Source organism: Miscanthus floridulus, chromosome 16 (genome assembly GCF_019320115.1).
Source record: "Miscanthus floridulus cultivar M001 chromosome 16, ASM1932011v1, whole genome shotgun sequence".
Classification (NCBI taxonomy): Eukaryota; Viridiplantae; Streptophyta; class Magnoliopsida; order Poales; family Poaceae; genus Miscanthus; species Miscanthus floridulus.
In genome coordinates, this window is record NC_089595.1 from 57,280,108 (window position 1) to 57,352,196 (window position 72,089).

Sequence of the window (72,089 nt, forward strand, 5' to 3'; positions counted from 1 at the left end):
GCACTCTAGACGATCCCTATAACGTGGCCATTCATGGTCTAGGGGCTCGATCTAGTTGGACCTCTCAAGAGGGCGCCTGGAGGCTACACCTACATGCTTGTCACCATAGACAAGCTCACAAAGTGGATAGAAGCTTAGCTGATCTCCGCGATCAAGTCCGAGCAAGCCATGATGTTCTTCCTCGACATCATCCATCGCTTTAGAGTTCCAAACTCCATCATCATGGACAATGGCACATAGTTCATAGGAAAGACATTCCTTCGATTCTGTGATGAATACCACATCCGGGTCGATTGGGCCGCCGCCGCGCACTCCCGAACGAACTGGTAGGTCGAGCACGCAAACGGCATGGTCCTACAAGGCCTCAAGCCCAGGATCATCAACCAGTTGACCAAGTTTGGTGCATGCTGGGGCACTGAGCTTCCTTCAGTACTCTAGAGCCTAGGGACAACCCCCAGTCAAGCCACTGGCCACACACCCTTCTTCATGGTCTACGGTTCCAAGGCCATTCTCCCAAGCAACCTCAACTATGGAGCACCAAGGATTAGGGTGTACAATGAATAGGGAGCCAAGGCATCCCACAAGGATGCCATGGACTAGCTAAACAAAGCGCATGACATTGCCCTCCTCTGCTCGACCAAGTACCAACAGGCGTTGCGACGGTACCATAGCCGACAAGTGCGGGTTGAGCCTTCAATGTCGGAGACCTAGTCCTTCGCCTCATATAGAGCAACAGGGACTACCACAAGCTCTCCCCACCATGGGAGGGACCATACGTAGTTGTGGAGGTGCTCCGTCTAGGCACCTACAAGCTCAAGACCATCAACGGTGAAATCTTCACCAATGCCTAGAACATCGAGCAGCTACGTCGCTTTTACCATTAATAAATGCACACTTTCTCTTATTAGTTTTGTTATCCAACTCCCCAATTTTTAGTGACATCCAACCCCAGCAACTGCAAGGGGTTGGATCTCACTCAGGGGCTGATATAAGCATATCTATCCAGCAAACATTTTCTATGCCCGCCCCCCTTTTTTACGTTAGGACCTAGGAGCTAGGTTTATGGGAACAAGCTCTGAGTATAACTGGTCAGACTATGGGATACCTACGCCCCAGCGGCTATAGTGTCTTTGCTCACCAGCGTGATCAGAATTGGCTCACCTGCACTCTGAGCTTTTATGGCCTTAACGATGGAAAGGGTCAGAATGCGCTAACTCTTTATGCAAAAAAGAGGAGAAAAGCTAAGAGACCGTTTGCTACACCAAAATTCAAGAGCTTGTCCATTTGTTACAAGTTTTCTCTACTTGGCTTGTTTGCCTAACTAAATTCTTGTGTAGGATGTCCTCATCCTTTATCTCTATGGGAAAGTCTCACCTGGGCAGGTAACACAAGTCGACCGGATGGCTTGGCCATGACTGAGGAACGGGTAGGGAGCAGATAGGATCCCGCTCATATCTGATGGAGGCTTTCCGAACCCATCACTCTTACCATCAAGGTAAAAAGGATGCCCAGGTCGACCGGACAGCTCAAAACCACTGCCGTGAGACAAGCACCCTTACTTTACGCATTAATTTCGCTACCGAGCCTCTGACCCCAGCAACAGCAAGGGGTCAGACATCGCTCGGGGGCTGGCGAGAGTGTCTATTTGGTAGACATTCTCTTTGCCTGGCCCCTCCTTACGTTTAAAAACTAGAGGCACGGTGTGCGGGCACAAACATAGAGTAAACCTGGTCGGACCGCTAGGACCCTATGCCCCTGCAGCTGTGGTATTTTTGCTCACCAGCGTGATCAGAGTCTTTGTCCCCACACTCCAAACCTTAACCTCCACCTTCTCGGGAAGGGTTTGGAGGGGCCTACCCATGGAATCTCAATCTAGGAGAGACTGTCAAGTCACCCAAGTCGATTGAATGGCTCGAGCCGCTGCAAAGAGACAGATACGAAAGACTAGGATGCTCGTGCAGGTTGCACCAGCCCCATCACGAACGTTGGACCTTGACCCCCGCTTTTTCTTTATATGATCATTCATTCATCTATTTTCATTCATACATTCGTTCATTCATACATTCGTTCATTCAATCATTCATACATTCATCTCATACATCCAAGCAATGCATATGCATTTGCTGCATCACAACGCTTCACGTTGCATCATGAAGCGGTAGTTGTCTCATTCAATATGAGCGGTGACTGATCGAGGTTTGAAGGCTAGCCCACGAAGGGCTTGAGGCTGCCTCGTGTCAAATAGAGCCAGGGGAGAAAAACCAAGATGAGCCCCAGCGGCCTTGCTTGACCCTGCTCAAAACCAGACAAGGACATCTTGACCTTTCTTGTTCAATTCTAACCTTGAGCCAAGCCCACAAAATCTCCATCTAGGAGAGGCCAACGGGCCAACCGAGCCTATCGAATGGCTCGGGTAACTACCGGGAGGCAGGTTAAGAAGTAGTGGAATGCCACATGAGGCCTCTACTAACCCCGTCAGCGGATGACGGACCCTAATTCCACTTGAACATACCCATTAGCGAGCTCACCGAGTGTGACACTTGAGCCATCGAGGCAAGTGTCGTTAGCTTAGCCCCTCTAGTTGTAGAAACAGAGGATGGGGTGACGCATGAAACACGGCCGACCCCTACCGAACCCCATGGGGCTCGGGGGCTCGAGCTGCCCAATCCTAGATCGAGAGACCGAGGTTCAAAGGCTAGGTCACGAAGGGCCTGAGGCCGCCTCACGTCGAACAAAAGCCAGGGGGAAAACATAGATGAGGCCCAGCGGCCTTTGCCCATCCCACCTAGAAGCGGACAAGGTCATCTCCACCTTCTAGTTCGATCCTAACCTCTAGCCGAGCCCATAGAATCCCCATTGAGGGGGAATCTATTAGAAGGCAGGTTAAGGAGCAGCGGAATGCCACACGAGGGCTTTGCCGACCCCATCACAAGTGATGGAACTAGATTCTGTTTGAACATGCTCATTAGCGAGCTCACTGAGCGCGTCACTTGAGCCATCGAGGCAAGTGACGTTAACTCAACCCCTCCAGTTGTAGAAACTGTGGACAGGGCGACAGTCACAAAAATGAGCTAACCCTCGACTGAATCCCCGCTATGCATGGGGGCTTAAGGAAGGTTGGACTTGCGAGGAGACCGAACGCTCGATCATAGAACGATAGCTAAGATCCTAGGGAGGGGGTATGTGCGAATGCAAGAGATGCTTTCTCCTACAAAGTTTCACTATCCTCTCCTCGATTTTCAGTGACATCCGACCCCAGCAACGACAAAGGGTTGGATCTCACTCGGGGGTTGATAAAGGTATAAGTACACCTTTTCTAAAATAGTCGCCGTGTCAGACCTCTTCCTTACGCTAAGCCTAGTGGCATGGTTTGTGGAAACAAACAACTGAGCATCCTTGGTCGGACTGCAAAAAGCCTATGCCTTGGCGGCTATGGTGTCTTTGCTCACCAGCATGATCAAACTTCCGCTCTTACACATCGGGCCCTACGGTCTTAACGAACAGAAGGGTTGGAATACGTGAGCCACTTTTTTCACATACAAGAAGGGAAGAAAACAAGTTCAAACAAAACAAAGTTATAAAATTGTTTTTACGATACATAAGGGTCGACACTTGTCCATAGATTACAATAATGTCCATCCGACCTATATGACTAACTATCCCCTCCAGGGGAGAACTATATCTTCAACTCTATTCGCCAGGTCTTACGCAAGAGGAGCCACCACCATCTCTATCTTGTCTAGCTCAGAGGCTTCGTAGCCAGTTGCAAAACTGAGGCTCATCGTCTCCAAGTCGATGCTATCAGCATAATGCAAATGAGCAATCGCAAAGGCTTGGGTGACCCTAGTGCGAAGAAAGTCCCTCTTGAGATGGCACACCTGCGCCACGATATCGACAGCATGGGTCGTGAGAGAACTAGTCCCCTCCGACTGCACCACCTCCAGGTCATCGCAGACCACTCCGAGGGTGGCGCTCAGGATACCAAGCTCATCGCTCTCCATTTGAAGGTTCCTCCTAACCTCGGCGAGCTCCGTGGCCAGCCCGACAGAGACACCCTCGGCCTCCAACCTCCGGGTTGTAGCGGTTCTATGCTCAGCCTGGAGGGAGTCGATCCTCTATTGTGCCTCGTCGCGCTCTTGGATGGCCTAGTCGTGCTCCGAGCGAAGCCTCCCCATGATTTGGAGCAGCTCATCTCACTCCTTGCGTAGCCGGGTGACCACCTCGACATCCTGACTTGCCCTCCGCTCTAGGGCTGCGAGCTTCTCCTCGACCACTAGCTTCAGCTCCCACTCATTCTTGGCCTCGACCAGGAGGTCAGGGATCCGCTAGCGGGTCTCAATGTCCCTCTAGAGCAGTTGGTCCTGCTCCCTCCTGGCTCTAGTGGCCTCCTCCTCTTGTCACACACTCGCCGATAGGGCCTCGAATGCCCTCTTGGTCTCCTCATGCCGACAGGCCTTGGCCTCCTATAGTTAGAGAATGTCTGCCTCCTTAGCCAGGAGAGTCAGCTCAGCCACCCTCTGTTTGGCGGTAGTAAGCTAGGCGGCCACATCCCCATGCAGTCAGGCCTCTTCAATGAGGTGGTCCTAGTTCTTATTCTGCTCATGAAGGAACCGATATTTCTCTCGGTTGCGAGCGATAAGGGACTAAAAAAGACGATAGTTAGAACAGAAAAATACATGAAGAAAAAGGAGGGCGAGAGGCAAGGTCAAGTGAATACCCAGCCAGTGGGAACGATGACTTCATGCAGGGCACCTCTAGCATGGTCCAAGGCTTTTAGCGCGGCCGCAATCCCCTCGTCAAGACTCTCTCGCTCCATGCTGACCGGTCGATGAGGCAGTAACACCGGCGCTGCTCCCACCTGAAATGGGTGCTGCGTCGATCGACGGCCACCACCTTGCCCGAAGGGCGATGCACTTCTTGGGCGCTAGCGCCAAAAGGTTGCATCGCCTCAAGACAATGCAAGAAATAAAAGGCATAACTCACTAAAAACAGAGAAAAATAGAGAAAACAGAGGAGTTGGTGACTTACATTGGTATTGTTGGGTGGTGGATATGTTAGGGGGATGAACTCCTAGGTCCTTGCTCCACCTCGTCAGGGCAGGGCAATTTCAAGCCCGTCCCCTACTCCTGGGTATAGGGGCTCACCTCCCTTACATCTTGGGGCACGACAATGGAGCCACCCCCCTCAGCTGGTGCCTCAAACATGATAGCAAGCTCACTTGCCTCTATTGGCTCTTGGGGCATGGCGACGGAGCCACCCGCCCCCTCTGTTAGCACCACGGGCACACCAGTAGATTAGCCCGCCCCTACTGGCTCTTGAGGCATGGCAGCAGGGCCACCCCCCCTCCACTGGCACCTCGTGCACGGCGGCAGATCCGCCCACCCCTGCTGATTCTAAGGGTAGGCCGATGGTCTGGCCCGTCTCTGCCAGCCTCATAGACGCGCTTTCCCCTCCATGAAACAGGAAAGGTCCCGACCCCTGCAAGGATGAGTGGGTGCCTGTTAGCATGTCCTCATTCTCTAGGCCATCACACTCAGTGTCATCAACTACCTCATCATCTTCTTCCTCCTCGTCGTCGTCATCACTATCAGTTTTCTCCCCTCGCTCTCGTGTACGCAATTTCTGCTGCCTCTTCTTCCTCTTGTCCTCCTTCGCTTTCCTCTACCACTCGGCCTTGGCGCGGTTCGCCGCCCTCATGGACAGATCCCTTGGCATTGGAGCCAGGAGATCCATGCGGATGAGTCCCCTCAGATGGTCCCCAAATCTCAATGTCAGTATCAAGGGGTCAGAAGTTCAATTGAAGAAGAAGGCACGAGGAAGAGAAAACTTACAAGGACAATGTACCCTAGTTTCGGCCACATCGGGGGATGCCCCGGCACCGGGTACACAAAATCAAGACGAGCGCCCACGCTATCCTGAGAAGGCTCCATCGCCTCCTTGATGCGCTGTGTGACTTTGGAGGGGGAGAGTGCCTCCTCAGCAAGCGTTGTCCCATCGAATGATGCCCCAATCACCATCGTGTACAGGGGAAGGACGCGCCTCATCAGTGGCGCCACCATCCTCGCATGGTAGGCACCGATGATTCCTGACCCCTTCAGCCCCTTCTCCTTCAGGAAGCGGATGGCGGCGAGATGGACCTAGATCCTCTTCTTGTCCTTCTCCGGGATACCCCACTTCCTCCATGAATTTGGGGCCTCTTCGATTAAGCACCCGGTAAACTTTGGCAAGGGGGTGGCGGCATCATTCTTGAGATAAAACTAATGTGAATGCCACCCCTTGTTGGAGGTCGATAGCTACATTGCTGGGTAGTCGCCGACCCGGTTATTCCGAAGCTAGATGCCAACGCATCCCATCGGCATATTCATCTCCTGCCTCTTCTCCCTCTTCTTCTGGAGGGTGACAGCAAAGAAGTGCCACCACATATCAAAGTGGGGCTGATCCCTAGGAATCCCTCACACAGGGCGGTGAACACCACCATGTGTTGGATCCTATTGGGGTTGAGGTGTTGTAGCTCTATCTTGTAATAGTGCAGTAGTCCTCGAAGGAATCTATGGGCGGGGGTGGTGAACCCATGCTCATGGAAGCGCGTGAATGAGATGACATAGCCATTGGGCGGCAATGGCATGTCCTCCTCGCCGGGCAGCCTCCACTCCTCGGCGGTGGTCCATGCGCAGAGAAGACCATGGTGGACAAGGCCCTCTAGGCACTGGAGGGTGATTTCAGAGCGGCACCGTGGCTCCATTGGAAGATGGGGGTGGGTGGATGTGAACTTGATGATAGCTAAGACACGGATACAGGGAGCTTAGGCGATTGGCGGCAAAGGTGGCAGATGCGAAGGCAAAGAGGCAAAGTATGAAACCCTAGGGGTGAACCTTTTTTTTATAAGGGCGGCGGATGCAAGGAAACCAACCATCTGCCTAGATCTCCATGCCTCCCATGATCTGCCACAACGTCACGTCGTAGGATACGCGCACACAATTCCTATCCTTTCCTTCGGTTAACTCGCCAGACATTTCACCTCCTCGGGCGGATCGGGGCTCATTACGAGTAAGAGGAATATGGATCAAAAGTGCATCTACGGCCTATCTGGACCTAGGAGTCCAACGGTTGGCCCATCAATGGTTCCAACAGCCGCTCTAAACACCCCTACGACAAAGGGTGGAAAAAGCTAGGTCCCACAAGTGGCCAGCGCCCAGGCACATGAGCGCCACAAGCATCTTGGCCCACGATTAAGTCTCAGTCAGGCTTACCCTAACTGGATCCCCACGAATGGGATACCAGGACCCCAATCAAACTATCCAGCTAAACAACCACTAAATCTCATGGCCATACCCATGATGGGTCTGACCTCGACGAGATGAAATCACCATCTTCAGGACACACCATGGGCAACAATAGAGGGTCTGGGCTCTTAGAATCCTCTCTTTCGAAAAAACCTCCAAAGGAGTATCCTACTCCTCTGCAGGCTCGAGGGCTACACCCACCAGGTGCGCTCGCACGCACCCGCTGGCCAGTCAAAAAATCCCCCAAGCAATTATACTCGAATCGCCTGGGGGCTCGGGGACTACTATTGGGGACCAATATTAGGGTACCCGAATAGGAAGAGCTAATGACCATCAACATTGATTCATCTACATGACCAAGAGCATGACTACACAGTTTGCCAAGCTCCGCCTTGCCCGACGTCTGAGGGCAGACTCCATCTCACCCAACCCCCGAGAGCTAGCTTTGCCTCGCCCAACGTCTAAGGGCAGACTCTGTCTCGCATGACCCCTGAGGCCAAACTCCATCTCGCCCGATGTTCGAGGGTTGGCTCCACCTCACCCGACGTTCGAGGGCTATCTTAGCCTCACTCAATGTCTGAGGGCTAGCTCCGCCTCACCCGACGTCCGAGGGCTAGCTCCGCCTCGCCCAATGTTTGAGGGCTGGCTCTGCCTCACTCGATGTCCAAGGGCTGGCTCCACCTCGCCTAATGTCTAAGGGTTAGCTCTGCCTCGCCCGAAGTCTGAGGGCAGGCTCCACCTCACCCGATGTTTGATGGCTGGCTCCGCCGCACCCGACATTCGAGGGCTGGCTCTGCCTCACTCGACGCCTATGACAACATTACCACAATACCGACCTAGGAATCAGGCGGAGCTATAAGACAAGATGCTCAAGTCAACCGCAATACCAAGGACCATACTCTGCCTGCCTACAGGAAAGTACCATCAGGATATGACAAGAAGGGCGCTTTGCGACCTTCCTGGCATGTCAGAGCCCAAAATAGTGTTGTAGGCACTGACATTTGCCTCACAGTGTTGTGGGTGCCGCCATTTGCCCTCGAGCATGGATCCTGACAGAAGCTCATGACAACCACTATGGTTTAGGAGGAAACTCACATCACCTACAGTAATAGACATGCGATCACTATGTCGTCCGCTCCCTGTATGGCCATGGATCAGCACCTTGGTCTGTCACGCCGCCTGCTGGGGCAGGATAGGACCTGACAACTCACCGACAATGCCAGGACATGGCATCATCAGCGGGTAGACACTCAACATGGCCTTGTTAGGGTCAGCAGACATGCACCTAGTATGAGGTTGTCCCCATCACCGCCTGCCATGTCAGGGGGCCTGCACAAAGGAAAAGGAAGACCCAGTATCCTTGAAGGACTTCCTTTGCCTCCCATTTTCCTCTTTTCTCCCATCTGTAATCCATACTCTCCCTTGGCCTATAAAAGGGAGAGCGTAGCACCCCACTAAGGGGATTGATTTCAAGACATCACAGAAGAACCACTAGCATCGAACCTTGAACATATAGCTGAGCAGCAACCAAGCTCTTTGCACTCATTCGACCTTTCCATTAGAGACTTGGGACATGTCCCTCTCTAGCCTGTTTATAACCCCTACTATGAACTTTTCAATGCTAATAACACGAGTAGCAGCCACGATCTGAACATAGGGACATTCTGCCCGAACTAGTATAAACCTTGTGTTTTTTTAGCACACCATCCGGGCCAGACACGCAATAACACAAATTTACTCATTGGTGTTTACTCGAAACACTGACAATATGAGCTGCCTCTTTCTCAATAAATCAATACACAATTTAGAGATACATCAGATGACATCATACTAGCATAATGATTAATATTAAGCATGGACTGAGAAGGCATACTTTCCTACTGTACTAACTAAACCCGTTAAAAGATCTAGAAAAATTCAGCTATAGCTAACAATGTAAAAAAACTCAGGCAAATAACAAGAACCGATATTGTTTTCTATATCCAATAAGGAAATTTTCTTGGTCATGTTGTGCTCTACATATTCATAATATGTGGGCTTGGTAATTTTCATATTACTCCTAGCTATAGAAAAAAGGAACAGTGTCTAAAGTATGTTGCTAGCCAAAGCCTGAGGTTAGTCTTATTGCTTCATACAACTATTGTGTGCTTGATGGTTACCATGCGCATTTTGTTTGGTTCTTTAAATATAGTCCCTGATTTGCATGCCTAGAGTAGTAGATGGTGTGTAAGAGCCCGGCAGGGAGGGGTCCTAGGGGGTGGCGGCTAGGGTTGGGAGGGGAGCTATTGGTGGCGGCATAGGGAGAGGGAGGGAGAGACTCAGCGTAGGAGAGGGAGAGAGGAAGGAGAGATAAGCCTTGAGGCAATCCTTTCTTGATTCCAATGATTACATAGCCCCCCTTCTTATAGTCTGGGTAGACTTGTATCCTAAGTAATCTAATGAGGGAAGTCCTTATAGATATGGACTCCTTCCTATCTTAGCTCATCCTATTCCTATTGGAGATACTCCGGGTATGGATAGTGGAGCGTCGGGGACCCGCCCTCACTTGTGTGCACCTCCCCTAGGCGGCCCTGCTACTGCTGCCGTTGGCGGCGGCCCTCCTAGCGCCGTTGTTGCTGTTGGCGCCTAGGCCATGTGGGCCTAGGGCCCTCATCCGGCATATGACATCACTCCCCCCTTCCCTGATTAGTGCGTCCTCATGCTGAATCATCGTCCAATCGTTGACCGCCTCTGGTGGTAATCTAGCATCCGTGGGTAGCTGTGCAATTTGAACTATCATGTGGCCCAAGGTGTCATTGAAGTCATTGGTGGTGATGTGGTAGTTGGAGAACTGGAAGCGATAGCTGCACAAGCTGAAGTAGCTGGAGATGTAATAGCTGTCCTTTCTCGAGCCTTCAAGTGGTTCATGGATGGAGCAAGCCACGTAGATGGCTGCGCCGGAGAGTGTTCCTAGGAAGTGTAGTGTCTGCATCACCCATGGAGGTCATGGAAGCGAGTGCACCTAGCTAGCATCAACTTGACCCCTAATGCGCCGGCACAATGCTGTGGCAATGATGGTCAGTGGTGTCATGGTGAAGTGCTGTAGCATGCTAAAGAGGAGGTCACTGGTGTTGTCGTTTGCTGGAGAGATCAGTGGGGGACCATTGGTGTGCTGCCTGCCGATGTAGGTGTCCTCGATGGAGAGTAACTGTTGGCTATTGTTGTCGAAGAAAATGATCATTGCCGATGGAAGTATGTGGTGTGGCCATGCCTAAGGAGTAGAATACTCGAGGGGAAAGCTTGCGTTGTCAGTGATGATGTCTCTGTGTGGAGGTCGATCTCCAAGAGACACAGAGTTGAAGTTCCGAGTGACTCGAGCAAGTCCTATAACAGAGGTGAAGTTACCGGGATGCAGTATCATTTGTTGTAGCTGACGATGCCATGTCGGAGGGACTAGGCTGATGCTACCGCTTGGACTTCAATGATGGCGGAGATGATCTAGAGTTCGCGCTCGTCTGAAGTGACAATGCGGAGTTGAGCAAGGATCTCTGGATCTAGCTCAACATGGGCAGCCGCTCTGGTGTTGGTGCCGGCTGATGTGTCACATGCTGGTGTGCCTGCTAATGTCATGGCTTCCGCTGAAGGCCGGTGTGGTGGTTCCATAGCCGACCCAATGTTGGAGCTACTGGTGTTTCCTTGTGGTGTGATGTCAGGGCGGTTGTCATTAGTTGGGGTAGAATGCCCCACCCTGGCAGTCGTAGACGCCGAGGTCTCTAGGGTACGGGTGAGGTCGATGGCCGTCTCCATGGAGCGGGGATGGTGACATACGGCCATCTCTCGGAGTGCATGCTGAAGGTTGTTGATGAAGAGGCTGACTTGGTGTTGTTCACTAGTGATGCCAATGCATAGAGTGTAGGCGATGAAGTTGGTGATGTCATTAATGAGGCTGATATGACAAGGCGATGCGAGGTCGCTGGTGGTGTTTCGGTCAGGGCCAAAGTTGTGGATGATGCTCTCAGCGAAGTACGCCCACTCGGTCATGTGTGTATCCTTCGTTGCGCACATGTACCACCGGTGTGCTTCACCTGTCAGATGAAAGGCCACGTACCAGGTTTGTTGTGTCTCTGGCAGATGGTATAAGTTGGAGATTTGTTGTATGTACAAAAGCCATGGCCTCTGGTCCATGGAGCCATCGTATGTTGGAGTTGTGAGTTGTGTCTTGACGGGGACATGTTGTCGTGGTGGTTCTATCGTTGTTGGTGTCATCGGAGGCAGCGGTGTTCGGGGGGCATCGTCCCGCCATGCCGATGGCCAAGTGGCCGACTACTGCTGTGATGGCGCCTTGAGGTGCTGTGCGGCCGCCAGGCGGGCTGGGAGTCGGCTGGCTGCGTGCACAGGTGGTGGTTGATGCTGAACTGCTGGTGGTGCTACCACCGGTGGCGTGCGTGGCGGTAGCTTGTGCTGGTTGATGTCCAACCATTGGTGGACAGCCTATCATCGGTGGTGTGTTTCTAGCATAGACGCTGTTGGTGGTGGTGCAGGCTCTGAACGGTTGTCATCTAGGGCTTGGTGGACAGCCACACGAATGACTAGGGGTTCCTCCCATTGGGGACACAGTGGCGCCATTGGTGGCTGTGGTGATGGAGGTGGAGCCAAAAGCAGGCTATCTGACACAACCAGGATGATCTCTAGAGTGTTGGAGGACTAGGGTTGCGTTCGAGGTATGACTTGCTGGCGGCGATCATGATGCGCTTGGTTTCTATGGTGAGGTCATCGATGGTGGCTTCCTGATCCAATCTGGCCTGGACACCGGTGATGGCGGCGTCGCCATGGTTGCGTGCGCACTCGATAGCGTGTCGACGGTTGTCGAGGTTGACAAGTTGATGGTGCATCTCCATGAAGTTCTTGCGAAGGTTGGCGGTGAGGTTCTTGATCAGCTGTTGCATGGTGGGGGTGGTGGAGTCCATGGATTGTCTGGTCTCCGGATACCAGTGTAAGAGCTCGGTAGGGAGGGGCCCTAGGGGGTGTTGGCTAGGGTTGGGAGGGGAGCTGTTGGCGGTGGCGTAAGGAGAGGGCGGCAGTGCTAGGGCAGGAGGGAGGGAGAGAGTCGGCGCAAAAGATGGAGAGAGAAAGGAGAGATAAGCCTTGAGGTAATCCTTTCTTTATTCCAATGATTACATAGCCCATCTTCTTATAGTCCTGAGTAGACTTGTATCCTAAGTAATCTAATGAGAGAAGTCCTTATAGATATGGACTCCTTCCTATCTTAGCTCATCCTATTCCTATTGGAGATCCTCCGGGTATGGATAGTGGAGCGTCGGGGACCCGCCCTCGCTTGTGTGCGCCTCCCCTAGGTGGCGCTGCTGCTGCTGCCGTCGGCGGTGGCCCTCCTAGCGCCACTGCTGCTATTGGCGTCTGGGCCATGTGGGCCTAGGGCCCTCATCCGGCGTATGACATGGTGCTAGCTTATGTTCATAGCATTCTTTAGGTGGCTACTTTAATTTTATCTAGCACCTTACAATTTGTGTAGAGTTCTGACTTGTAATCTAGTGAGGTGGATTAATATTTGTCTTATTTAATCTAGTGAGGTGGATTGGATTTGTCTTACAATTGAATGTTAGGCTATTTGTATAGCTATAGATAGTTAGATGGAGCTTGTGCACGTCTCTTAGGTATTATGTGAAATACATTTTATTTGTGGGGATTGGTGTTTCTTATAGTACTACCGTGAAGACGAGGTTGTATTTTGATTGGTATTATTTAGAATCTGAAATCTAACAATGCAGATGAAACTAACAGTGCATACGCCATGATTATGTACCTGAATTTGATTCTGGAAACTTAGTTGATACAAATATTTAGTAGTGCATCTGGTTCTACATTGTGTGCTTCCCTGTAGGATGTTGGTTCTAGCCTTGATGCAAGTAACCTATAGTTCTTAACTTTTGCAGGCTAAAAGGAGTGTTCCACGTGAGGCAGTGGTTGGCATATTTGAGGCCTGCATGCCCAAACCAACCGAAACAAAGGCCAGAAAATATTGCTGATATTGACATAGATGGGTGAGGGGACACTGAAACGTGTGGATGTTTGTATCCATCTGATGTTTCATTTCTATGAGTGTCCATGGATTCAATATGATGTGTTGTTGCTTCTCTTGGGTAGTATAGATATATAGATAACTTTTACATTCGTTGGCTTTTTTCTTAATCGATGTCCCTTAACAGTTTCTGGTGATATGTATCAAATTGGCTGGTCAGGCCCTGGCACTGAATATGAGGGTAGGCTAACAGCTGGAGGCTGTATACTAATAACTGTTCTATCAGCTGCAACAAATTGTTTGTGGATGATCAACTTATGCTTAGTGTTAGACGTTTAGCGTTCAAAAAACATGCCACTCTTTTAATCGACTAAATGATCTTGGTAGACTTATTGGCTGCAAAATGTGTAATTTGCTACTATTTAGCGTTCCCCATTGCACATATGGGTTACTATTCCAAGCTACTGGTTAAAGTGTTTGGTAATTATCATCAATGATATTTGGCCATGACGACTTCTGATCTTAAGATGCATAATACAGATCTTTGCATTGCCATGTCTGCTGAAATGAATATTAATTTCTGGTAATGATAGGGCGCGTGAATTTCGATCATGAACTACAATGGATCAGTATGTAATGTATGGCCGAATAGAACCATAATGGCTATGGTAGCTAAGGATGAAAACGGAACGGAAATATCCTGAACCGAACTGTATTATTTTCTATATTTAATCCGATCGAATCCGTATTTTCTTGTCCGACTTTACCGTTTTCGCTTTCGCATTTCAGATGTTTCGTATTTCAAATGTAAAAGTAGAAAATGGTTTAGACATTTTTCGACCGTTTTCTACTTTTCTACTTTTAATTTGAAATATTCCGAATTGAAAATTCGGTTTAAACCGAATTTGGCCAACTACACAGGTCATACAGCCCAATTACAGGTTGTTCACCACGTAGCTGCGTTCTTTCTACCGGTGGCCAGCTGCCCTCTCTTATAGACAGCGCCCAACCTCATCTCTCTTCACCTCACGAGATGATGCTAAATGTCAGGAAACCAGCAGCATCTACACGAAAGCCCACCTGGGCCATAGCCCATCAAGCTCATCGGTTTAACCCCCACCTGCAAAGTCAATCATTTGATAGTTTTTGCATCAGCCGAATAAATCTTTGTTACTCAAAAGAAAAATCTAAATAAATCTTTAAAATAAAATACTACATCTATTCTAAAAAGATTAATAAAATTATTCTGACTCAGTTCGAGTTCATGTTTCTATAATATGCACTTGTTAATTATTATATGCACTTGAACTTGATTATGTATGCACTTAGTCATGCACTTGGTCTACGGGTCGGTATTCCGTATTGAGTTTTCGTATATCGACCGTGTTCGACATAAATCCGCTCGAATTGGTTCGTTTTCGAAATTCTCGATAATTCGTAAGTTCGCGTTCGTTTTCGTGTCCGATTTTACCGTTTTCGCTTTCGTTTTCGTATTTCAAATGTAAAAGTAGAAAATAATTTAGGAGTTTTTCAACCGTTTCCGACCGTTTTCATCCTTAATGGTAGCCATGCATGTAGTGAAGGATTGTGTAATCTATGGCTGAACAGAACCATAACGGCTGCGAAGGCCATGCAACTCATGTGTTGTGAATGCTCTATTTTTGCTGCTAAAATATTAGCAATAATTGTGTTTTGTATCTTAGCCATATCTATTGTTCAAAAATTGTTTTTCTTAAATCATTGTAGGGCGCCCGAAGGGCGCTTGATGTTCTAGTACGGAGAAAAGAAGTCTTCAATTAGCTAGAATCTCAAACAAGAGGATCCATGATCTAAACATGTAGAGATCATTTTATATCTATAATTCAGATTCTGGAATTCATTACCTAGAATCTGATCTAGAATTTAGATTCCTAGAGTCTAGAAGGAATTCAAACATGTCCTAGGCCCTGTTTGAAACCGATTAAAATCGGATTCTCACCCGTCTACCATAACGATCGAGCAAAAACCTACCAAACACCCTTAGATGGCCTTGATTCTTCTGACCTCGGTTCCAAACAAGCCCCTAGGAAACAAACGTGGAGTCGTAATGCAATTGGAAAAAGTCTACATAGCACCCCTCTAACTATTTAGGGTTGACTACTTCACCCCTAAACTACAAAACCAGATTTTCTATCCCCTAAACTTTCCAAAACCGGTCAAATAACCCCAAGCTGTTTTGGACGGTGGTTTTGCTACAGTGCCGGTGGTTTTGTCTTTTTTTTATTTATTTTCGCTGAATCTTTGAAAAATCATAGTAAATCATGAAAAAAATCATAAAATAAAAAATCTATTTTTGTTTGACTTCAAATGAATAGATCTACACAGTGAACATATAATATGTTATGCTTTAGTACAAAGTTTTTTGTTGTAGCTTTAGATCTATGTTTTTCTATAATTAATTGGAATAATTCATAGCTACAGCTTCTATGGCCCAATTATGATAATATTTTTATGGTGGGCTAATTATTGTATGCTTGAACTATAGTAAAAATTTCATACTCATGGGATCATGTATAACTTATTTAGGTTTATGCTTGTTAAATCTATGCTTTATCTATAACTAAGTTATACACGATTCAATGAGTATGAAATTTTTACTATAATTCAAGCATACAATAATTAGCCCAGCTTAAAAATTTCACCATAGTTGGACCATAGAAGCTGCAGCTATGAATTATTCTATTTAATTACAGAAAAAACATAAATCTAAATCTACGGTAAAAAAAAACTTTGTACTAAAGAATACCATATTATATAATCACTATGTAGATCTACTCATGTGGAGTCCAACAAAATTGGACTTTCCATTTTATGATTTTATTTGTGATTTACTATGATTTTTCAAAGATTCAACGAAAATAAAGAAAAAAATGGACAAAACCATAGTCATTGTAGCAAAACCACCATCTAAAACCGCTTGAGGGATTATTTGATCGGTTTTAGAAAGTTTAGGGCGCAAAAAATCTGATTTTATAAGTTGGGGGTGAAATATTCTACCCTGAATAGTTAGGGAGTTATATAGACTTTTTTCTAATGCAAATGGTATTGTTGGCAACTGCTATCACATGCTATCTAAATAGAAAGCACGGAAGCTACTGACCAAATCTTTTTCTTGCTTTAGACAACCTATTTGTGAACATTGGTATGGAAGAATATATGGTTCAATAATCCATTCATCCAATAGAATTTATATATTCTTAAGCTCGCTATAATTATTGTTGTTATTATTATAAGAGTGGCATATACTGATGCTAGATTTTATTACTTTACCAAATTGCAAATGTTATAAAAAAACTATTATGATAAACTAAAGTCAAACGGCTTGCTCGCTTATGATTTTTTTACGTCTCCTAATTGATACAACTGTAGTAAACACATGTGCGAACTCGCACAAACACTCACAGCACGCACACCTCTATGCACATATCTACAACTACACACCTTGAAGATCGTGTTCTCAGTGAGATTGATAGGGTTACACAGGATTAGCACGTCGTCCTGAGCAACGAAATTTATTTTCGGAGGCGTTGCCACCAGGTGATTCTAACCAGAATCCAAGGCCGGTGGGTGGGATGGAAATCGATTTATCGGTGTTTTGTAAATTGGACTAGTAAATTTATATGATTGTCGCGTTGTTCTAGGAAGAAGATGGTAGCATCCAATAGACACGAGGATTTATACTGGTTCAGATCGGATCTCTACATCCAATCTCAGAGATGATCGAGTGAGTGTTACTCGCTGGAATGCTCTGAAGTTCTTACAATGGGGTGCAAGAATGGAGAAAAATGTGGTGGAACCTATGCTAGGCAAGGGGCTGCCCAAAGGGAAGCTTCGGGAGCCTTACAGCTATGTTGGATAAATGGAATGGTATAGGATGTCCCCTCTCCTTAAAGATGGGTGCCCGGTCTGCCCTTATGTAGAGTTCAGGGCCAGGGCTCATACAAAGAGGAGGTTCTCCCGACCGAAGGGTCGAGAGCCAGAGGGAGGTCCTAGCTAACTTGACTTGCAAGCTACGCCGTCTTTCGGTGCACGTCCGGTCATGGCTATCGTCATGGTCTTCTGGCCACGTTACGGCAGGGCGTGACGTGGTGCTACTAGCCTCGTTGGTGGTTCATTAGCCATCCTTTGCAACGCGGTATCCGTCATGGCCTTCGTCGCCATCTCCTAGTTTCCTAGGGCGTCGTACGGGAGTTGGTAGCCGCCCTCAGATCGATAGTCGCCTTGTTGGCTGGGGCAGTTGGGGTCATGGCTCCTGCCAGTCTGGTTGGCCTCTAAGTCAAGGCCCTCATCGTGGATCCCATCCCATAGTAGGTAGAATCGTACATGCGTCTACTCGGGGTGCGGTGTTGTCTCGTCGGGGTGGCATGGCACAGGGATGGTGTCTGACCGAGCCGTGGTGACCGCTGTCCCTTTGGTCCCTGCTGAGTCAGTGTGGCATGCCTACTCTTGTCAGAGCAGGCACATTTAGCTAGGTGCGGCCTATCTCTACCCCTTTCGAGGGTCATGACGGAGGAGAGGTCGAGCGTCTTGCGGGCGCCGTTTGGCTAAGGTGGCTAGTAAGGGTCGTGACCGACCCCAACCTTAGCACCTGGCTTGTTTTGGTCGGCTCCTACTTAGCCTCGGTCGTTTGGGCCCTTGCTGACTGTTGTGTTGCAGGCCATGCGTCATGCTAACTAATCGGTGCCTTGAGACACCCCGGGATTACAACCCCGATAGTGGCCCCTAAGCGTTTTTACGATGGCAAAGTGATCGTGAAAGCACTGAGATGCGTATGTACTCATGTGCGGGTTCGTAGTCGTGGCGTATTCGAGCTTCGTCGCTCGACCCTTGCGGACTGGTATGTTCAATGCGGTAGGTGACCATTACGTTTGGCCTTGTTAGGGCATCCTGACGATGCGGTACATGACCAGTGAGCCTAAAACCGTGCTAGTGTGTCGTGTTTCGAGGTTAGTGACCCAGGCGGGACCGAGTGGTCTTGTCAACCCTGTTGCGTTCCTGCCTTTGGGAAGGTCTCGGTTTCCCCATCCCCCTATGGGCATCTGACTTTGGCTGTGGCTTTTCATGGTGCGCCACATGGCGCGGGGGGCCTAAGCCGTTTGGTCCGCCTTTGGGCTTATAAATAGAGGCCTTCTCTCCGTCTGAGTCATTCGTGGCCGTGAATACGGATAGCTCCTTCCTTTCTGTAGAGAGAGGGAGAGGATGAGAGAAAGATGGATGCCCTTTCTAGTAGCTAGGGTTAGAAGGGATCTTGCCAGCAGGAGGGGGCTAAGGAGGTGCCTGGACTGCTTTCTAGGCCTAGTGGTTTCAATAGTCTCCAAACCCTCTAGGTTTGGGTTCGCTGAAACACTGGTCCCAGTGGCCACGATAGACTTCTCTGGTAAACCGAGGGTGCCTCGTCGTTTCCCTCCTATTTTCCGAAGCCTGATGGTGGTGGTCTTTGGGCTCAGCGACCTTGTCCTCTCTTATGCACCCTGGCTTAGAGGTTGTGGCATGGCGAGAAGGCTAGCAAGGGGTTCCTCGCTCCTCCTCGTGCCCGTGGCATTTTCCTCCAAACATCTCCGTGGTATCACCGTCACGGTGATACTTGGTCTTAGCACCCTGCGGGTGGTGTGCCCGTTCTTGTATTAGAGGGTGCTAAGCGGGGAGAGATTTTCCCCTGAGGTTTAGGCTCCCCTTGCGGTCAGGCTTGTGCCTCTAGCCGGGGTTGCCTAAAAATTATTTGATTGAGGGATCATTCCCTCAACCTCTTTTTCGCACAGTCGCGAGGCTTTTTGCTGTCGTGCATTGGCTCAGAGGTCTTGGACCTTCTGTTTCTTCTACGTGATCGAGCCAAGATCATGCTTTGGGTTCCGCATTGCACGTCACCCTGGCCTCTTATGGTTTATGAGCCATCGGAGTAGGCTTTAGGTCTAAGACCTGGGACGTAGGGAGGAGTTAGTCATGGCTTGGCCCTGACTTCTTTTGGGATCATGGGGACCCAACTCCATTTTTCCCTGACATCTTTGCCGCCCCCAGGGGATCGTGTTGCCTTGTTACAAGCGGGTTTTGTTTCGCCCCATGTGGGGAGAGGCATGCCTAGCGTAACCACATGGTCAGAGCGATGCACCTCATCGGGGTCTATGGGTAATTCGAGTGGGACCCGATATCCTCCCCAATCAACATGGAGTTCGACTGTGCCTCATGTGAGATATCCCATAAATCATTGGCCATTAATCCCATTGGTCCCCAACCGCCTCCATAGTGGCCAGAGGGCAAAATGCCTCCCCTTAGAGGGGGTCAACCCGGGAGACTTTGAAGCAGACGACTCGGACACAGGGGGAGATGGTCGTGTGGCTCCACACCACCGATTAGAGCCATAGGGGCCCATCTCCTCCCTACTCCTATTCCTTTTGTGGCCTCGAGCCCTTCTAAGGACCGGTCTGATAGAAGATTTCCTAAGCTTCCCCGTTCACATCGTGGTGTAATGGAGCCTATTTGTGGGCGGTCATGCCCCGTGGAATACGGGCGCGTGAATCTAAATGATATGGATGAAGTGGGGGAATGCAAAGCTTACTTGGTTCGTGTTGCTGCGTGGACAATCGTCGTTCCACCTTCCCTATGATTGCTTCACCTACTCTATGTGATTTCTAAGGTGGTTAGTGAGTGAAAGTGAATACGCATGCGCCTGAGGTATCCATCATGGCTGGTTCCTGTGGCTATAAATCAGGAGATCTAGCGTGGCAAGGGGATTCATCTCGTTCTTCGGTGCTTGCCCTCTTGCTTCTTCCCTCTTACCTTCGTGCGCCTGTGGCTTCCTTTCCCAGTTGACTCAATGGATCATAGCGAGTATCCAAGGGAAGATGTGCTAGAGGCTAGTGGTCCACTGCCATGTCTCCGAGTTTTGATGCGCGAATAGGGGGTGAGTGTTTGAATGGTGTTTTGATTTGATGCCGACCTGAGTTCGCCATGAGCACTCCTTAGGGCTATCACCCATGCTGCTTCAGGAGGCGCCGCTGGCGTTGCCCCAGCCAGGGCCCCATTGGTGGTGGGGTCGAGTTTGTCTTTGTCATCTCTGGGTGACCACCAAGAGTTTCGCTGTCTCATCCACGAGGCGAATGAAACTCACCGATGATTTTCCGTGGTTTCTATTGTTGCCTCAGAGGGTGAGTTCATCGTCGCGCAGGCAGTGACCGCTGACACCTAGGCCCACATCGTAGGTAGGGGTTTCCCTCATCTTGATGTCCAGATGGATGTCTACAGCCTCTGACCTTCGTGTCATCTCATTGCCAGCATTGGAAGAGCGGCTGGCGGCTTCTCGCCATGAAGAAGAGGCAGCTCGCCTCCGACAGTTTATCGTAGCGGAGGATCACGAGCGGGTGGGGGTGGTATGTGTAGGGTCGAGATGGCGGACTAGAGGGGGGTGAATAGTCCTTTCTAAAATTAATCGCGTCAGCTAACCGAAACAAGTGCAGAATTAGAACTATCGGTCTAGCCAAGACTACACCCCTCTATCTATGTTCTCTAGCACCTTCCAAAGATACTAATTAAGCAACAAATGTGCTGGGCTAGCTAGAACTCACCTAACCAATTCTAGGAGCAAGGTCACACAAACCTATGCCACTAGTACTTTAAGCAATAAGGGATCTTCTACACATGCTAGTAAGCAAAAGCACAAAGCCAACTAAGCTCACTAGCAATGTTCAATAACAAGGCAACCAATGCCAAATTAGAGAGCGCAAATACTTAGCTACACAAACTAAGAAAAGTGACTAACAAGGTTACACAAACCTAATTAGCCACGCAAGGGAGCTACTTCTATGCTACACAAGCAAGAAGGTAACTAATAAGCTACACAAGCTAACTAGTTACAAGAGCAACTACACAAGCACAATGTATATGAAAGTAATTACAAGCTTGTGTAACAAGGATGCAAACCAACAGGAAGAACAAGGTTGACACGATGATTTTTCTCCCGAGGTTCACGTGTTTGCCAACACGCTACGTCCCCGTTGTGTCGACCGCTCACTTGGTGGTTCGGCGGCTAATTGGCATCACCCGCCAAGCCCGCACATCGGGCACCGCAAGAACCTACCCCAATAGTGAGGGTAGCTCAATGACACGCTCAACTAGAGTTGCTCTTCGTGGCTCCCGCGGGGCGAGCACAATGCCCCTCACAAAGCTCTTCTCTAGAGCACCGCACAAGCTTCTTGCGGGCTTCAACGGAGACCACCACCAAGCCATCTAGGAGGTGGCAACCTCCAAGAGTAACAAGCACCACTGGCTTGCAACTCGATCACCTAGTGCCACTCGATGCAACCTCACGATGCAATCGCACTAGAATCGCTCTCTCACACAATCGAATGATCACTATCAAGTGTATGTGAGATGGAGGGCTCCCAAGCACTACTACACAAGCCACCAAGGCTCTAGTGTGCTCAGCTTGTCTAAGCTACCGGCCAAAGGCCGACCATGGCTTCTATTTATAACCCCATGAACAAATAGAGCCGTTACCCCTTCACTGGGCAAAAGTCAGGACGACCGGACGCTCCAGTCCGAGTGACCGGACGCTGGACCTCAGCGTTCGATCGTGCGATGCACGCCACGTGTCCCCTTCTTCAAACACAGTTCGCCTGATCTCAACGGTCATCTATCGACCGGACGCTGTAGCTTGAACTGACCGGACGCAGCAACCCCAGCGTCCGGTCATTTTCAGTAAGGTACCAGACATGACCGGACGCGTCCGGTCGGTCACAATCGGACACAGCACCAGCGTCCGGACACTTCTAGCTTCTCTGCTCTGCCTGCGTCATCACACGTCTCCCTGACCGGACGCACCCTATCAGTGTCTGGTCACTTCCAGCGCTAGCATCCGGTCGATGACCGACGCCTGCCCGCTGGCTATCACTACTGACCGGACACTGGAACCCAGCGTCCGGTCACTACGTGACCAGTGTCCGGTCCACTTTGTGAGACCCTATCTTTTCAGAATAGGGCGTCGGTGGCACCGTCGGACTGTCCGCACTCTATGGGCGAACACTCCACCAGTGGAGTTATGAAGCCTTCTCACCTCTGTTCTTTCACCGAGTTGATCCATATCAACTCCAACTTCATCTCCTTTGGAAATGTGCCAACACCACCAAGTGTACACTACTAGTGTATGTGTGTTAGCATTGTCACAATCATTTTTCAAAGGATTAGCCACTCAACTTGCCACGCCACTCAATCCTAGCGATGATGCAAAGTTAGATCACTCGAGTGGCACTAGATGACCGATATGCAAATAAGTTTGCCCCTCTTGATAGTACGGCCATCTATCCTAAACCCAGTCACAAACTTCTCTACACACCTATGACCGGTGAAATGAAATGCCCTAGGTTATACCTTTACCTTGCGCATTCCATTCCATCTCCTCCAATGTTGATGCAACACATGCACCAACATGATCAACAATGATATGATCCACTTCATATCATCACATGATCATATTGGTTCATCGATCTTAACTTCACTTGCTTTTCACCGTTGCCTTTGTCCATCGGCGCCAAGTCTTGCTTAAGCTTCACCGCCATGCGGTCCATCGCTCCAAAGCCTCTGACTTACCCTTCACGCTTGCAACTAGTCCATCAAGCCAAGTCTTGTCTTGATCTTCTCCACCTTGATCACATGACTCAATGTCATGTCTCATGTGCAATGAGCTCCTTCATCATCACATGTGTGAGCTTTGCAACATCTCCAAGCCATTTTCACCTTCATGACATATGTTGCTCACATATATGTACCTGTGGACTAATCACCTGTGTATCTCACATAAACACAATTAGTCCACCTAGGTTGTCACTCAATTACCAAAACCACACAAGGACCTTTCAATCTCCCCCTTTTTGGTAATTGATGACAACTCTACAAAGATATGGAAATTAAGCTCTTTTGGATTCATGTTGCTTGCCCAAGCAATTTTACCATGTGAAAATGATTTTGGACAAGTACCACAAACCTGAGATGGTAGTATTAGCTCCCCCTACATATGTGCTAGCGTGTTTGATATGAAGGTCGCACATATGCATAGATTAAAATTGTGGGAGAGTAATTACTACAAAATGATGCTAAAGTATATAGAATAAACCTTTGAAGTGTGTACCAATTGGAGTTGCACCTTTAAGTTCATCCTTAGCACCATGGTTAGCTAGATATCACTTGGAAATAAAAGCACTAGATACCTTGTGAGATCAACATTAAAGGCAAGGTACTAGCATTACTTGAAAAGCATACCAAGTGTCTAGCTATCATCCTATGCATGCTAGTTATCAAATCATCATTCAAGTTCTACAACTAGCATACACCACACAAGCATGCATATTGAATTTGAAAGCTTATGCAATGCAAGCAAGCACATGAATATGCACATATCAAATGCAATCAATCAAAGTTCATGAACTTGCTCCTCCTACTTATGTGCTTCTCTTGTCCAAGAAATTTTGATCCATCTCTTTTCTTCAATGTTGCTCCCTCTTTGTCCATATCCATATCCAACCTCTACTTCTTTGAGCTTTTATATTTTATCTCTCCCCCTTGTATAATCTCAATCTCAAAGCTTTCATATCTTTATACAATCTCTCCCCCTTTGTCATTAATTTCCATAAAAGGTGAGCTTCTCATTGATGCAAAGGTATACGTTTGGGGTAGATGGTTGAGGCTTGAATCTTGCATTTTTTATGGACATCACTTGATTGTTGGAATGACACCACTTATAGATACCACTTGTAACTTGTACCACTAGTATCTTGTGTAGGGCTTCTTGAGATACCACACATAAGATTTTTTATCTTGAGATCAATTTGTGGGACACCTCCCCCTATGTGATAGCATGGGTCATCCATTTGATACACTTGAGCTCTTGTAGGTGAAGGATGCATTCTTCATTTGATGATCACTTAAAGTTGAGGATCACTTGTGAAACCATCGTCTTGCATGATTGATGTAGATATGATATCACTTGAAAGAATTTTCTAGTATGGAATCACTTGTTGGATTTATCAATGAAAACCATTTCTTGAACATTTGCTATCTTCATGAGTACCACTTATAGGATATCACTTGTGAGTTGATCTAGACATTATTTGTAGATTTTTTATAAAATGCTTGAGTCTAGATACCACTTGAAACAAACAAACTAGATATCCATTTGCATTGTTGTCTTGTGCTTGTACTCTTATCACTATCATGAGCTTCTATGGTTAACTTGAACTAAATTGATTTGCCTAAGCTTTCAAGTCCGGTTTGAACCAATGACAAGCTTCTTCACACCTCTTGCAAGGGTTATCTTGCCAATGTTGTACTTATCACTTGTTAGCAATCCAGATTAAATTAAGTACTTGGGATCACTAGCTTATGAATAAATTCATATACTAACCACTAGATCAAGTAATAATTCAAGCAATAATGGTAGGTTATGAATTTAAACATTTCATTTGTTATGCATGATCCTATGAAGCATGTACTATATGCACTAACTGCATACTAGTAAGGGATGAAATGATCATGCACATTACAATGATACATTTGCTATGTTGGAGTAGAGGATAGTCACATAGATTCCAATTCATTACTCCAATAGCAATGTGAAGTCCAATTATAAGCTTGGTGAAGACCAATAGATACTATTTTGAATTCCATTCTTCACCCATATGAAATGAATACCACTTATGATCAAATACACTTTCTTATTGTGGTTGGCTTGCTTTATCTTTTGATCAATGCTTGCATGAGAGCATCAATGTGAGAATACCACTTGAAATACCACGATTAGCTCTCTTTTTGGGTGTTGCTTGCTTTTCTTGATCAATCCTTTTGATTGCTTCAACTAAGCATCTCAAATGTTCCTCGGATCACCACTTCCATGTTAGCCTTCTAAGTACCACACTTGGTTCACCTACACATAGGCGGCAAGCCCCTACACTAGGGAGAAGTGACATCTCTCCAAGAATCATTCTTGATACTCACTTGAAATGACTTGATTGATTGATCCAAGTGATGGACTTAACTTGGTGAGTAACCTTGATTCCTTCTTTAAGTCCTTTTCTTTCTTCTTGTTTAAGTCCTTTTCTTTCTACCAAATGATTTCCAATAGTCACTAGAGCTTAATCTTCAACTTCATCTTGAGTTTGATCTTGATCTTTTAATTTGAGTACCGAATGTGTGCAAAGTACACTCCATAATCAAATAGCCTTGTACTCTTTACTTGTCATGCTTCTAGATCATCTCAAAACCAAACTTAGGTACCTCAAACACTTGTAAACATGTTTCCAACTTGAGGGCCTTTCAATCAAAGTGACTCTAGATCAATCCAACATTTGTCACTTTTCTGACAGATTTTGTACCCTTCAAAGAAATAAGCATATCTCCCAAAGTACAAATCCAAATACCACTAAATTTGGTGGAGGTGTGCAATACTAAGTTACCTAGCAGCTGTAAAAATTTTAGCTTCATTTAACTTCTAGATTGCTACCAGATTTCAATTCTTCCACCACTGCTATATGTTGAAAACAGCTGCACTATAGCTGACAAGATCCATTCCAAAACCAAAGCATTTCTTATCCAATTCTCATGAAAATTGTACAGCATCTTATACCATAAGTCTAGAGCATGTACACCAATTTTTATGCCAATCCAATAAGTGTTGATTACTCAAACATGGCTAAGATCACAGCTAGCTCAGATTTTGCAATATAGGACATATTTCAATAATTGAGCTATACTTCATCATGTATGAATCAAACTTGAAACTAACTTGTTTGAATACTTTCATAAGACATATATCCATTCAAATTACTTACTAAAAGTCATCTCATGAATTAATCCAACACAAATCAATTCAAACTTGACTACTAATCAATTATCCATTCAATCATCTCATAGCAAGCAACATTGCATATTTATCCAATTCAATCAACTCATATGCACCCAAATGAAATGATCAACAAGAGATATACCTTGGTTAGCTCATGATCATCCAACTAGCAAGCTTTAACTCAATTATTTGCAAGTCATCAAATATATCCAATGAATCACCAACAACTTGAATTATAGCACTTGTATGTTAATAGCGCTTGGACTTCACTCAATTTTCTCTTGGCATTGGGTTTGGATGTGCACTAAGCTTCATAACTTGATTCAACATATGATGAACAATGTGAGATCAATTAAATCAAGTCTCCAATGCCGATGGTACCTATAAACAATCATCCACTTTTTGATGGTACCCAAATAATTTTGGGTCCTCTCAAGTTAGGTACAACATACTTAGGCATAGCCTTAGTATGAATAGCGGAATATTTTGCAATAGCAACCATAGATGTACCATTACCATCTTTTCTAAGTACATTATTATCAACAATTGAAATAGGCTTAGAAATATCACCTAGGGGACATGAATGTGCCATGTATCCCCTTTCCCGGTATGAGTAGCACTTTCTCTTTGCTTGAGCCTTCTCTTCTTTGCTCATGTGGTGCTTCTCACTGCCTTGCCTCTCATGGATTGCTTGAGCCTTCTTCTCAAGCTTGGTAGGACACTTAGAGGCAAAGTGTCCCACACTTCCACAGCCTTTCCACCCCTTCTTGTTTTCTTCTTCTTTATCATCAAATCACCACCATCTTCATGGTTGATCTTGATTTGAACTTGGGGTGTCTTCTCTTGCTCAACTTGTGGCTTTGGTTGAGGCTTCACTTGTTGCTTCACCAATTGCTTGGTTGGGCACATTGAGGTAAGATGACCCCAAGTGTGACACTTCAAGCACTTCACATGCTTTAGCCTCTCTTCTTCTTTTATCTTCTTGAGCTTCTCAATGTTAGGGCAACCATTTGCAAGATCTCCCGCTTCATGACACCGGTAGCACATGGTATGAGAGAGTTTTCTTTGTTGTAGCTTCTTCATCTTTCTTTCTCTTTCTTTCGCCCTTTATCATCTTCTTCTTGAAGCCAGGGCCACACTTGTCACCATAGTTTCTTTGAGTCTTCAACGTGTGCTCAAAGGTGACTTTTGAGTTGTAGCACCTCTCTAACTTATTGCTCAATTTCTTTACTTCACTTTTAAGCTCAATGTTCTCCTTCAAAATGTTAGTCTCACAAGACATAGAAGTAGAACAAGCATCTATTTGTGAAGAACATGGCATTTCTAATAAATCATCACAAGAGGTGGATACATGCTTCTTGCCTACATCACAAGGGTTAGCAATATTTTGCAATTTATCATTCGATCTATGTGATGAGCTCTCATTATTTTTAAGTTTCTTTATAAACATTTTAATGAGAGAAGCATGTTGTTCTAATAATTCATCATGAGATGCAAGTAGTGTCTCATGATTCAATTTTAGCTCATCATGTGAAGATTTAAAAGCATCAAGTAATTTCTTATGTTCTTCACAAGAGTTCTTTAGAAATGAGTTTTCATTTTCTAATTTCAATGTTTTAGCTTTCTCATTTTCTAAAGACATGGTCATGCTAGCAAGTCTACTAACAAGCTCATCATATGAATCAACATGATCAACCACATTATCATTTGTTACCTTGGTGTCACCTTGTGACATGAAGCAATGTGGTGATGTAGTTGGAGAGCTTATAGTAGCATCTTCATCATGGCTTGAGCATGAACCATCATCACCATCAAGTGTGCATGGGGTAGCATCATCACTCGCAACACTTGGAGCATCATTATCAACCTTGTCAAGTGAACTTGTAGTAGATCGATCATCATCATCATCACTTGACCATGAGGTGGAGCAATCTTCCACAATCACCAAATTGTGGTTATGCTCAACACACTCATGCACCTCCTTCTTGGGCTCATCCTCCTTCTTGAATTTGCCATCATCCCATGTGGAGGAATCACCGAAGGTTTCCTTGATGGACTCCCATATCTCACGAGCGGTTTCCTTTATGTTTACTTGTTTCATCAAATCAAAGCTTAAAGCATCCATTAGAAAACAATAAGCATGTGCATCAAATTCATAGAGAACTCTTTGAGCTTTGGTGAGATTTCTATGGCCCAAGACATGGGTGAGACCACTTGTGACAACCCACCAAAATTTAGGTCCCTTTGTATGAAAATGATCAAGCATGTGATTTTTCCAAAGTGCAAAGTTTGTGCCATCAAAAATGTGTGCCTCACAAACATCTAGCCCATTAGACGCCATCCTCTCGGGTCGGTGAAGACCACAAATGAGAGACCTCGCTCTAATACCACTTGTAGGGTCGAGACGGCGGACTAGAGGGGGGTGAATAGTCCTTTCTAAAATTAATCGCGTCGGCTAACCGAAACAAGTGCGGAATTAGAACTATCGGTCTAGCCAAGACTACACCCCTCTATCTATGTTCTCTAGCACCTTCCAAAGATACTAATTAAGCAACAAAGGTGTCGGGCTAGCTAGAACTCACCTAACCAATTCTAGGAGCAAGGTCACACAAACCTATGCCACTAGTACTTTAACCAATAAGGGAGCTTCTACACATGCTAGTAAGAAAAAGCACAAAGCCAACAAAGCTCACTAGCAATGTTCAATAACAAGGCAACCAATGCCAAATTAGAGAGCGCAAATACTTAGCTACACAAACTAAGCAAAGTGACTAACAAGGTTACACAAACCTAATTAGCCATGCAAGGGAGCTACTTCTATGCTACACAAGTAAGAAGGTAACTAATAAGCTACACAAGCTAACTAGTTACAAGAGCAACTACACAAGCACAATGTATATGAAAGTAATTACAAGCTTGTGTAACGAGGATGCAAACCAACAGGAAGAACAAGGTTGACACGATGATTTTTCTCCCGAGGTTCATGTGTTTGCCAACACGCTATGTCCCTGTTGTGTCGACCGCTCACTTGGTGGTTCGGCGGCTAATTAGCATCACCCGCCAAGCCCGCACATTGGGCACCGCAAGAACCTACCCCAATAGTGAGGGTAGCTCAATGACATGCTCAACTAGAGTTGCTCTTCGCGGCTCCCGCGGAGCGAGCACAATGCCCCTCACAAAGCTCTTCTCCGGAGCACCGCACAAGCTTCTTGTGGGCTTCAACGGAGACCACCACCAAGCCATCTAGGAGGTGGCAACCTCCAAGAGTAACAAGCACCACTGGCTTGCAACTTGATCACCTAGTGCCACTTGATGCAACCTCATGATGCAATCGCACTAGAATCGCTCTCTCACACAATCGAATGATCACTATCAAGTGTATGTGAGATGGAGGGCTCCCAAGCACTACTACACAAGCCACCAAGGCTCTAGTGTGCTCAGCTTGTCTAAGCTACCGGCCAAAGGCCGACCATGGCTTCTATTTATAACCCCACGAACAAATAGAGTCATTACCCCTTCACTGGGCAAAAGTCGGGACGACCGGATACTCCGGTCCGAGTGACCGGACGCTGGACCTCAGCGTCCGGTCGTGCGATGCACGCCACGTGTCCCCTTCTTCAAACACAGTTCGCCCGATCTCAACGGTCATCTGTCGACCGGACGCAGCAGCTTGAACTGACCAGACACAGCAACCCTAGTGTCCGGTCGTTTCTAGTAAGGTACCAGACATGACCGGACGTGTCTGGTCAGTCGCAATCGGATGTAGCACCAGCGTCCGGTCACTTCCAGCTTCTCTGCTCTGCCTGTGTCATCACACATCACCCTGACTGGATGCACCCTATCAGCGTCCGGTCACTTCTAGCGCCAGCATCCGGTCGATGACCGACGCCTGCCCGCTGACTGCCACTACTGACCAAATGCTAGAACCCAGTGTCCGGTCACTACGTGACCAGTGTCCGGTCCACTCTGTGAGACCCTATGTTTTCAGAATAGGGCACCGGTGGCACCATCAGACTGTCCGCACTCTACGAGCAAACACTCCGCCGGTGGAGTTACGAACCCTTCTCACCTCCGTTCCATCACCGAGTTGATCCACATCAACTCCAACTTCATCTCCTTTGGAAATGTGCCAACACCACCAAGTGTACACCGCTAGTGTATGTGTATTAGCATTGTCACAATCATTTTTCAAAGGATTAGCCACTCAACTTGCCACGCCACTCAATCCTAGCGATGATGCAAAGTTAGATCACTCGAGTGGCACTAGATGACTGATATACAATCAAGTTTGCCCCTCTTGATAGTACGGCCATCTATCCTAAACCCGGTCACAAACTTCTCTACACACCTATGACTGGTGAAATGAAATGTCCTAGGTTATACCTTTGCCTTGCGCATTCCATTCCATCTTCTCCAATGTTGATGCAACACATGCACCAACATGATCAACAATGGTATGATCCACTTCATATCATCACATGATCATATTGGTTCATTAATCTTGACTTCACTTGCTTTTCACCATTGCCTTCGTCCATCGGCGCCAAGTCTTGCTTAAGCTTCACCACCATGCGGTCCATCGCTCCAAAGCCTCCGACTTGCCCTTCATGCTTGCAACTGGTCCATCAAGCCAAGTCTTGTCTTGATCTTCTCCACCTTGATCACATGACTCAATGTTATGTCTCATATGCAATGTGCTCCTTCATCATCACATGTGTGAGCTTTGCAACATCTCCAAGCCATTTTCACCTTCATGGCATATGTTGCTCACACATATGTATCTGTGGACTAATCACCTGTGTATCTCACATAAACATAATTAGTCCACCTAAGTTGTCACTCAATTACCAAAACCACACAAGGACCTTTCAGTATGGATATGGCAAGGGCCGGCATCGCCCTTGCTGCCGTGCAACTATGGATTAGGGTGAACCTCTATCGGGTGGCGCCTAGGTTCCTAGGGCATGTCCAGCTAGAAGAGTGGGCTGAGCTAGTTAATGATTTCACTGCCGCCATAGACGCCATTGTCACTGCCGTGGATGTGGAGGAGATCCTCCACGATGGTGGTTAAGATCCCTGAGGTGTTCTCAGGGTCTTTAATAATATTAAGTAAAAAGAGTTCCTTTTTGGGCCGTGTTCCATGTTTTTTGTTTCTCTTGCATGCCGCCGTCTTGTCGTGACCGCCGTTGGTCTTGTTGTTCGAATGCCGTCGCCACGTAGCCCCACCCGGGGATCGACCCATGGACTCTGGCTTAGCGCAACTCCATTTTCTTGACCTAGATATATAAGGTAAATTTGGTGGCATCGTGCCCTTCTTCGTTTTCCTTTGGATTGCATGGGTGCTTCTCCTTTTCTAGCTTTCATATAGGCGTATAGCCTCGCCCTGGTTTGGTTCTAGTAGTTCGACTTCGTGTGGTCTCTGCTTTCCTTGCTCTCTACCATCCTGCCATGATTGTCATTGGTCAAATCACTCGAATGTCGTAGCCACGTGGTGTCGCCTAGGGATCGTCCCATGGGGTTTGGCCCAGCTCAACCTCATTTTCACGACCTTGATATTTGTAGGATAGGTGTGGCAGCATCATGCCTTTCTTCGTTTTTCTTCGAGTTGCGCGGACACCTTCCTCTCCTTGCTCTTGCATGGGCATGAGGCCCTACTTGGATCAGGCTATGAGGATTTGACCTTGTGTGGTCCTTTGTTGCGTGTAAGCTCGTGGCACGCTGTGGTGTCATGGGCAGTGCCACCGCTCATGGAGTGAAAGTCCTTATGGGCAAGGAGTTAGTTGCTCGTGTACACCATTGATTCCAAGCTCCCGACGTGTGATGGTCCTTGCGGAAGGACTCCATGTTACATAGGTGTTTTTTGTGGTGGTGAACATGTTTGGGTTTTGTGTGGCTGATGGGCGATCGGCACATTCGTTTGTCATTTTGCTGTCTCTTTGCTCTTCTTCTCATTCGAATTGGAATGTGCTTCGTCCCCTCTAGTCTCATGCTCATGCATGTGTGTTTTAGCCTGGGGGCTAGCCCATGGGCTAAAAAGGTATGCGATCCCCTAAAGCGATGAAGCACCGATCTAGTGCGATGCGAGGAGAAAGAGAGTGAGAGGTTGTGCGGCTTCTTTCCTTTCGTTTCCTTTGCCTTGAGCGCGTGAGTTCCCCGCTTCCTTTTAGACTCATGCATGGGCACCTGGCCTTGCCTAGGAGCTAGTCTGTGAGGCTTGCCCAGAGTGAACTTTCATGCAAACAAGAAATCAAGACTCGGGTCACCAGCCCATCGTGGTGAGGGACGCGATCGGAAGAAGTTCAAAATGGATCGGTCGCTGGGACGATGACAAACAATGTTACGCTGTAGTTCATGTGCATGTACCCACGTGTGTACCCCCATGAGTGAGTCAGGTCTAGCTGTGAGCGTGAGTCGAATCGAGTTACTCGAGAGTTAAGCGCCATTAGGATATAGCGTATGGGCATCACGCTATTTGGTTTGCTCTATGGGTCGGCCCTAAGTTTCTGCAACTATTGGTGGGCTTATATATGTATGTGGATGTGCTTAGGTAGAGAGGCTAATGTCAAAGTAGATGTGACTAACTGATATACCGGGAGCCGTCGTGGGACTGGTTGTCGCTGCTCGAGGTGCGGTGAGCCCCCGAGTGTCTGCTTGTGATGAAGTTATTGCGATCTTTGGGCTACGAGCTGATGAGGGCATTTTTCAATGCTTGGGACGGTCATAGTTGGCGTGGATGGACCTCTCCAGCAACTCAGGTCGACCTTTATCAGCTTGACGCTCTCGGTGGGCTAGCGAACCCTTGAGGGTGACTTCTTCGAGTTTGGCCTGTTGTGGCTTCCGGCCGGGAGGGCTCGTGCATACTGGTGCTTAAGTCCTCCTAGCGTGACGATGTTGTTGCCGTTGCATTTCTAGCTCCGTGTGTAGTTGTCACTCCCAACAGGGGGCTGTCGTGACCTATTGCTATGGGAGCTGGCTTCGAGCGCAACGTGGTTCGGTCCGCTCATCGTGACGCGCGGTGTGCTCAAGCAGTCTGCTTCCTCAGATGCATGCGCCTCCATGCAAACAGGTGGCAGCCCATGGAGATGTGATGTACAGCTTGCCCGCTATGTAGGATTGGATCTGGTCCCGAGCTTGATTTTGTGTGGCATGTGGCCGTTTAGCCGCTTGATCACCAACGGTAATGCCACGTGGTGGTGGGTGGTTTTGTCATTCATGTGTGCCCTAGTTCATTGCGTTTCACTGGCGGTGACACTGCCTGGGGCGTGATTCTATCGTAGGGTCCATTTCTACCATGTGGCGGGTCTGGTCAGGGTATGAGCGGATGACGGGTGTTGCCCTGTTGGTTCGGGCGATCTCGTGGTTCCTGAAAAGGATGTGACCACCACGAGCCATTCCTTGGGTGAGATCATCGTGAGCCATGGCTATTTGGTTTCTCGAGTGGAGGTCTCGGCCATGGCCAATAATGAGAGAGAGAGCTCTAGGCCCCTCACGTGGGTGCACTCTGGGATGCAGCCCCCAAGGGCAGTTCCGAGAGTGTGTTCGTCGTGGACCATGGGATCTAGATCTACGGGATGGAGGTCTAGGTTGCAACTAAGGGCAGACACGAGCGTCGATCCTTTGGTGCGATTAAATGCGTGGTTTCCTAAAAGGATGTGGCCAGTTGAGGCCATTCCCTTGGCGAGTTTGTCGCGAGCCATGGACCTTTGGTTTCCTGAACACGAGGCCTGGCAGCGCCCTGCGGTGGGCGAGGGTACTAGCCCCTCTGGGTAGGTGAACTCCAGGATGCTGCTATTAGAGGTAGTTCCGAGAGTGTGTCTGCTATGGGCTACGTGCCCTGGATCTCCATGGCAGAGGTTTGGATCATAGCCATAGGCGGACGCGGGTGCTAGCCCTTTGATGCCGATGAACTTGTAGTTTTTGCGGTGGATGTGGCTGTCATGGGCCATTCCACCAGCGAGTCCACCGGCAGTGAGAGGATCCATTGCTTCCTTCTCAACAAACGAGAGCGTGCGACTATCCCCTACCTGGCGCGCCAACTATTAGTGTTTTGTAAACTAGACTTGTAAACTTTGACAATTGCCATGCTGCTCTAGGAAGACAATGGTAGCATCCAATAGACACGAGGATTTATACTAGTTCGAGCCAGAGCCCTACGTCTAGTCTTAGAGATGGTCGAGTGCATGTTCCTCGCTTGAATGCTCTAAAGTTCTTACAATGGAGGTGTAAGAATGGAGAAAGAGGTGGTGGAACCTATGCTAGGCGAGGGGCTGCCCGAAGAGAAGCTTCAGGAGCCCTACTGCTATGGTGAATGAATGAAATGGTAGAGGATGTCCTCTCTCCTTAGAGATGGGTGCCCTGGCTGCCCTTATATGGAGTTCAGGGCCAGGGCTCATACAAAGAGGAGGTTCTCCCAACCGAAGGATCGAGAGCCTGAGGGAGGTCGTAGCTAACTTGGCTTGCAAGCTACACCATCTTCTAGTGCACGTCCGGTCATGGCTATCATCATGGTCTTCTAGCCACGTTGCGACAGGGCATGACATGGTGCTACTATGCCGGCCGTGGCAACACTGTAACCTCGATGGTGGTTCGTCAGCCATCTTGTGCAATGTGGTATCCATCATGGCCTTCGTTGCCATCTCCTTGTTTTCCAAGGCATCGTACGAGAGTTGGTAGTCGCCCTCAGGTCGTCGGTCGCCTTGTTGGCTGGGGGAGCCAAGGGCCACAATCCCAATCATTGGGGTCGTGGCTCCCACTAGTCTGGTTGGCCTCTAAGTCAAGGCCCTAATCGTGGATGCCATCCTGTAGTAGGTAGGATTATACATGCATCTAGTCAGACCGTATTGGGACGATGGGTATCATAACCATTGCCCCCATGGTGCGGTGTTTGTTTCGTCGGTGCGGCGTGGCACAGGGATAGTGTTTGACCTGGCTGAGGCGACTGCTGTCCCTTCGGTCCCTACAAGGTCAGTGTGGCGTGCCTGCTCTGTCGTGATAGAGGAGAGGTCGTGCGTCTTGTGGGTGTTGTTTGGCTAAGGTGGCTGGTAAGGGTCGTGGTCGACCCCAGCCTTAGCACCTGGCTTGTTTTCTCAGCTCCTGCTTGGCCTCGGTCGTTTGGGCATTTGCTGACTGTTGCGTTGCAGGGCGCGCGTCCTGCTAACTAAAGAAACCCTAAAGAAACCAAGCAGCTCCAAAGGCTACGCGAGGGTATCGTGGCAAGAAACCGATTTTGCTTTGGGAAGCCTAGCGCCCAAACGTCTAGCCCTAGGCCTGTGTCAGAACGCGGCTTCCGTTCGACGACCCGCCGCGCCCCCTCTCACATAGGCTATGTCCATGGCGCCCATGTCACCACGCGCTTGCAACCCTTCTCCCAAATCGTGACGTATGCAACCCCCTCCGCCCAACGCCCATCCCGCTTCGGAGGCAACGTCCATCCGTATGGAGGTCCCTCACTTGCGCCCAATGCAAGCAGCTCCCTCGTCCCGCACTCATCGCACATCCCTCGTTCGTATGGATGTCCTACCGGCTCTGGGAGAGACGATGCAGCAGAAGGTAGGAGGAAGAGATGCAACACCCGATCTACTTTTCAAACATCCAAATACAACGGTTGCAACATATGTCTGAAGGCAGTTGACACACTTGAAACATGCTTATGAAACACTTGAAAAACACACCTGAAACACACTTGAAAATCATTGCAACCATACGCAACATCTGAATAAAACACATACAACATATCTATGAAACATATGCAACATCCAGATAAACACAATTACAACATGCGTCTGGAAAACACAGATGAAACATACCTCTAAAACATCTGAAACGCTCAAAACATACTCTTGCAACATGCCTATAAAACAATTGCAATATATGCAACATGTGCAACATCCCCTCGATCTACTTTTGCAACATCCATATGAAACAATGCAACATACCTTTGAAACGTCTGGAACAATCGAAACATATAATTGCAACATAAGGGGGGGAGAGCATGGCGTGAGGAGTGGCATGGCCGACGAATCTGCAGACATTGGGGGCTCCCGGTTGGGGAGGGTGCCGGTGTGAGGGGAGGGGCACTGCCAGGGTGGGGGAGGCCACCGGGGGTCGGCGGCGGCGGTGGCCAGCGATAGCTACTCCGGAGTCTAGGCATCACTGGTGGTGGTGACGAGGACCACCGCGACGGTCGACGACGTCGGCCCGCGCGTTACCGCGGTGCGGCCACCGCTTCCACATCGAGTGTCGAGGTAGGGGAAGGGGCCGCCGGGTGGGGGAGAAGGCCACCGGGACAGGGAGGAGGACGCTAGGGTGGGGAAGGTCGTCGGGGGTCGTCGGCGGCGGCAAGCGGTGGCTGCTCTGGAGCCTGGCCATTGCCGGTGGTGGCGACGAGGACCGCCGTGACGGTCGACGACGTCGGCCCGCGTGTTGTCGCGGTGCGGCCACCGCTTCCACATCGAGTGTTGGGGTAGGAGAAGGGGCGTCGGAGTGAGGGAGAAGGCCGCCTGGGCGGGGAGGAAGACGCTGGGTGGGGGAAGGAGCCGTTGGGGTGGGAGAGAAGGACACGAGGGTAGAGGGAGGCAGTGATTACCGCGTCGTCGGGTGTGAGCTTAGGACGCGAAAATGATAAGAACTAGCAGGCAACCCCGCGCTTTGCGCGGGCAACAGTGGGAAAAAAAGGTTGGTACTGGGCCGTAAAAAAAAGGTTGGTACTGTTTCTTAACGGGTCGAATACTGTTCATCGTAACCGGCTACTGTTCATGAAAGTCCGGTACTGTATACCGCACGTTTACTGTGTCCAAAAATAATGTTTTGTGAGAGAGGTCGGAGATTTCAGATTGCACGCCTTTAGATTGCACGCTTTTATACTATTGTATAGATAATGAGAGACGCGAGCACCGGAGGAGCGAGGGGTCGAGCCATCCGTCGGCTTGTATCGGTATCGATTTTGCTTTGCAAATTGCAGTTCCAACCGCGTGGGCCCCTCTCTCTGAAAGTGGGCCTATCCTCGTTGGATATGTCTCCCCTCCGCGCACAAAAACCCTAGCACGCAGGCGCAGCCAGCCCTGCTCCCAAAGCTTCTGCAGAACACCTACCCGTCTCCCCTCCCTGGCCCCGCCGTCGCGTTCTCTTCGAATCGAATCGCGCCGCGATCACCTCATCTCATGGCGGACAAGGAGCCCGTCGTGGAGCGACCCGAGGCGGCTGAGGAGGAGGAGGACACGGGCGCCCAGGTGGCCCCCATCGTGCGGCTCGAGGAGTTAGCCGTCACCACCGGCGAGGAGGACGAGGACGTCCTGCTCGACATGTGAGGCGCCGCCCCCCTCCCCACCTCCTTGTTCATTGCCGCGCCCGGTTGCCCGCCCCCGCTTGATTTGGTGCTGATTTGGGTTTTGCAGGAAGGCGAAGCTGTACCGATTTGACAAAGACGGGAACCAATGGAAGGAACGAGGCACGGGCACCGTCAAGCTTCTCAAGCACAAGGAGACCGGCAAGGTCCGCCTAGTCATGCGCCAGGCCAAGACGCTTAAGATCTGCGCGAACCATCTCGGTATCCCTTTCTCTCTATTTGAAATTCGCCGTCACAATTTTTATTAAGTTTTTGGTTGATCCCAAAGAATAGGATTATGGTACTGATGCCGCGCTGTGTATGCAGTGGCCTCCACCACGAAGATGCAGGAGCATGCCGGCAGCGACAAGTCGTGTGTCTGGCACGCTGCTGACTTTGCAGATGGCGAACTCAAGGAAGAGATGTTTGCCATCAGGTTTGGTTCGGTAGAAAGTGAGTTCTCCATCTCGTTTACCCGGTTGTTGTGCCCAACTATATGTTTGATACTAGATGGTTGAACTTCATAATCTCAGTGTTCTAAAATGAAATCTTTAGGGCCTATTTGGTTTGAGCCCAGGCAAAGCTGCCTGGCCCAGGCATGAATCTCAGGCCTCCAATTCTGGAGGCCTGGGGTTGAGATTGCTGCCTGGTTGTTAAGTTGACAATCCAATTATAGGCTGCTTGGAACTACTAGTTGGCTTGCCCTTTACGTTACTGCAAAATGACCAAACAAATAGGTTTACCAGAGTTTAAGGTCCTTGTTTTGTTGATTAAGCGTTTTCAACGGTTCAAGGTTGTTCTACCGAGTGATCCTAAAGAAGCCATTTATGAACGAAATCGCCATCTATATGGCTTTATTTCTATCCATTGTTTGGTTTCAGTTTTGTGGATCTAATTGTTGAGTGTTGACAAAGGAGAGTTGCTTGATATGTTGGCTTCTATGAATAATAAGATGGTGAATTGTTTTGTGTTCTAAATAGTAAATTCTAATACACGTGGTGACTGAACTGTCTCTGGATATTGATTTTGAGAACTTTGGGATGTAATAATCCGATAGCTTGTTAGTTCTACCGCTGTAGTATATATGATGTACCACTACCTTCTCTTTAGGGAGAACTATTATTAGGCATGCATCCGTGGGTGGTGGTTGAAAGAGGCTTAATCATTTCATATCATTTCTGTGCCAGGTGGTGTGATCAATTGATTACAACCTGTCGGGGTTTATTGTTTGCATAATTTATTCATCATGGTGGCATATTTGCACAGTGCCTTTCTACTGGCTCTTTGTCTGAAATTTCTTATGTCAAGTTTGCGTCATCTAGTTTTAACAAGCCATTTTTTAGGTTTCTAGTTTACACTCCATAGAGCTTTTTCAATTTTTCCCTGTAAAACATTCTCCTTGATTTGTGAATTCCTGAGCAGTTCACAAGAAAAATACCCAAACTAGATGTCACATGGTCAACATTGTAAAATGGATCAACCATATTGTTGTGTATGTAGCCTTTATATAGCGACAGTTGATATGTAGAGTTCCTGAAGTACATATTGATATTACAAATAATGGTCTAGTAGTGCTTTTTGCTAGTTGGCTCATTCCGCGTTTGCATTATGCTAACACATTATTTTATTTTCATTGGTGCTCCTATATATTTGAAGGGGTTGGCTTTTACAACTGCTCAATATCTTCTTTTTGGCGCATATTTTACTTAATTGAGTTCCCTACTGGCAATCGTAGGCACTAGCTTTGGTTTACCAACATTCTCTTTATGAATAAGTATGTTCTCATGTGTGCTCTGTGTCAGCTCCACCTTAGTGGTAGTTCTGTGAGGTGTGAAATAACCACCCAAATCTTTGTTAACTTCCTAATTAGCTCATTTTTTATTAGTTAAAATGTCATGAGTGTTACTTTTTAGGTCACTCTAGGTGCTATTGCATTGCCTTTGTTAGACCTCTGTTGTGTATTTTTCATCTGGTTGCAGGCTGCAGCCTTTCTATTCATAGTTTTAGTTCCACTATTAATGGGTGTTGTTGAGATCTTGATACCTGTGTAGCATCTGTACTGCAGTACATGAGGGTATCATATTACATTGATAAGCATGTTCTCATGTGTGCTTTGTGTGATTGCCAGAGGCTTGGTGGTAGTTCTGTGAAGTGTGAATTAGCCAAAATATTTGTTGTTAACTTCCAAACTTACTCGGTGTTTATTAGTTACAACGTCATGAGTGAATACTTTTTAGGGCATTCTTCGTGCTATACAACCTTGCCTTTGTTAGACTTCTGTTGTGTGTTCTTCCTCTGGTTGCAGGCTTGTGGCCTTTCTCTTCATAGTTTGAGTTCCACTATTATTAATGGGTTTCGTTACAATCTTGCTACTGGTCTAGCATCTGTACAGTACATCAGGGTACCATATTACATGGACTTCCATCTCATGTGTTAGACCATGTAGTGTTTTCTATTCTGGCAGTCAATTTCTATGTATGTTTAGAAAGATGCATAGTTCTGTGTTTTCTGTTCTGGCAGTCAATTTCTCTGTCATCTGTTGAGTGAAATACTCCCTAGGTATATGTCTAGACTGTCCATTTTCTTTTCCTTCTATCGGTTCTCTGGTCATTGTGTCTTCCAAAAACTTGCTGAATTTCACTAAGTTATGCTGACAAAAATTCTCTTTGATCTCATATAGATTGCAAGAAGTTCAAGGAGTTGATTGAGGAGATTGCTGAGTCACTTACAAAGAACGAGGGCAAGGAAGGTGAAGATGGTTCTTCCACGGCTGAATTGCTGGAGAAGCTCACTGTGAGCGATGGCAAATCTGAGGAAAGTGGCAAGTCGGAGTCAACTGATTCTGGCAAAGTGAACGAAACCAAATCTGACGCAGCCCCAGCCGAGTAGTTGGTGTTGTTTCACGCAGATCCACCCGGTGACGAATCAGTTTGTGTCCTTCCAGTGGAAGTTTGGTGCCCGTTAGCCATGAAATATGACTGCTAACATTTGGGGGCGAGTTGGAGCAGTCTCAGGTGTTTGGATTTGGTCTAGTCTGGTTTGGTCCGGGCTTGATTTTATTAAAAACTTGGAGTCTATCGGGGGTTGTGGAATGTTTGGTATGTGAGTCGCTAGTATTTTACTGCATGGATCATTATGGATTGCGGTAAATTCATTCATATAGGGTGCATCCTATATTTTTTTTATTTGGTTCAATACACATACATGTGTTGTATTAATACTTTGTACTTTATGCCAATGCCCCATGGGGAGAGTTCAATGAGTGTCGAGAGTGGTAGATCAGGTGTGTTAGCTCATGCTTATACATGTGATGTATCTCATATACGTATCCTCTCGACTAAGATGTACTCCGTTCTAAATTATAATTTGTTTGACTTTTTTTTTTTTTACCCAAAGTTTGATAGCTCGTCTTATTCAAAACATTTATGTAAATATAGTCGAATTTAAGTCATTCTTGAAGAACTTTTGTTAATAAAATAAGCCGCAACAAATGAAGTGATATCTAGTATAAATTTTTGAATAAGATGAGTGGTCAAACTTGAAATAAAAAAAAGTCATACGAACTATAATTTGGAACGGATTTAGTAACTGGAAAAGATGTAACTGGAAATTCTATGTAGGTAGGGATGACAGTGGGTCGGGTAAGATACGGGTGGGTTGGGTAAGATACGGGTGGAGTGTATGATCCTCTCGACTAAGATGTAACTGGAAATTCCATGAAGGTTGGGATGACAGTGGGTTGGGTAAGATACGCTGGTTTGAGTAGTATAGTTGGGGTGTATGAATATCTTCTTCTTAATTAAAAAAATCTTCTAGGGTTGTAGCCGCCGCCGTCTGCCGCCATCCTCCACGCACTGTCTCTGACGGCATCCGCGCTCCCGTTCGCTGAGGCGGCGGCCGTCCCCGCTGCCGGGAGGGTTCGATGGCAGCAAGCTGGGGATTGAGCCGCACGCCCGTCGAGATCACCCCCGCCGGCGACCTCCTCGTGCTCGACTTCATCAACAGCAACATCTACAGGGTCCAGCTGCCGCCTGAATTGCCTAGATCGACTCGGTGCGCGGCCCCTCCGGCGCGGCTAGATCAGCCGTCGGCGACTTCGTCGGCCAGGGAGCTGTTTCGGTGGCGGCGCTCATCTCTGGAGCTTGTGACGGCGGCGACTGACGGTGGATCCAGACTTCATTGCAAAGAAGTATGTTAAGCTCTGATTCCATTTACTCCATATCCAAACTGACGGTGACGTCTTATTGCGGCAGTAGTTAAAAGTAATAGATTTGTAGTTACATGATAGTAGCTAGCTATTGATCTTGATCTGCAGATGATTTATCGATTGTTTAACCCATGGAGACAGTAGTTTTGCTAAGCAGGAAGTTAATATATATCTCTGTTTAACCCAAACAAATGAATATGCTCATGTAATTTGACAACGAAGGATGATCAATTTACCAAGCTAATACATGGCACTTTTGTTTGTGCTACTTGATTTACTGTCCGAAAAATAGATATCAACGGTAGAGTGAAGGAGAATTATCACTAGATGGAATCAACTAGGTAGAGTGAAGGAGAATTATCACTAGATGGAATCAACTGGGTAGAGTGAAGGAGAATTATCACTAGATGGAACTTCAGTCCCATAGTCTAGCCTGAACTCCTTTTAATCTCTCAGTGTTTTTCTTCAGCATTTCATAGAAGCATGCCTTTATGCAGTGTTCCTTGCAACTAGCTTCTTTGGAATGAAATTGGCTGCAGCAAGTATGAGTCAATTATGATTCTAGCAGTAACTAGCAGTCCTCTCATATCTCAACTAATTAGAGACCTCTTTATAATGCTGCCAACATAGTTCTCTCATGAAGCTTACATACTACGGAAAACAGTAGGACAGGGCCCAATTGTGATTATTACATTTTTGTCTCAAAGTTTAAATTTATTACCATTTCCAAATTACAAATTTAAAGAGAGACTTAGTTTTTCAGGTTGTGCTAACTCCCACACATTTGGCCATAGGTATGGAATATGTTGCTGCTGGTGAGCTATTTGAAAGGATCTGCAATGCTGGAAGATTTAGTGAGGATGAGTGGGAGTCTTTAATATGACCTAAGATATGTACTTCTAATGACAGTTATTTGTTCTCTGTAGGCAAGATTCTTCTTCCAACAACTGATTTCAGGAGTTAGCTATTGTCATTCAATGGTATATAGTTCTCTCCAACTAACGTATTGCACCTCCTGGATGGTAGTATAGCACCTCGGCTAAAGATATGTGATGTTGGTTACTCCGGTATTGCAGATTATAAACTTCAGTAAGCAACTTGTCGATAAATGAACACTATAAATCATACTCTTTTTTTCAGTCCTCTGTTGCACTCTCGACCAAAATCAACTGTCGGGACACCAGCTTACATTTAGGGATGGCAATGGGTTTCTACCCGATAGGTATTGCCTAACCACACCCATGCCCATTAGGATAAATCACACCCATTAAGAAACCCATGCCCATGCACGGCTACAACTCTATGCCCATACCCATGCCCATGCGGGTTTCAGGTACCCATGGGTTGCCCGTACCCGAAAACATATTTAATATTACCGATGCAAACATATGCAGCAAACCAGAAACACTAGACAATTAAACAATATAAAATATTGAGGCATACCTAGCAAGCCAAGAACACAAGATAAATAAACAATAATCCACTACATAAGTGTTTTAAGTCTCATGATTAAGTGACCAGATCTAATCACCAGCAGCACCACACATAGGCACATAGCACTAGGAACATCAGTCATCTCATCCAGAGTTTCAGACTAACCAACTTGGCCACTCACAAAGTCACAATCCCACCGGCCACTACAACACTAAGAGTTTAGGCCATTAAGGCAGCCACACAACAAGGTTATTACAAGTTCATTTCAAGTTCACAATTGATAAATAACAATCATAATTGGAAGTAGCAAATCAATTGTTCTTGCACTTGACTTGTTTCATCCTTGCAACCAAAAGTACAACAACACTTGAGCTTGGAGAGGAAATCTCAAATGACAAGTTCCTGCATGAAGTAAACACAACACATTAGTGAACTAACCAATATAAAAAATAAGGCCAAGAGAAAGAAACATCACCTGAAGACCCTCTTGTATATCTTGAAGACAAGACCAAAAGGTAGCCTGCTGTTTAGATTTCTCATCAACTACAAAATGGAGAAGGATTAGTTTGCAGCCATTCAATAGACATTTGCTGAAATAAATTGCAGAACTAGTAAACCAAGCATTTATAATACCTTTATACTTGTTACGCAACCAATCTTGGGAACACATGAGAGCCTCCATCATCTTAGAAGTCAGCCTATTGCAATGCTAACTAAGCACCCTTCCACTTGTGCTAAAAGCCGACTCCGAAGCAACAGTGGTAATAGGAATGGCATATATGTCCCTTGCAATCCTCCTCAAGGTTCACCTTCCACCAATCCAAGACAATGAAATTCTTTGTATGCATGTTAACCATTTCTTCATCCAAGTAGCAATCTAACTCAGATCTAAACCCTATACTTGTTGGCCTTCTACATGCAACACGTGCACTAATAGAGGACAAGAAGTCATCACCATTGCCATCTAGAGAAGCTGATGTTGGGCTGCCCTCATCTTCCACATGATACTCACAGATCAAGTCATCTAACAAGTTCTTGACCTCAATCACCTTGTCCTCACATGGTTTACCAGCTGTACCAAGCAAGTCCTCAAAACAAATATTCAAAACAACAGTCTTGAATCGAGGATCAAGGATAGTTGCAATTCCCATCAGACCTTGAATGTCAGTCCAATATTTGTCAAACTTAGCTACCATTTTAGCTAACATGGCTTCTACCAATGGATTGCCACAAGTTGACCATTGCCTAATTTTCTTTCTAATCTCAGCAATTTTCAAGAAGTAATTATTAGCTGTCACATAATCAGTCCCAGAGAACAAGTTAGTGATATCATTAAATAATCTAAGCCTCTCCACAACATCCTCCGCAAAGGTCCACTCCTCCTCACTTGGCAAACAAGTGTACTGCTTATCTACACGACTAGCTCTTATAAAAGCAGCCTTGTAAGGCAAAGCAGTGTTAAGCATGGTGAAAGTCGAATTCCACCTTGTTCTACAATCAAGTGCTACCTTTACCTTGGTTTCTACCTTGACAAAGTTAGCTATCTCCTCAAACTTTTCAACTCTTTTTGGTGTGGCTGTCCAATCTACACTATCACGAATGTTCTCAATTGCATCTTTCAACACCTCTTACTATCAAGTTAAGGATATGAGCAGAACAACGCATATGTAATAAATTTCCATCATTCAACAGTTTTTGCTTTCCAATATTTCTCACAAGATAAGGGATTACCGCATCGTTTGTGGTGCAGTTGTCTAGAGTAACTGAGGATATCTTCTCATCCAGATTCCATTCTACCAGGGATTCATACAGTTCCTCACCAATGACATCGGTGGTGTGAGGGGCTGGAACATAGATGAACCTGCATTCATATATTCAGAACATTGTCAATTGTATAGCAAATCCCATAAAGATACATCATGTTGTCTAAATAAACAACAGAAATCAGGTCTATCAAAAGTACAAAAACTATATCATACCTCATGATAATATTCCTAAGAGTCCACGATTCATCGATGAAGTGGGCAGTGATGGCCATGTAACCTCTCTTTTGGTTGTCAGAGGTCCACATATCACTAGTAATAGCCACCCTTGATTGAATACCAGCCATGTATTCAATAGCTTTCTTCTTCTCCATCTCGTATTGCACCATGATATCAGATCTGAAATACAGGTGTGTAATTTTTGTAACAAACCCGACAATACATTTTTATACTAGACCAGCAGTACATTTTTTTTATAATAGACTAGCACTACATTTTTTTATAACAGACCAGCAGTACAACTTTTATAAGAATACAACAGTGTAATTTTTATAACAAAACAACAGTATAATTTTTATAACAAACCAGCAGTACAATTTTTAAAATAGAGCAGCAGTGTAATTTTTATACCTTATTGTGTTCCTTGTAACAATTTTGAACAGCGGCTGAAGTGCACCAACAAATCTACGAAAGCCAACATGGTCAACCATGCTTAAGGGGTACTCATGTAGAATTATCATTACACTAAGTTGCTTTCTAGCCGTCTCTTGATCAAATGTATAGTTCTCTACTGAAACAGTTTCTGCATCTGTGTTGTTAAGCCTTAAAGTAGCCTGTGCCATTGTCTTTCCATTCATCTTGATTTTTTTTGCACACAGCTCTTCAAGTGAACTCGAAGGTGAGTTGTCCCATTTGTCCCTTAGCAGACAACTGCTTGAAACAATATATGCATTTTGCCCGCACTATTCTATTGCACTTCACTCTCTTAAACTCTTTCCAAACAGCTGAAGTGAGCTTCCCCTTAGAACCAGCCGCAACACCATCCTCTTCTTCAATTTCTTCATCATCATCATCTATTTCAATTGGCATCGAGTCATTGACAGATTCAGGCTGAGGTGATCCTAATACTAGAAGTGACTCTGAATGTGCTTGTGATGCTTGAGACAATGGAGATTGACTTCCAGTAGAGGTAGACATTTTTCTAAATCTATCAAGCATAAAGAAAGCCTCAGTAGTTAATACTACTTACACACTACAAGCTAGTAAGCTACTGAATTCAGAACGTGTACTCATAGTTAATCTCAAATAGATATAGTAAAACACTACACAAAAATAGATATACACTAGGCATCACGTGCCGAGTCTTGTACTGATCTAAATGTCTAACAAAAATTACAGTAGCTTCAGAACGTGTACATACCCTAGAGACTTGATGATGTTTGGGCTGGCAGCAGCAGGTGAAGTGGGGGAACGAGGAGGCCGACCCTGCGTTCCAGTAACTCTGGCTGCAGAAGACTTCAGGAGCTGCCGTTTTGGATCACAGCTAGTACGAACCTTCTCCTTCTGTGGCGCCCGCTTTGGAGCAGATGCGCGGTCGACGGCCGCAGCTTTGAAAGGAACAAGCTGCACGGGCTTGAAGGTTGGCGGAGCAGCTGGATCTTGTGTGCCGTCTTCTTTCTCCTTCGGATCTTGCGGCAGCCGGTCGGCATCAAGTGCATCGGCGTCCCTTCGGAATGGGACCGAAGGATGGGGGCGGGGTCAGTAACTGCACAGCTACAAGGTAACAAGAACAGTTAAAGAACAAGAGGAGAAGGGTCACCGGCCGTTGTCATCGGAGCCAGTGAGCACGGCCATGGAGATCACGAGATGAGTGTTGAGTGCGTACGTGCGGTGGTCGGGAGGTGCGAGAGCAGGAGTGTGCAGCGTGCTGCGTGCCTGCACGGCTGCACCTGATGCGCCGCCGCTGCAGCTCTGCACGGATAGGAAGAGAGGAGTGGAATGTGTGCTAGGGTTAGGTTAGAGCCGGCTGCGTCTCTCTTTTATATGGCATGGATTGGGCTGTTCTGATGGGCTGACATATGCCCATGGGTTTGCCGGTTCGGGTGACATAATACCACGCCCACACCCGCATACCCGATGGCAAGGCTTTTTATCCATTAATATACCCATGGGTAAGGATTTTAATCCACACCCATACCCTAATAGGGTAAAAATTCATTGGGTCTCGGGTCTCGGGTACCCATTGCTATCTTTACTTACATTGCTCCAGAGGTCCCTTGCTAGAAAGGAAATATGATGGAAGGTGATTCCTGTCTTGCTAGTTCTTTGTCATGCTATGGTATACCTGGCTAAAAAGCTTGACATGTTTAGAAGTGAGACAGCTAGTTTTCTCTGTTGTTATTTGATTTGTGCTGACAGCACTGCCTGACTGCCTCTCGCTTCTACAGGGTCTAGAAAGTGATGACGATGACAAAAAAAAACCAGCAACAGGAAGGCAGAAGATGCGAAGTAGTCGTCTATGGTTTTCAGGACTCGAGAGATGGCGACAATGTTAGCGAACTTTAGAGTTCCAAGATGATATTGTATATTAGTTGATCGCATGCCATCTATTCATTTGTTATCTCCCAATCAAGGAATGTTACGCACTTAAGGTTATTACAATTTCGATTTTTTGACAAAACTCAGACATCTATATCGATGGTGTGAATCTTCTTCTCTTACCAAATGTGTTCTGCACACTTTCTAGTTTATCTATGGAATTGAATTTTAGCCCGACTCCCTGAGACTACAATTCACATGATGGACCAGTGTGCAAAGAATATACTCCAATCCAAAATGGCCATTGTTTTTACAAATATGCATAGCAACGCTTTGACCACCTGTCTCATCGAGGGTTATCGATTTTGACCTAGTTAACCTAGGAAATGCTGATCGGAGGAATACAATTTTCCATTCAAAACAAACACATTGCTCCCAATCAGTAATCTGATAGTAAATGTCCACGTACCAGGAACACTTGCAGCTCGAGATAATAGGGCTCACGTTTATATCAGACAAAGAAATATAACAAAGCTGACCGCAAACAATTTCCAGTACACTGATAGATAGGGCTGACGTTTATATCAGACAAAGAAAGATAAATCACCAAACTTCACTTAGTTAACATGTAGACAGGATATAGGTATCACTGCTCCCTAAAACATCACAACATCACTCGTTGTGAAGCTTCTAAGACTTGGCTTCCACCTTCTTTGTGAGGTCATGGATCTGCCCAGCCATGGCGTCCACCATCTTTGTGAGGCCATCGATCTGCCCAGACATAGCGGCCACCTTCTTTTGGAGGTCCTCGATCCGCAGGGCCTTCTTCTTCGCGGCCGAGGAAGATGGCTTCGTCTTCGCGGCCGAGGAGGATGGCTTCACGGCGGCATTTCCTGGCTTTGTCATCTCGGACGGCGGCGGCGGCGGAGGAGGACGAGGAGGGGAGATGTATGAGGAGGCGTTGGAGGAGGATTAGGCGAGGTGAATGTGGACGCGGAGGATGAACGGATCCTATAATTGTGGAGCGCAATCGTGTCACGGTGGTCAGCCGCCTTCTCCCAAAGGAAGGCCACGATCACGAGACGCCAAGACGTCGTCGAGCTGGAGGGAGCACCCACCGCTAGGGGGACAGCCGAGGGGCCCATGTAGGCCTGTTCAGGGCGATTTGCAAAAATGGGTCTCGAAACATCGGTTGTTTGCAGATTTGACACTGGACCCATATTTATAGACACAGATGGACCCACTTGTCATCCACCCGAGTGTTATCGTAATCAAAGAGTCAATCTTTCAAGTGTGATTTTTTTAATTTTTTCGCCTGTTCATGGTTTGGGTTTGCCAGTTTTGGCCGGGTTTGGAAACCAACCCGTGTGCACGTGATTTGGTCCGGGCTGGTAAGGTTTGCACGGGTCCGTAGTTGGTCTTTGCAAGTTATTGGGCTGGATCAGTGCGTGCATGATCCCGGTGGCATCGACTGATTCTGATCGGTGAGGCGGCGAAAGCAGTCGTTGCGCTGCTTGACCAGGCACTTGACGCCGTCGTCCGCGACAACAAAGAACTCCGCCACTGCACCGGACGACGCCGTCGTCCGCGACGACAAAGAACTCCGCCACTGTGCCGGACTTTGGGCCTCGTAGCCATGCATGCCGTTGGGCGCCGTGGACAAGCTGCTCTGTCCCCACTCCCGAGAACGGAGGACGGATCGCTCGGCAGCATCGCCGATGTGCACGCCTCCGCGCCGAGAAGATACGCCGCGTGGCCGCGTACATGCGCCAGGGACGCCAAACCACCGTCGACATTTCATTTATGGTTTCAGCGGGTTTCACGGGTTGGGACCGTAGACCGGCTGACCCATCGCTCTTTACTCGGTTTGAGATCACAAACCAACCCAACCCGTCTGAAACGTCGGGTGACAGATTCCATCCTGGGTTGGTGCGGGCCGGTGTCCGGTTTTCACGAACCGATGAACAGGGCTAGGGAGGCCCAGCGATGGTACGCAGCTCAAGTTGCCCATTTAGGCCTGTAGTATTTTCCATTTATATTTCCAAATTATTTGATTATCCTTTTTGAACGACGGCATCATTTTTAAAATGTATTTTCCCTTATTTTTCCTAATATATGTGGCCCACTAAGCGTGCCACGTGTTGACTCAGTGGGCTTGTTGTCCTAACACAATATTAACTCAATCGACACTCTCATGTTTGTCTCAGTGGAGTCATAGGCCTAACGTGAAAGGAAGTGAATCGATCACTCTCATGTCTTGTCAGAGTGAACCACTAGCCCTAACATGATAGGAACTAAGCCGTCACTCACACATGTCATCTGAGTGGACTAATAGGCTAATAACACGATAAGAAAGTCAACCGATGACTCTCATGTCTCGTCTGAGCAGACTCATGTACTGCTAGCACGATAGCAACTCAACCTACACTCTCGCGGCTCGTCTGAGTGGACTGATAGGCCTAACATGTGCTTCGAGTGTACTAATAGGCCTAACATGATAGGAAGTGAACCAATCGGTCTCATGTCTCGCCAGAGTGATGAACCACTAGCCCTAATATGATAGGAACTAAGCTGCCACTCTCATGTGTCGTCCGAGTGCACTAATAGGCCAACACGATAATAAGCTGAACCGATTACTTTTGTTTCCGAAAACCTGAACCGATTACTGTAACCGTGTATTTTTCTTAAGCGTGAACGCGAGTTTTTTTTTTATTTTAAGGTCTGTGTTTTTATTAGATATTACTAGTGTAACTCAAAACAATGAGTATGGATTATGGACGAAGAAAAGACTGGGAAGGGTGAAAAATAAATACATTTTATAGATTTATATGGGGGTTTCTCATTCTTTTATAGGTCGCTGTATAGAGTGTAGTTCTTTTACATCTTTGCCCTATAATACGCAGAGCATATTCCAAGCATGTCCTTGGGCTTTTTTCCTTTCTACTTGTAGCAGAACAGGCCAATTTATAAGAACACAAGTACAATGGCAACCATCGGAGCGATAGCACTGTCGTACTTGAGCCCATATAAACCCGGTAGTCCGTCGAGTATCACGAAAGATCTCGAATAATCGCCAACATACAACCAAGATCGTACATGATTCAACATACATATCACATGTTAAATAAAGTTCACAAATAGTTCATCGTACATCGAAGTTCAAATATAAATATTACAACACCAAGTTCAACTGCGGTAGCAGAAGCAATATAGTTTTGAAACCATCATCACACACACGGTTCAAATACATGTCAGTTCAGGATCAAGTCCGACAAAAGCATCAGAGGTAAGACAACACAGAAGGGCCATGCCCGTGGCCTCACTCCTCGTCCATAGCTGGAGAGAAGCAGTTCTTGCAATAACCATGGTACACCGTACCATCTGCAACAAGTGACAAATAAACCCTGAGTATGAGAAGGTACTCAGCTAGACTTATCCATCATAAACCAAGAATAAAGCGACACCAAGGATCATGCAAGGTTTTATAAGTGGAGCTAGCTTGATAATATTTTGCATAAAAAGCCACTAGTTGAACTACATATTTTATAATTCGGTCTTCAAGTTAATTATAGCTATTCAACTTTAGATTAGCAACTAACCTATGCCGAACATGTGTTATACAATTATGTAGCATAACAATGGTAACCATAGCCATTTATTATATCATCATCATAGCCATTTCACTTTCATGTTCTCACTACGATAGAAGAAAACTCAGTCAAGTTTCTCACTATCCGGGAGAGACGGCGATTCGAATCGATTGCAACCAGCTGGGCAGAAATCCTAACATAAACCCAGACATACCTGCACCAAGGTAGCCTTAGGTCATATTTGGTATAATTCAGGTCATATGTCATGGGTTCGATCAGCGCCGCACACTTAGGGACTGACTAGCTGCCAGGACGCCTTGGACTCACGTCCGGCTCCCCACACATCCTTACTATCTCTAGTGTGTGCACTCGTACAGAACAAGGCCCGGCCTGAGTTGAGCTACTCAGCTTCATGGTCGGAATGAGTTATCCGACCAGCTAAGTGAGAGGCTATGTTCAAAATGACCGAGGACCAACAACAATGCGGTCCTTAAGCAGCACAGATGGAATCACTTTAGTCAACCTACAATATAGACTCCATCAGATCTCCAATTACATCATCACATGTTTTTTTCACGATAGCAAATATAGCCAACCGTGACCAGTTATCCACCTATAGCTCACAGGTGACAGGAAATCACCCAACTTCTACCGAACTAAGCATGGCTAAGCATATATTTGATCCTAGACCTATAGAGGGTTCAAGATATATTTCTAGACAAGGAAATTATATGCATCAAGTGTTTTCAATCAACTCTTATAACATAATGCATCAAACATAAAGAACTCAAGTTGATATTTATAAAGCATGGGAGGCTTAGAATGCTCCGGGGCTTGCCTTTCTAGTAGGCTAAGGGCTTATGGTCCGGGCACTCAGGCAGTTCTTTGTGGGCCAGTTCTTCGCCTTCTAGAACCTCCTGCTATTGGGTCTCCTGCTGGTCCTCCTCTCCCACGGCCTCGAACTCCAGAAGTGTTATTCCCTCCGGCGATCCTATATGCATGAAGATATAGATAAATAAAGAGAATGCACAAGGGATGAAGTGTAAGTATGGTATGAAGAAATGCATATACATACACATCCTTAGCAACAAGATAACAAGATGATGACATGATTACTTTGCTTTATGGAGTAGGTGCATATCTCCTCTCTAGTAAATTAATTTTTGTTTACTGAGTAGGTGCATATCTCTTCTCTAGCAAAGCAAACATACACTCACCATGTTCTAGCAACTTAAGATAAAGTTGTGCATCATCAGTAAGAGGCCTAAAACCTGCAACTAACAACTTATCTTAATTAGCCTAAGCATCTAAATAACAAGCATCAAGCTCACACAAAGCAATCGAGTCAAGAAACTAGAAGCAAGTCAATTATAGAGCAATAAATAACTTAGTGCATATAACCAATCAAAACTATGCATAACCAACTGTACCAATAGGTTATATATATCACCAGCATGTTAAAAAGTATGATGGTTAGACCCAAATCAATTTTATATAAGCCTTTATTAATTTATCAATTAATTTTGATAAAAATTGGAACTGCTACTTCCATTACTCTATAAATTCTAAAAAAAATTACAGCAGCCTACACATACTCTCAAGAGACTACTATTAAAATTTCATTCTAGTTGGACAAGTACAACAACCTCTACAAAAATGACAACTTACATGGTTTATTGCAATTTAAATATGTTTAGCATGGTGAAAAGTGTCGAGCAATAGATTTACTATTTTTCCTACAGTCCTCATAACACAAGAATACTGTGAGAATTAATTCATGCCCATAGGTTACATAAATCTACCACAATTAATTTCACAATAAACTAGCATTTAATCAAGCTAAAGCGAGAAGTCATATTCCAAGCATGCTTACTATAGGTTTAATATTTTTCCTAGCTACAACATGTCAAAACAAGACCAGCAAAATTGGAATCACATTTTTAGTATCTTTCAAACTCAGGTTATGCATTTTACAAGATTAAATAGGTAATAAACAAGATAATTTAAACAAGGTATAAAACTATAGCACATATCAAGTTTCATATTTTTAACAGACAGTACTCATCAAGATGAAGCTAACAAAATTTGGTTCACTCAAATTGGACACTCCTAGAATTAGTTATGAATTTTACAAGTTTGCAGCAATTTCTAAAAAACAATTAAAGAAAATCATCAAAACTCTGTTAAATGCTAGGTACACTCGAGCATAGCACACCCCACTATGACTAACACCCGGTCCCCATGGCCAACCGGCCCCACCGTCAAACACAGAGAGCAGGGGCGTGGTTTTTACCAGTGAGAGCTCGTCGACGGCGAGGTCTCCGGTGACAGGGTCACCACCGTTAGCTTCCCCTCTTCATTCTGTACCCAACGAGCTATGTGGTCGAAGCTCCATCGGCGGCTAGGCATGGCGGCGGTGCATAGTGGCGCTCTGGCCATCTCTGGCCACGGCAAGCTTAGACGAGCGTGACTACAGCTTGAGAGTGACCTAGCAGAGATCTAGGGTTAGGATTTGGGCTCTAGGAGGCGCCGGTGAAGAACAACCACGTGGATGGTAGCACGACACCATGAGCGCGATGGTGGTGCTATGACATTCTGGTGAGCCAGGTGATAGCATCATGCATCCATCTTCCCCGTGAGCTTCACTATCAGTAGGTGATGCCCTAGCACCTAAAAGTGAGAGAGGAACAAGACTAGGCAAGCGTGGCCACGGTGACGTGCATGGTGACGGCGTGGTCGGTTCACGGCGGTGTGGTTGCGTCCTTCTTCCGGCGAGGCCAGCATTGGCAAAAGGCCATCGGCTACAACATCCATTAAACCTAATAAATATGCATGAGGCGGAGGGGCTTGCGCGAGGTGGCCTGGCCACAACGAGCGCAAGCTCAGCGGCGCACTACGGCCATGGCGACCGCGACGATGGCATAGAGGGGCTTTACCTATGCTCAAGGAGCGCTGCTAGTGGATTGATGGGGTAGCACTTGACACGGCGGAGCTGTGGGCGAGACGAATCAAGCAGCGGTGCGCGCGTGTGTTGCGCGTGTGGCCGCTGAAGGCACGGCGGCGGCGGTGTTGCTGCTTTGCTCCGCTCTAGAGCGGCACGCGATTGAGAGAGAGGGCGAGAGTGAGAGTGAGCATGCATGATGCTATCACCTCCAATACTCCCGGTTTGAACTAGCCAGTGTTGATTTAGTCTACGAACACAGCGACTAAAACCCGATCTTCAACCCTCCAATACTCCTAATCTGTGCACTGATTTGGCAAACCAATTCCACTATTTTGTAGACCTATAGGAGTACTACAAATTTGCTTAAAGGTGTTTGGCCAAATTCCAAATGGTTTTCAAACTAAAATTTTTGGAGTTCTAAAATAGAATTAAGTAGATTTTTGTGAGCCTTGTTTGACTAAGCTAGGCACTGATTCAGCTTTTGACCCTTAAACAAAGTTTGTTCTACATGATCTGAACTACAACTTTTATTTAAGTCCCATTGACATGCAAGCCCTCTAAGTAATTAGTCAAGATAGGTCAAACAATCAACCTAATAAAGGGCATTTCTAGTAATACCATCACTTAGAAGCATTTTTGGACCAACTCATGAATATAAACTTGGTTTCATTTTTCATTCTAAGTGTGTCTAAGTTGTTTTGGTGACCAACCAACACCCACTTGCATTATCAAGTATGATCACTAAGCATTCACAAGGCAATTTAAGCATTTTATGAAAGGAATACGATTAGTAAATGTATCATTTCATGCTCATGAGTGCAAATGAATGGATGATGCTTATGCTCATGCAATGCAAGTGAAAAATGCAAGCTTAACACTAGGGTGTTACAGCCCCTCCCCCTTATAGGAATCTCATCCCGAGATTTAATGATCTACCATTTTTCATAAAATGCGGGGTATCTTCACGTAGATAATCCTCTCTTTCCCATGTTGCATCTTGTTCACTATGGTTACTCCACATTACCTTGTGGAACTTGATCACTTGGTTCTGAGTTACCCTTTCTTTACTATCCAATAACTGTACTGGATTCTCCTCATAAGCTAGGTTTGATTCTATTTTAATATCGTCAGTTTCAACTTTTTCTTCAAGAACACGTAAGCATTTTCTCAATTGAGAGACGTGAAAGACACTAAAAATAGCTCTCATCTCTAGAGGTAACTATAGTTGGTAGGCTACTCTTTCACTTCACTCAGATTTTGTGTGGACCTACATACCTAGGTGCAAGTTTTCTTTTCACACCAAACCATTAGACTGCTTTCATTGGTGATACCTTCAGGTATACATAGTCGCCTACCTCAAACTCAATAGGTTTTCTTCTTTTGTCAGCCTAGCTCTTTTGCCTAGATTGAGTGGCTTCAATATGTTGTTGGATGATATGAACTTGCTCTTCATCTTTCTTGACAAAATCAATTCCATTATACATCCTCTCCCCGGGTTCAACCCAGTTCAAGAGAGTTTTACATTTCCGACCATACAAAGCTTCGAAAGGAGCCATCTTAATACTCTCTTGGTAACTGTTGTTATAGGAAAATCTAGCTAGAGGTAGCCACTTTTTCCATGAACCTTCTGAAGAGATTACACATGCTCTCTACATGTCTTCTAATATTTGATTCACTCACTCAGTCTGTCCAGATGTCTGAGGGTGATAGGTGGAACTTTGGACTAAGTTGGCACCTAACTGTTTATGCAAGTGCTCATAGAAATGAGCAATAAACTGAGATCCCCTATCTGACACGATGGTTCTCGGTACCCCATGCAAACATACTATCTGAGCTATATATAGTTTTGCATACTGATGCGGTCGATAATTGGTCCTAACTGGAACGAAGTGTGCGGACTTGGTCAAATGGTCTACAATTACCCATATGGAGTCAAAACCCTTCTGAGTGGGTGGAAGTCCAACAATAAAATCCATGCTGATCTCCTCCCACTTCAAACCTAGAATAGACAAAGGTTGAAGTAGTCCAGTAGGTTTTAGGTGATCTGCCTTGACTCTGCTATAGGTATCACACCTAGCAACATAGGTTATGATTTATTTCTTCATCTTTGTCCACCAAAATCATGTTTTCAAGTCGTGATAGATTTTGCTACTACTAGGATGGATAGACAACTTGGAAGAGTGAGCTTCATCTAAGATTTGGTTTCTAAGTTCACGATGCTTCGGCACCACAAGTCGATCCTTAAACCATAGCACACTTCTCTCATCTAGTCTAAAATGCTTGGTTTCCTTCTCCTTCATATTTCTCTTGATGTGAAACACACCTACATTAGTCTTCTGAATTTCGATGATCTTGCTCTCAAGTGAGCAACTGACAGTGATATTGTGTAACACAGCAGGATGCAACAGATTAAATCCATCTTCCAATAGTGCTCCCAAGGAATTGCAATGAGATTTGCGGCCGAAGGCGTCTACAACCACATTCGCCTTGCTAGGATGATAATGCACTTCTAAGTTATAACCCTTGATCAACTCTAACCATCTTCTCTGTCTCATGTTTAACTCAGCTTGAGTGAAGATAAATTTGAGACTCTTGTGATCTGTATAGATATGGCACACATTCCCAAGCAAATAGTGCCTCCAGATCTTCAGTGCATGAACAACTGCTGCTAACTCCAAGTCATGGGTCAGATAATTAACTTCATTCTTCTTTAGTTGCCATGAGCTATAAGCAATGACTCGGCCTTCCTGTATAAGAACACATCCCAAACCTATACCAGATGCATCACAAAACACATCAAAAGGTTTCTCTGTATCGGGTTATGCTAAGATAGGAGCGGTGGTCAGCAAAGTCCGTAGAGTGTGAAAAGCTGCTTCACACCATGGAGTCCAAACAAATTTCTCATCCTTCTAAAGTAACCTCATCATTGGCTTAGCTATCTTGGAAAAATTTGGAATGAAGCGATGATAGTAACCTGCTAAACCAAGAAAACTCCAAACTTCAGTAACTAAGGTCGGGGCTTTCCAATCCATGACTTCTTGTACCTTAGTTGGATCTACAGAGATTCCATTCTCTGACAACACATGACCTAGAAAAGGTACTTTCCGTAACCAAAATTCACATTTGTTAAACTTGGCATACAACTTATGTTCTTTCAGTCTGGTTAGGACAATCCTTAGGTGCTCTGCATGATCTTCCTTGTTTTCAAAGTAAACTAGGATGTCATCAATAAACACAACTATGAACTTGTCAAGTTCAGGCATGAATACCGAATTCATCAAATACATGAAGTATGCAGGAGCATTTGTTAGACCAAAAGACATGACAAGATACTCATACAAGCCATATCTAGTTGAGAAAGCTGTTTTAGGTATATCTTCCTGCCTAATTTTAATCTGATGATAGCCTAATCTCAAATCAATCTTGGAGAATACCTTTGCCCTTACCAACTGATCGAACAAGATATCGATACGTGGTAAAGGGTACTTGTTTTTAACCATCACGGCATTGAGTGGCCTATAATCCACACACATCCATAATGACTTGTCCTTTTTCTTTACAAACAAAGCCAGAAAACCCCATGGAGAAGAACTAGGTCGAATAAGTCCCTTTTCTAAAAGCTCTTGTAACTGAATCTTGAGTTTGGCTAGCTCATTTGGTGGCATCCTATAAGGTCTTCTAGAGATAGGTGCTGTACCAGGCACTAGCTCAATTTTAAACTCCACATCCCTATCCGATGGCAAACCAGGTAACTCATCTAGAAATACATCTGAAACTCACATACCACTGGAATATCAAAGAGAGTCTTGGTCTAGATAGCACAAGATAAGTTTTGAATGTCAAAACTCCTAGGAAGTGGCACTAGAAAAGCACTATCCCCCTTTGGTTCCCTCAACATAATGGTTCTAGTTGAAGTGTCAATAAGAACACCATGACCACTCATCCAGTTCATACCCAAGATCACATCGATTTCTAATCCTAGAAACACTATGAGGTCTATAGTATACTCCCTCTCTTTTATGGAGATGAGCACATCTCTAACTATCTGGTTGGTAGAGATACTAGCCCTAGCTGAACTTATGCAATAACCACCCTTGTCTACAATAGTTATCTTTTGATCATGCTTAGATGCAAATGCCTGACTCATGAATGAATGCGAAGCTCTAGTATCAAACAAAACAATTGCCGAGTGTTGGTTCACAAGAAACATATCAGCAGTAACAACCTCTCCAGCAGGAATTTCTTCCACGGCAGTGTAATGAACATGCCTTGGGTGTGTCTTAGCATTTGCCTACTTCTGATTGCCCTGGTTCTGATTGTTTCCTTCCTTAGGATAGGGGCACTCTCTTGACCAGTGACCAACCTAATTGTAGTTGAAGCATGGCTAGTTGTTCCTTGGCCTCCTAAGCTTCCCTGTCCTGCATTTCCCTTAGGTAGAGCAATAGAGAAGGCCTTGCGATACACTTTCTGTGGCTGATTGAGCTATGTCTTTCTTCTATGATGGCCTGAACTTGGGTGTAGGTGGACAAAACTAAGGCCTTGTTGCCATAGGAGCTTTATGCTGAGATGAACCTGATGCACCTGCCTCAAAGGCTCGCTTGTGACCCTTAGCTACAACATGCAAATTGTTCTTGTTTTCCTGGGTAAGAGCATCACTGACAAACTCTTGTAGGCTGCACACCTAGAATTTACCATGGTCTTCATCAGCTTGGTACTAAGTCCACGCTTGAAGCTCTAAATCTTCTTCTCCTTAGTGTTCACAAACTCAGGAGCTTACCTTGATAAATTGTTGAAAGCATGCATATATTCCATGAGGGTCTTGGTTCCTTGAGTGAGCTTCATGAACTCTACAACCTTCATCCTCATAAGCCCTAGGGGTATGTGATGTCCCCTAAAGGCAGTCTTGAACTGATCCCAACTAACATTAGCACCGCTAGGTAAAGCAGACAAGTAGTGGGTACACCATATGCCTATGGGTCCCTATAGCTGGTACGAAGCATACTCAGCCTTCATCTTATCTATGACCCTCAGACGGCAAAACTTCTACTCAATTGTGTTGAACCACTCATTAGCTTGTAGTGGTTCCTCTACTTCCTTGAAGATAGGTGGCTTCGTGTCCAAGAAATCTGAACGTGCTATACTAGTTAGGTTCTGGACCTTGATGCTGATGTCCCCCATGTGCGGTATTCTGCACGATATTGCATAGCATTTCCTCCATAGCACGTTGGTTCCCTAGAAACTAAGCAAAGAACTCTATGGCTAAGGGTGGCGGTGGTGGTGGGGGTGGATTGTTGTTACCATCCTGACTACCAATCAACCCCTAACCATAGGTGCATGTCATCTGCAGAATTGCAACAATAAGTATTTATTGGATGATGCCAAATAATTGCATAAGAATTTTATCATTATGCCAAACTGAATTCATTGGAGAGAATAAATTTATACAATAAAACAACAGCATAATAATTCCTTTCCATAACACAACATCACCAATATCATTACCTAGCATTCTTGCAATGTGTTCACCTACATGCCAAATCTTGCCAGCAAAACAGAACTAGACTTTTTGTGTTTAGGCAACATCATGGATCAACCATACAAGGTTCCAAGGTTACATCAAAATCACATTAACTACACCAAAACTTAAGTTACATGTCCATTACTTAAGAATGCAAAAGATAACATCTAGCGTAGATAGTTAGTCACTACAACTACTCTACTCGTCCGAGTGGTTGCTGTTGATGTCGGACATAGGCTCATCATCGTTGTCCTCCATGGGCACAACATCCTCATCTGTCTCCTCCTCAACCTCCTCCCAACCATCATCCTCGATCAACATATCTAGGTCCTCCTCCTCTGCACCTGGGGGAGGGATGGGGTCAATGATATTGTTGAGGCGGTGGATGTCGTGCTGAAGTTCTGTGATGGTGTTCTGGACCTGCTAAAGTCGACATAGGTACTCCTCCTCCCTCCGACCAAACTCTACCGCCCGATGACCAGCTAGCACCATAGTACTGGTCCTGGCTTCCTCTGACGCCTCTACGCGATGGTTGGCTTCATCCCTCTATTGGCCTGCCTATACCATTTGAGCTTGGATGTCCCCTAATGTTGTCTAAGTGTCATTCGTGTCCCAAAGAGCCTCCCTAGCTATCCTCCTATGCTATGCGGTGTCAACTCTCATGAGCTTGTCCACACAAATGGTATAAGACTCCTGCCAAAAATCCTGAGTGTCCTATCGTGCATAGAACATTTGCATCACAACAAACATGGCACTCATAGCAGGACTCGAACTCTGTGCCCACTCATCTTGGTCTTGCACCAAAGCATTGCGGTTAGTCTGTACCCAAGCTATAACTGATGAATCCACCTGAGGAAAGGTCCCAGCGGCACTATAGGTGAGCTCATCACCATGCTGCTAACAGATCTTGCTCAAAACCTCAAAACCTGCCACCTGTGCACCTTCCCAAGGGGACTTTCCCTTGGACTTAGCCCTCGATTCTTGCCACTATGGTGCCAGTGCACGAGCGGGAATGGTCACCTGCACCTCGTACCATGGCTGCCCCTCCACATACTCCTGTGCTTAGAAGTAGCAAGGTGACTCCATGTACCCCATGAAGTGCAACACCCTCCAAAGTAGAGCGGGGGTGCCAAACAAACCCAGGAACGTATTGTTCCTAGCCGGTGATCCTGGTGCTACCATCTGTACCAAGAAATGGTGCAACTCTTGTAAGAACAAGTCTTATGTTAGAAAGGACTTATTTAATGGGATATGGAACTCATAAGGGGAGGAACAATGCAAAAAAGCAAATGAATGAGTTATCATGATGCATGCATGTTCCATACATCCTCACAAACTTAGAAAAACATTAAGGTTCTAGCAACATACACGGCGGCATACATACGTTCTCTCATAATATAAGCGTAACTAGTTGGGCTACATGTTTTGCTGTTAGTGTACCTACAAAAGAATTTCATTTTAGCCCAACCCCACAATTATGTATATGTGGAAATAAAAATCTGGTCTCTAAGTTGAAGGCTAAATACTTCCATATATATATATACCCAATATATAAACTTTCGTACCAAAGCTACCCATATGTAAATACGTCCATACATACATATAAATATGCATATACAGCCATATCAAAACTAACCCACAATTAAATACTTTCGTATATATATGAGAGATATATACTTCAGTATCAAAACTACCTCTCCCCTTAGACCACACGCTAACATCTTGCGGTCATGCCACTAACCACCTTACCTGGGCGTAGAGGTATATTGATCCATATATTACCATTCAAGTGAATGGTACCCATACAATAGCACGCCGTATGGACGACGAAATAAAAATTCTAAGAAAGTAAACCCCCAAAGTTAGTACTTACTAAGCCACCTGAAATCCTTAACTAGGCATAAAGAAAATGATCACTAGCACACTTTAGATTCAAATTTTAGGTTTGAACACCTATATATATAGCTATAAGTTGCCAAACTAGTTTTCTAAAACAAAAACCTTTGTTTTAATTACACATATGACAAGTAATGTTGAATCTTGCTCCAATGTCAGCTATAGTAGAACCTACCAATTTATAAGAGTACAAGTACAATGGCAACCACCAGAGCGATAGAACTGTTGTACTTGAGCCCATATAAACTCGGTAGTCCATCGAGTATCATGAAGGATCTCAAATAATCGCTAACATACAACAAAGATCGTAAATGATTCAACATACACGTCACATGTAACATAAAGTTCACAAATAGTTCATCGTACATCGGAGTTCAAATATAAATATTACAACACCAAGTTCAACTACAGTAGTGGAAGCAATATAGTTTTGAAACCATCATCACACACATGGTTCAAATACATGCCAGTTCATGATCAGGTCCAACAAAAGCATCATAGGTAAGACAACACAGAAGGTCCATGCCCGTGGCCTCACTCCTCGTCCATAACTGGAGAGAAGCAGTTCTGGCAATAACCATGGTATACCGTACCATCTGCAATAAGTGGGAAATAAACCCTGAGTAAGAGAAGGTACTCAGCTAGACTTACCCATCATAAACCAAGAATAAAGCGACACCAAGGATCATGCAAGGCTTCAAAAGCAGAGCAAGCTTGACAACATTTTGAATAAAAAGCCACTAGTTGAACTACACATTTTATAATTCGGTCTTCAAGTTAATTATAGCTATTCAACTCTAGATTAGCAACTAACATGTGCCAAACATGTGTTATACAATTATGTAGCATAACAATAGTAACCATAGCCATTTATTATATCATCATCATAGCCATTTCACTTTCATGTTCTCACTACGATAGAAGGAAGCTCAGTCAAGTTTTTCACTATCTGGGAGAGACGATGATTCGAATCAATTGCAACCAGCTAGGAAGAAATCCTAACACAAACCTAGACATACCTACGCCAAGGTAGCCTTAGGTCACATTTGGTACAACTCAGGTCATATATCGTGGGTTCGATCAACGCCGCACACTCAGGGACTGACCAGCAGCCAAGACGATTAGGCTTGGCCAGCCCTTGGACTCACATCCGGCTCCTCGCACATCCTTACTACCTCTAGTGTGCGCACTTGTATAGAATGAGGCCTGGCTAGAGTTGAGCTACTTGGCTTCACGATCAGAATGAGTTATCCGGCCAGCTAAGTGAGAGGCTATGTTCAAAATGACCGAGGACCAACAACGATGCAGTCCTTAAGCAGCACAGATGGAATCACTTGAGTCAACCTACAATATAGACTCCATCAGATCTCCAATTACATCATCACATGATTTTTTTTCTTCACGATAGCAAATATAGCCAACCATGACCAGGTATCCACCTATAGCTCGTAGGTGACAGGAAAATCACCCGACTTCTACCGAACTAAGCATGGCTAAGCATTTATTCAATCCTAGACCTATAGAGGGTTCAAGATATATTTCTGGACAAGAAAATTATATGCATCAAGTGTTTCCAATTAACTCTTATAACATACTGCATCAAACATAAAGAACTCAAGTTGATATTTATAAAGCATGGGAGGCTTAGAATGCTCCGAGGCTTGCCTTTCTAGTAGGCTGAGGGCTTATAGTCTGGGCGATCAGGTAGTTCTCCGTGGGCCTATTTTTCACCTTCTGGAACCTCCTGCTGCTGGGTCTTCTGCTAGTCCTCCTCTCCCATGGCCTCGAACTCCAGAAGTGTTATTCCCTTCGACGATCCTATATGCATGAAGATATAGATAAATACAGAGAATGCACAAGGGATGGAGTGTAAGTATGGTATGAAGAAATGCATATACATACACATCCTTAGCAACAAGATAACAAGATGATGACATGATTACTTTGCTTTATGGAGTAGGTGCATATCTCCTCTCTAGTAGATTAATTTTTGTTTACTAAGTAGGTGCATATCTCTTCTTTAGCAAAGCAAACATATACTCACCATGTTCTAGCAACCTAAGATAAAGTTGTTTATCATCAGTAAGAGGCCTAAAACCTACAACTAACAACTTATCTTAATTAGCCTAAGCATCTAAATAACAAGCATCAAGCTCACACAAAGCAATCAAGTCAAGAAACTAGATGCAAGTGAATTAAAGAACAATGAATAACTTAGTGCATAAAACCAATCAAAACTATGCATAACCAACTATACCGATAGGTTATATATATCACCAACATGTTAAAAAGTATGATGGTTAGACCCAAATCAATTTTATATAAGCCTTTATTAATTTATCAATTAATTTAGATGAAAATTAGAACTGCTACTTGTATTGCTCTATAAATTCTAGAAAAATTACAGCAACCTACACATACTCTCAAGAGACTACTGTTAAAATTTCATGCCATTTGGACAAGTACAACAACCTCTACAAAAATGACAACTTACATGGTTTATAGCAATTTAAATATGTTTAGCATGGTGAAAAGTGTTGAGCAACAGATTTACTATTTTTTCTATAGTCCTCATAACACAAGAATACTGTGGGAATTAATTCATGCCCATAGGTTACATAAATCTACCATAACTAATTTCACAAGAAACTAGCATTTAATCAAGCTAAAGCGAGAAGTCATATTCCAAGCATGCTTACTATAGGTTTAATATTTTTCCTAGCTACAGCGTGTCAAAACAAGACCAGCAAAATTGGAATCACATTTTTAGTATCTTCCAAACTCAGGTTATGCATTTTACAAGAATAAATAGGTAATAAACAAGATAATTTAAACAAGGTATAAAACTGTAGCACATATCAAGTTTCATGTTTTTAACAGATAGTACTCATCAAGATGAAGCTAACAAAATTTGGTTCACTCAAATTGGACACTCCTCGAATTAGTTATGAATTTTACAAGTTTGCAGCAAATTCTAAAAATCAATTAAAGAAATTTATCAAAACTCTGTTAAACGCTAGGTACACGTGAGCACATCGCACCCCACTATGACTAACACCTAGGCCCCACGGTCAACTGGCCCCACCCATCAGACATAGAGAGCATAGGCGCGGTTTTGATCAGTGAGAGGTCGCCGACGACGAGGTCTCTAGTGACACGGTCACCACCGTTGGCTTCCCCTCTTCATTTCGTAGCCAACGAGCTACATGGTGGAAGCTCTACCGGTGGCTAGGCATGGCAGCGGCATTAATGGCAGCTCGACGATAGTGCGCAGTGGTGCTCCATCCATGGCAAGCTCGGACGAGCATGGCTACAGCTTGAGGGTGACCTAGCAGAGATCTAGGGTTATGATTTGGGCTCTAGGAGGTGCCGATGAAGCACTGCCGCATGCATGGTGGCACGGCGGCATGAGCGCGACGGTGGCGCTGTGGTGTTCCAGTGAACCAGGAGACGTCATCATGCATTCGTCTTCCCTGTGAGCTTCACCATCCCTAGGTGATGCCCTAGCACCTAAAAGCGAGAGAGGAAGAAGACCGGGCAAGCATGGCCACGGTGACATGCATGGCAACGACGTGGCCGGTTCACGGCGGTGCGATGCCATCCTTCCTCCAACAAGGTTGACATTGGCCAAAGGTTAGTGGCTACAGCATCCCCTAAACCTAATGACTATGGAAAAGTAGAGAGAGAGTGGTGCGTGCACGAGGTGGCCTGGGCACGGCGAGCACAAGCTTGGCGGCGCATTGTGGCCATGGCGACCACGTCGATGGTGCAGTGGGGCTTTACCTGTGCTCAAGGAGCATTGCTAGCGGGTCGATGGGGTAGCACACGATGTGGTAGAGCTGTGGGCGAGACAAATTGAGTGGCGATGCGGCGTGTGTTGCACGCACGGTCGGTGAAGGCATGACGGTGGCGGCGCTGCTGCTTTGCTCTGCTCTGGAGCGGTGCGTGGGCGAGAGAGAGGGCGAGAGCGAGAGTGAGCACACGGGTGAGTGGGAGACCGAGTGCTCCCCCTTTTAGCTCAGCAGTGTGGGCCAACGCCGGCATACGTCCACCACGTGGCACGCGTGGCCTGCACCCAGTCGGCCACTATCGCTTGGTGTTTTCACCGGCTAGAGCCGATTCAGTCTGCGAACATAGCGACTGAAACCCGATCTTCAACCCTCCAATACTCCTAATCCGTGTAGTAATTTGGCAAACTAATTCCACCATTTAATAGAGCTATAGGAGTACTACAAATTTTGCTTAAAGGAGTTTGGCCAAATTCCAAATGGTTTTCAAACTAAAAATCCTCAAAGTTGGCTACATTGAAACTATACAGCAGTTTAGGACTTAGAAAATTTTGGAGTTCTAAAATAGCATTAAGTTGGAGCCTTGTTTGACTAAGCTAGGCACTGATTTAGGTCTTGACCCTTAAACAAAGTTTGCTCTATATGATCTAAACTACAACTTTTATTTAAGTCCCACTGCCATGCAAGCCCTCTAAGTAATTAGTCCAGATAGGTTAAACAATCAACATAATAAAGGGCATTTCTAGTAATACCATCACTTAGAAGCATTTTTGGACCAACTCATGAATATAAACTTGGTTCCATTTTTCATTCTAAGTGTGTCACAAGGCAATTTAAGCATTTTATGAAAGAAATCACAATTAGTAAATGTATCATTTCATGCTCAGGAGTGCAAATGAATGAATGATGCTTATACTCATGCAATGCAAGTGAAAAATGCAAGCTTAACACTAGGGTGTTACACTACTAGGGTATCTTTGGTCTTCTCTTTTCTAACTGCCTTGCCCTCTGGGCCTGGTTCCAAGCTCATTGGAGGCCCAACAAGCATCCCGTGCACGCCCCTTATAGGGCTCTAGTCTTCAGGTGGTAGAGGCCCTGCCTCCGCCAATCTTCACTCGCTCCTGGGTGTCTTCATCGCCTTCCCTAGCAATCTTTGTGGCCTCCACGCATGTCCCTCCTTGCGAACACACTCCTAGCCTTCTCCTATGGTGCCTTCGCATGTTTCGAAGGCACCTCTTGTGATGCTTAACTTGAAAGCACAATAATCCACAACTCTAGGTTCATTGTTAGTCATCCTACGGAGACAGGGGGAAGGCATGCCTTCGCGGCCAAGATATCTGTTTCCCAACAATTTGAATGACACCTAATAAAAGGAACTGATTTTGAAGCAAATATGTGTAGCTCCAGATCCTAGAATGAAACTTTTGTACTCTTTCTCAACTCTAGCAACCTTGCTAACATATTTTAACTCACGCCTATGATATCACAAGCTACAATTTTTTATCTATAATGGTCGCTGTACTTAGTATCATTCAGAGAGAGTTGATAGGGTTATAGGGCATACACCTTGATTGCTGATCTAAAGCTTGGTGATGCGACCATGACTGCCGTGCCAGAGATGGAGGAGCTCGCTGCCTTGGAGTCCCTAGTGCCATGTTGAACGAGGTGGAGACGAGGAGAGCAGCCAGATCCGCTGCTGCCTAGGGGCACACCATTGGCTGGGTGCGGCGCCAGTGCCTTGGGGCCACCATCGCTTGGGGTGCTGCTGTCGACTTGGGGCCAAGGGCACAGCGGCCGCCTCGATGAGCGAGGGCGAGAGTAGGACGACTGCCACGATGATCGAGGGAGAGGGTAGGGCCGCCGGCGCAACGCCGTGCAAGGGCGGCTAGAGCGAGGGAGAGAGCGAGGTGCGTGCAATTGGGAGACTGGCGAGTTTAGCGTGGGGTGGGGTCATGGTGGGGGTGGGGAGTGAGAGGGCTATGCGCAATGACCATATTGCCCTTGGACCAATAGATTTAACAAAAATGACTATTTTGCAGAGGCGTCGGGAGACGTTGGGAAGCGTCCCAACCATTGTAAAAGGTCTATATTAGGGCCCATCTTTTTAGCTTCGCTCTAGGGCACCAAACTGACACGAAGAGGCCTAGACTCTGTCAAAACTGGACCACTTGCTCTCCCAAACCGAACAACTAATTTTCATGAATGTGTACAGAACAGTGAAGAAGGTATCATTTTAGACTAGCTCTTCTCACTTCTCAACATAGAGGTTCCCTAGGCTTCACAAAACACCTACACACAACTTAGAGGTGTTCTCCTATTTCCCCTAATTGTTGAATACTCACTCTATCCCTGAATAAATAGATTTCTAGAATTGTCCTAAGTCAAACCATTTAAACTTAGACCGAATTTCTAGAAAAAACATTAAGAATTATGGTATCAGATTAGTATCATTAAATTTACTATAGAATATAGTTTTATAAGGTACTCATTTTATGTCATAGATGTTGTTACTCTTTTTTATAAAGTTAGTCAAACTTAAAAAAGTGCGACTGGCATGGATTCTAGGAATTGATTTATTTGGGAATGGAGGAAGTAGTAAACAATTAGTCACTTAACATTTAGTCATTATTCAGGATAAAACAACCAATTTAATGGAAACGACTTACCATTATGTAGCATTTACATCACTACTATAAAAAAGACGGCTGAGGATCCACGTGTGAGGAGGTGACAACAGGTGAGATTCACACGCTCGGGCTCTTGTGGTGAAGATGGCGGCAGATCAACTCCCACGAAGGCAGCAGTGGGTCAGATCCTTGTACGCAAGGCTTGGTGACGGTGCATTGGCAGCCCTTGGTGATGGTGGCGGTCCTAGTAGCCAGAGGGCTCGGAAATAGGCTTGCCAGTGGGCTTACTATTTTTTTTAATTTATTTCCGAAGGTGAGCATTTGGCTGTCTCTAGAAATCGCCGATCTCTAGTGACGTGATACCAAAGGCGCTTGACCTATTGCCCGTCTCTAGAAATCATTTTGGACCGCCTCAGAAAATATTAAATGTGATAGTGCACGGTGTTTAAATGGACTAAACAACCTTTTATGTGAACAGTGAACTTAGTGCAACCCAAGTAGATTGAGACAAACTTAAAGTAAAGCAATCAGAACACAAACAAGATTTGATTTACTGAAGTTTGGATTCACAGCTTGAATCATAGTCTCTATTGGGAAAGCTGTGAGTGCCTACTTAAGGTCAAGCTCTAGCCAGGTTTTTTCAACCACTTTTTATAATCCACTTGTTGACCATTACCCTTTTAGATGCAAAATTGTAACCCTCTCAAACTTGCCCATGGTCTTTCACAAAGCTTGAAGGCTTATTGGGTGAGCCCTATCCATCTTATGGCCTCCAATAGTAACAAATGGTCCATGAGTGTTTCTTGACTTGGCATAAGTTCTCAAGACTACGATGTGCTCTCTTGTGATCTCTGAACTCAATTGGCTCATATAAGGCTTATAATGCTTCTACACGTGCCTTCAAATAGGGCCAAACAGGAGGGTCTTATTAGGGGAGTAATCCCACATCTAATAGATGATGTACTGTCAATCTTGTAGTATGCTGATGATACAATTTTTTTAGATCATGACATCGACTTAGCAAAGAATATGAAATTGTTACTTTGTGTCTTTGAACAACTGTCTGGTCTAAAAATTAACTATCACAAAAGTGACATCTTTTGTTTTGGGTAGGCTAGAGAGTGTGAGGAACAATACTCGCAACTCTTTGGTTGCAAACTAGGACAACTCCCCTTTAAGTACTTGGGCATCCCAATGCATGCTAGAAGACTATCGAATAAAGACTGGAAAGTGATAGAAGATAGAATCGAGAAAAAATTAAGCAGCTGGAAGGGTAAATTGTTGTCAGCTGGAGATCATTTAGTTCTGATAAATTCTATTTTATCTAGTCTACCATGTTTATGATGTCTTTTTTTGAGATCCCTAGGGGTGTTCTAAAAAGGATTGAATACTTCAATTCTAGATTTTTTTGGCAATATCATCATGAAAACAAGTATAGGCTAGTCAAATGGCCTATTCTCGGCCAGCTAAAAGACCAAGGTGGAATGGGAATTATGAATTTAGAGCTGCAAAATAGGTGTCTACTGAGTAAATGGTTGTTTAAGTTATGTAATGAAGGAGGCATGTGGTAGGATTTGGTTAAAAACAAATACCTAAAAAATAAAACGTTGAGCCAAGTTAAAAAGAAAGCAGGGGTTTCCCATTTTTGGGCTAGCCTTATGGGTGTCAAAGATCAGTTCATAAACCTGAGTTAGTTTAGATTAAATAATGGAACTCAAATAAGGTTTTGGGAAGACAAGTTGTTGGGACACCAGGCATTTAAAAACCGTCCAGTTAACACCAGTTTCCACCACGCATTAATGTAGTATAAGCGTAGTAGAAGTATAAGCAATGAAATATAGCAGTAAGCGTGTGTCTAGCCTAATAGCAGGATATGCAGGGGTAAGGTTGCGTCAAGGTAAAGGCCAATAAGTAAGCATACTACCATGCAAGTCCTATCATAGTATGATTATAACAGTAAAGCAATAGCAGTTCTATATTAGCCATGCATAATAGGTGCTACGAGATTGGGTGGGATGTGGCACCTTCAGTGAAGTCGTCTTCGTACTCCTCACGGTACTCTCAGTCCTCGTCCGTCTGGTTCTCCTCCGAGTCTGCAAATGATCACATTATAGTCGCGTTAGCGACGTCTATAGAATAGCACAAAAAGCAATGAAAATTCAAAAGAGCAAAATGCACTCAATCATGGGTTCATTCTCGATTGTAGATGAATTTTGGTCCTGGTCTTGTATTTTTCTGAGTTCGTATCAATTAGTTATGAATTTTCAAAGTTTCAATCATTTCTAAAAATGGAAAAGGCTAAATTAATATCATGCTGACATGTGTCACGCTCCTGTTGGTCCACGTGGCATGCTGACATCAGTATGACATCACCATCTCAGTTCTGGTACTAACAGGTGGGGTCCCGCATGGCGGTGTCACGGACATGTGGCCCCGGTCAATGGTCAACATTGACCGGTCAATGGTCAATATAGGCTGGGCCCAAACTAGGCCGATCGGGCCTAGATATGGGCTGGGCTTTGGCCCGCCACATGGCGCGCGCTGGTGCGGCCACGTCGTCTTACTGGGCCACTAACAGGCCGTGGTCCACGGGCGCAGGTGAGGCATGGCTCATGGTGAACCCGCCTGCGTTGGTCCATAGATCGCAGAGCCGGTCTATGAAAGACTTGGTCCACTTACTCATTCCTAGGGTTTGGTTCACGAGCACAACGTAGTTGTGGTTGGAGATCGGTGGAGCTGCTCGGGACGTGGTCGGTGCAGTCATGGTCGAAGCTCGGCGGAGCTGCTCGGGACATGGTCAACATGGTCGTGGTTGGAGCTCGGCGGAGCTGCTCGGGACATGGTTGACATGGTCGTGGTCGACGAGGGGGAAATCCCCTTCTCTTCCCCGATGGGGCTCCCACCGACGGTGAGGTCACCGGCGAGCTCCCGCGGCGGCGCTAGCATTCAATTAGGGTAGGCAATAGCTTCCCCATGTCATGGCGACTACGACGATGGGGTTGGGGCGACGGCTAGGGCTTCCTAGAGCTCTGGCCACGGTGAACGGTGGCGTGGGTTCATCGGCGTGCATGGATAGGGCTGTAGTGGTAGCAAGAGCCTAGTTGGAGGAGTGTGTGAGCTCTACGGTGCTTCTACGGCCACGGTGGGCGTGTTGAAGGAGCTCCTGGTGCTCCTAGTGGCTCTGGCCACGGTGGTGGGGGTAAAGCGGAGGCGGTGGCACTCCGACAAGGTGCGGTGTGGCAACCTAGGGCTCCGGTGGGCTTCTTCCTCGACTAAGGTGAGCATGGTGTGACTCTTATCATGGCAGAGCCAGTCGGGGTGTCAACATCGCCTTTACCGCAACGTACAAGACGCGGTGGTCTTGCCATGGTTGTGCTCTCAGCCATGGTGAGCGTGCCCGTGCATGTGCGCTCCTATTTCGATGTATAATGTCGTGGCTGGGGTCCTCTGTTTGGCTGATGGCAGCATGCACGGCGTGTCCTGGGTCTCAGCAAGCGTGGCCATGGTGATCTCCCTAGCTAACTAGTTGGGCTAGGCTAGAGCTCAAAGCTTTAGCAAGGTTTCGATCATGGCGGTGCACGTTCCATTTGGCTAGGGAGGTGGTCTCAGCAAGATGGCTCACCGCAGGGTTCGTGGCGGTAGGATGGCGGTGCGGTGGCGAGGCAAGGCCGTGATGAGGCGATGCAGTGTCGTGCCGAGCAGCTTATGTCGCTGTAGCTGATCGGGGCGACGCTCCTGGCTCCGGCGAGGTCCTCCCCGCAGTGGCTTCCTTCTCCACCTTGCTTCTCCCTCCTCCCTCTCTCTTGGCTTGACGCTGTGTGGTGCTATGCCACCAGCGGTGGCGACGAACGGGCTAAGGGTTAGGGCTCACGGATGTTGGTTTTTATAGCCGAACTCCAAGGGCTCCAATGGCGGACGGCGATCGGGCGGTGGTGATACGTGCGGCGCATCCAACGGCTCTCGTGCGGTAGCATAAGCGCGGCGCAAGGGGGAACAAGGTCATGCGATTTGCGTGACCCTAGGCCCACGCCTACCATGCTGGTCAGCCTCCGGTCACGTGGGGAGAATGCATGGGCGTGGGGAAGAAGACGCTACTGTGCTGACAATCAGGGTCGTGTCATCAGGCGCTTGGCGCGATGTGGCTGCGTGCGGCACATGATAGCTGACAAGCGGGCCCAGCTTGTTAGCAGCTGTGCGCGTGCGGGCGGCGATGCTGGGCCGGCTTCATGGGCCGCGTGAGCGAGTGGGAGGGTAGGCGGCTGAGCTGCTGCCTCCCTCTTCTTTCCTTTCTCTTTTA

At 46.0% G+C, this 72,089-nt stretch overlaps 2 protein-coding genes across 3 annotated transcripts; both read left to right on the forward strand.

Moving 5' to 3' along the window:
• The first annotated feature begins 37,204 nt into the window (after positions 1 to 37,204).
• LOC136512402 (ran-binding protein 1 homolog b-like) lies at positions 37,205 to 40,764 on the forward strand. Its single transcript, XM_066506366.1, has 4 exons — positions 37,205 to 37,466; positions 37,558 to 37,709; positions 37,815 to 37,940; positions 40,168 to 40,764. Exons 1-4 carry the CDS (start codon positions 37,324 to 37,326, stop codon positions 40,374 to 40,376), a joined length of 630 nt encoding a protein of 209 aa, XP_066362463.1. The 5' UTR covers positions 37,205 to 37,323; the 3' UTR covers positions 40,377 to 40,764.
• Positions 40,765 to 41,172: 408 nt separating this feature from the next.
• LOC136512434 (uncharacterized) lies at positions 41,173 to 47,585 on the forward strand. 2 transcript variants are annotated; one of them, XM_066506396.1, is made up of 5 exons: positions 41,195 to 41,230; positions 41,304 to 41,676; positions 42,489 to 42,509; positions 42,621 to 42,674; positions 47,339 to 47,585. In XM_066506396.1, exons 2-5 carry the CDS (start codon positions 41,410 to 41,412, stop codon positions 47,444 to 47,446), a joined length of 450 nt encoding a protein of 149 aa, XP_066362493.1. In that variant the 5' UTR covers positions 41,195 to 41,230; positions 41,304 to 41,409; the 3' UTR covers positions 47,447 to 47,585. The 2 variants fall into 2 exon arrangements, 1 of the variants encoding a protein (XP_066362493.1); XR_010773088.1 differs by lacking the exons at positions 42,489 to 42,509; positions 42,621 to 42,674 and having other exon boundaries at positions 41,173 to 41,676.
• The last annotated feature ends 24,504 nt before the right edge of the window (positions 47,586 to 72,089 follow it).

Excerpts from the sequence above, each read along its gene's own strand:
- LOC136512402 (XM_066506366.1), top strand. The coding sequence starts at position 37,324 with ATGGCGGACAAGGAGCCCGTCGTGGAGCGACCCGAGGCGGCTGAGGAG. Across the intron at positions 37,467-37,557 it reads GAGGACGTCCTGCTCGACAT|GAAGGCGAAGCTGTACCGAT; the intron begins GTGAGGCGCCGC and ends TGGGTTTTGCAG. Across the intron at positions 37,941-40,167 it reads CAGGTTTGGTTCGGTAGAAA|ATTGCAAGAAGTTCAAGGAG; the intron begins GTGAGTTCTCCA and ends GATCTCATATAG.
- LOC136512434 (XM_066506396.1), top strand. The coding sequence starts at position 41,410 with ATGGCAGCAAGCTGGGGATTGAGCCGCACGCCCGTCGAGATCACCCCC. Across the intron at positions 41,677-42,488 it reads CCAGACTTCATTGCAAAGAA|GTATGGAATATGTTGCTGCT; the intron begins GTATGTTAAGCT and ends ATTTGGCCATAG. Across the intron at positions 42,675-47,338 it reads TTAGCTATTGTCATTCAATG|GGTCTAGAAAGTGATGACGA; the intron begins GTATATAGTTCT and ends TCGCTTCTACAG.